The following is a 72,089-nucleotide window of genomic DNA, read 5'->3' on the forward strand; positions in this document are numbered from 1 at the left end:
AAGGACCAGATGAGTCGCCTGCTGGCCTGTTCTAAAAATAGCTCAAATAGCAGCACTTACCAGTGAGCTGCCTCTATTTTTTAAATTTTATTTATTTACTAGCAAGCTGGTCTCGCTTTACCCGACATTTTTAATTCTAAGAGAGACAAAACTCAAATAGAATTTGAAAATCCAAGAAAATATTTTAAAGACTTGGTCTTCACTTGTTTAAATAAATTCTTTTTTTTTTTTTACTTTGCTTCTTATAACTTTCAGAAAGACAATTTTAGAGAAAAAATACAACCTTAAAAATGATTTTAGGATTTTTAAACACATATACCTTTTTACCTTTTAAATTCCTTCCTCTTCTTTCCTGACAATTTAAATCAATGTTCAAGTAAATTTTTTTTTTTTATTGTAAAGAATAATAAATACATTTTAATTTAATTCTTCATTTTAGCTTCTTTTTTTTCGACGAAGAATATTTGTGAAATATTTCTTCAAACTTATTATGATTAAAATTCAAAAAAATTATTCTGACAAATCTAGAAAATCTGTAGAATCAAATTTAAATCTTATTTCAAAGTCTTTTGAATTTCTTTTAAAATTTTTGTTCCGGAAAATATAGAAGTAATAATGATTTGTCTTTGTTAGAAATATAGCTTGGTCCAATTTGTTATATATTCTAACAAAGTGCAGATTGGATTTTAACCTATTTAAAACATGTCATCAAAATTCTAAAATTAATCTTAATCAGGAAAAATTACCAATGATGTTCCATAAATTCTTTTTAAAAAATTTTCTCTTCTTTTTTTCGGTTGAATTTAGAATGTTAAAGAGTCGAAATTGAAGATAAACTATGTTTCAAAATGTAATTGTCATTTTTGGGGGGTTTTCTCTTCTTTTAAACCATTCAATTAAGTGTAAATATCATTAATTATTAATAATAACAGAGTTAAAGGTAAATTGAGCAAATTGGCTATTTCTGGCAATTTATTTAAGTGTGTATCAAACTGGTAGCCCTTCGCATCAATCAGTACCCAAGAAGTAGCTCTTGCTTTCAAAAAGGTTGGTGACCCCTGGTGTAAAAAAGGTTGGTGACCCCTGTTCTAGAGTCTAAAGAAGCTGGCGTTCTCCATTTCCTTAGCTAACTTTCTAAATACATCTCAGTTTCTTTTTTAGACTTAGACAAAGTTTAATGATCAATAAAGGGAAATTGTTCCACACAGTAGCTCAGTAACAAAGGATGGAAAGTGTAAGGATGGAAAGGATAATGCAGGTATCAAATAGACTAAAAATGTACCCTAGTAGCAATATAAAATATAACATATATATAATATTTACATAATATATGTACGGTATATCATATATACTGATATATTATATTATATGTTTATATCATATATGCAATATATAACAATGAGCATGTACAATATTACAGTATATGTAACAGCTGCAGCATAAAGTAGAGAGTAGATCCAGCAGAAAATATACATAATAAAGAAAGAGAGGTAGCTAACATGTCAGGTAATAGACAGATATTATCTACTGCTGTATGGCCAGTGTTTTATACAGCTGGATGGAGTGTGGAATGAAGGACTCCTTGAATGGAACACTGTGGGAACCAAGCTGAAGGAGCCTGTTGGAGTATGAACTCTGCTGTCCCTCAATTGTCTGCTGGAGCGGGTGTGGGTGGGCACTTTTTCTCCCCTTGATGAACTTTAAAATGTTCTTTTAAGTTTTTAGCAAATATACACTCATTGTCATTTCAAAAATTGGTGCTCCGAGATGCTGCGACGCCATGTTGGAGTTGTTGTCCATGTTTTATTGACACAATACCAATGTTCTCTTCCAGCAGCACACACCCTCTCCAGAGAACTGCTTTCCAATGGCATAACCTCGGTTATGTTCATCGGACTTTTCACAAGCCAAACATTAAGGTGTTTCCGTGGGTTGTAAAATGCTTATTTTGAGCGGAATTATTTGCAAAATTAGACTAATTTAGTGCATGGAAATGTAGTCACTGTTTCTTAAAGCCAGAAAGTTGCCCTTTTAAATGACTATAATGTCACGTCTGCATGATCTTTCCTTGATTTCTACAAAAATAAACGACATAAAAGCCCTTTTTAACTTTACAAGTGTCATTTATGTAGAGATTGAAACATTTTGGTCCCAGTACAGATCCCTGGGGTACACCTCAAGACATATTTAGAGCGTGGACGTGTGTTCACCTAGCTTCATGTATTCTCTGTTGGTTGTCCACAAACATTCTACTTTTATTCATGAATTTGTTCTATCTGTCGTGAAAAGATTTTTCAATGATTTTTGGAAATTGCGAAAGACAATTTTGGATGTATAAAAACTGCAGGGATGGTTTAGATGCATACTGACTAAGGCTGAAACGACGCGTCGACGTAGTCGACGTCATCGGTTATGTAAATACGTCGACGCCGTTTTTGTGCGTCGACGCGTCGCATAATTACGTCACACTACCGTCATGGCGGAGCGCAAAGCAGACTGTGCGAGCGAGGGGAAAAACGCACGCCAAAAGTCGTCAAAAGTGTGGGAGTATTTCAATACACAGCCTAATAATGTTGTTGTATGCACACTGTGTCGAGCGTAAATGGCCTATCATAGCAGCACAACGGCTATGAACGAACATTTGAAAAGAAAACCATCAACTAGTCAATCGTCCGCGTTAGCATACGTTGTCATCATTACACAAAAACATGAATGTGTCATTTGTATCTGCTAGGGGTGTAACGTTATGTGTTTTGTATTGAACCGTTTCGGTGCGGGGCTTTCGGTTCGGTACGGGGTTGTACCGAACGAGTTTCTAAGCTAAAGCTAACTTTAGCTGCTAAAGTCTTAACAAGCTGCTTTGCTCCTTCTGCGGCTGCCTCTGTCTCAGCACGCAGCATTGTCCCACCCATACAACCATCTGATTGGTACACACGCAGCATTGTCCCACCCACACAACCATCTGATTGGTACACACGAAGCATTATCAGCCAATCAGCAGTGCGTATTCAGAGCGCATGTAGTCAGCGCTTCAGCGTGGAGCAGATAGGTGTTTAGCAGGTGAGCATCAGGCAGCGGACTCTCCCCAAATGATAATAAACACCTCCCAGTCAACTACTAGTAACATCACTATGAGCCCGTTGACCTTCTAGAAACTTAAACTGCAGCTCAGCTCACTCGCAGTCCTGGCTTGAGCTGAAGGCTAATTAGCTCTCAGTTCCAGCCACATCGACCCCTTCTGAGCGCCTATTTTCAGCTGCTGGGAATATTGTAAACAAGAAAAGAAACAAAGCAAGTAGACATGCTAACCTTTCTTCATTACAACTGTTAGTCACTCACTGGAATGAGTAGAATTGGTTATTGTGTACTGTGTTGGACTGGATGTTTATTTTGCACATTTTAAAAGCAATACTTAATGTTTACAGTGCTCCAGAATATTTAGATTGGCACTTTTTTGTATTGATGTTTATCTTTATTTTTGCACATTTTAGCAAATAAGCAATACTTTCACTTTTGTTGAAATGTTTACACTTTTGCTACAGAATATTTCGTTTTGCACTTTTTTGTATTGGATGTTTATCTTTATTTTTGCACATTTTAAAGCAAAATAAGCAATACTTTTACTTTTGAAATGCTTATACTATTGCAGAATATTAAGATTTGCACTGGATGTTTACTTTTATATTTGCACATTAAAAAGCAAATAAGCTACTTTTAATTTTGTTAAATGTTAAAAGTTTTAAATGTTTAAATTGTTACAGAATATTTTGTCATGTTGTTGTCAATGTTGACTGAGTGGCCATACTTTTTTTTTTTGTAAATAAAAGCCATGCCTTTTGAAATAACTGGCCTACTTTTATTTTTTCATCTTCATTTTAAATAAAATAAAATAAAAAATAATCGGTAAAAGGAAAAATAATCTATAGACGAATCGAAAAAATAATCTATAGATTAACCGATTAATCGAAAAAATAATCTATAGATTAATCGATAGAAAAATAATCGTTAGCTGCAGCCTTAATACTGACCTCCACCCAGCTGCTTCCAGCATTACTCATGTAAAGTACACACTGCGGGTCAGACTTGGAAAAGACGTCCATGTCCATCAGATGTTCACAGGAGACACTGATGGCCACCTTGGTCACACAGCTGGTCATCCCAGGACCTGGGACACAGGCTCCCGCCATCCCGGCAGAAGGATTGGTGTACATACAACTGACATAAACACAGCTTTGTAACACACTGAAAGAAGATAATAAATATGTTTGGAGTGCACTTACCAGGATTTAAAGAAGAAAAGATTGGAGGCACATCATGTCTTCACATCTGAGGGGTCCACAAATGAAACATTAAGTTTAATAAGTTGCACTTATTAAAGTTAAAGTACCACTGATAGTCACACACACACACTAGGTGTGGTGAAATTACCCTCTGTGTTTGACCCATCCCCTTGTTCCACTCCCTGGGAGGTGAGGGGAGCAGTGAGCAGCAGCTTGGGAATCATTTTGGTGATTTAACCCCCAATTCCAACTGTTGAGTGCCAAGCAGGGAGGTAATTGCTCCCATTTTTATAGTCTTTGGTATGACTCAGCCGGGGTTTGAACTCACGACCTACCAGTCTCAGGGCGGACACTCTAACCACTAGGCCACTGAGCATAAGTAACATTTTTAAATGACATAACGAGCGCTGCTGTGATGGTGACGCTAATGAGGAAAAGGATAAGTGTGTTTGCAGATGATGTCTTTTCTCGTTGTTACATCAAATCTTCCTCCCTTTCACAAAGAACTCTGAAGACATTTTTATTAAGGATGTCTGATAATATCGGGCTGCCGATATTATCAGCTGATAAATGCTTTAAAATGTAATATCGGAAATTATCGGTATCGGTTTCATAATTATCGATATCGGTTTCTAAAAGTAAAATGTATGACTTTTTAAAACGCCGCTGTGTACACGGACATAGGGAGAGGTACACAGTGCCAATAAACCTTAAAGGCATTTCCTTGGCGTGCATACCGTCCCAGTCACATAATATCTACCGGCTGTTCTCATCACAAATTAATGCAAGGCATACTTGTTCAACAGCCATACAGGTCACACTGAGGGTGACCGTATAGACAAGTTTAACACTGTTACAAATATGCGCCACACTGTGAACCCACACCAAACAAGAATGACAAACACATTTCGGGAGAACATCCGCACCATAACACAACATAAACACAACAGAACAAATACCCAGAATCTCTTGCAGTACTAACTCTTCCGGGACACTACAATATAAACCTCCCCCGCCCACCTCAACCTCTCATAGTCTCTCTCAGGGAGAGCGTGTCCCAAATTCCAAGCTGCTGTTTGGATAGATAGATAGTACTTTATTGATACCTTCAGGAGAGTTCCCTCAGGAAAATTAAAATTCCAGCAGCAGTGTACAGAATTAAGATCGAATTTAAAAAGTAAAAAGTAAATAATGGGGGTATAAATGGAAACAGAACAGAAAGATATTACAATAACAATAAAAATAAAAAGCAACAATGAGAATAAAAATATAACAGTAAAATAAGAATCTAACAAGATAAACTAGGCAGTAGTGATCATGTTATGAAAAAGTATTGCACTGTTATTGTTTTGAGGCATGTTAAAAAAAAAAAATGCACTTTGTGACTTCATAAATAAATAAATAAATATGGCAGTGCCATGTTGGCATTTTTTTCCTTAACTTGAGTTGATTTATTTTGGAAAACCTTGTTACATTGTTTAATGCATCCAGCGGGGCATCACAACAAAATAAGGCATAATAATGTGTTCATTCCACCACTGTATATATCGGTATCGCTTGATATCAGTATCGGTAATTAAGAGTTGGACAATTTTGGAATATCGGTAAAAAAAAGGCATTATCGGACATCTCTAATTTTTATCCTTTTCGCGATTTCTAGAGCGGAAAAAAACACAATCCTAGGCCATTCTTTTTCCTCGAGAAAAGCTTCATAGAGCCTCGTACCAACTGATAACAGAGCTAGCTTGACCACCACTATATTTAATAGGCGGGACTTTAGCCGGACGTGACGTCATGTAAAACCCACGCAATAGGAAACGCCCTTCCGCTATTAAAGTGCTTCCTTACAGCAGTTTATGTTGACGTGAATAAACCTCCCTGTTTGACAATGTTCAAGTATTCATCTTACCTACATTAAAAGCAGCAGTGGTAAATAACAATTCAAGTCCACAACAGTGACAAATACAAGTTTTGCTCTCGTCTTAAAGCAAGTCGACTCATTTAAAGTCAACCTACAAGCTTTTTTCATGTTCTAAACTACAAGCTTGTTTCATGTTCTAAAGTTAAACTACAAGCTTGTTTCATGTTCTAAAGTCAAACTACAAGCTTGTTTCATGTTCTACACTCCAGAGCCGATACATGTGTAAAGTAACATAACTAAACTAGATAGTTGTACGGCACCGTTACAACTTGACTAATAAGAGCTTATACAACAGTTATAGTGTGACTAAACACATCTAATGACTAATAAGAGCTTATATAACAGTTATAGTGTGACTAAACATACTAATAAGAGCTTATATAACAGTTGTAGTGTGACTATATAAATACATCGCTATATGAACAACCACTTTAGCGACACCGTTACAATGCTGCCAATAAGACTGCATCCGCACACAATATAGTAATATAACTTCAATATAGTAATATAACTTCAATATAGTAATATTATTTCAACATTTGGTGAAAGTGTACTCACGTCGCACTGCAGCAGCACCAGCAGCTCCTTGGTCGCGGTGGGCGGGGTCGGGTGCGCTCGTTTCGACACACAGGATCACCCGTTTTCAATAATACATACATTCTGTACATCCATTTTTCTACCGCGTGTCCCTTTCAATTGTACGTTATATTTACAATTTACAACACATTTTTAATGGGTTCTCGCAGACGTAAAACATATTGTGTGTACGTTTTTGTTATTACAAAATATAATACGCAGCATTCGTTTAGTATTGTGCTGGGTTGAACCACGTGACCTTGCAATGGGTGAGGGCCGACATCCGGGCAACTGAGCTACATACGGGTTCCTCGAGCCATAGCAACGAGACTGGCGTTGAAAACAAACCGTTGCCATTACTCTTTAACCTGTCGACCTACGCTGGTTAAACCCGTCATTCTGCCTCCAAAATGCCGAAAAACTGTGTTGTTTTTGGTTGTGCTAACCACAACTGGAAACAGGGAAAACAAAGGTTGTATTTTGTTCTGCCAAAGCGTGATAAAAGCCCACAGAGACGAGACAAATGGCTCGCAGCTTTACACCGGGAAAACGAGGACGGTTCTCACTGGAGTCCCCCAAAGTCCCGGGTCGTGTGTTCGGATCACTTCGTTTCTGGTAAATATAAGGAACAAAAGTCCACCTTCTTAACCACAACTTGGCTATACGTCCGTGCTAATGTTGTACTTGTTGAATTTTTACCTTATAACGTACGACAGCTGAAGTTGTTGTTGTACAAAAATAGCATGCGGTATATACTATATAGTCTATAGCCTAGCTAGCTATTTTCGAAAAGCGGACAACGAGAGGATACCAAAGGCAGCGTTAAGATGGACACCACCGGGAAAACGTAAGCCAGGGCGGCCAAAGAACACCTGGCGAAGAACAGTTGTACTTAAACAATACATGTAGCCCTCAAATCTCTCAATATTTTATACACTAACACTTGATCTTGTTGTTGATAACTTCCGCGTCTCTTTCTTAGTAGCGCGCAGGCTAAGCTAACTAGCAAGCTAAGCTAAGCCTGAGAAGCTTTAAAGTTCACTGAGACGAGTCTGACGCAAATAATACATTTTCGTTTTTAAACACGATATGCGAATAAGTAAAAATGGGTAAATGAAGGGTTTAACGCCGACTTCCAAGCCACAACGCTCGTTAAATGCTTTTTCTGTCAATGCTGTGTTCGCTGTGAGCTGCTTTGTTTTCAACCAATTCCCGGTTGCTAGGGGATTGGTAGGCGGAAGTGACGTAGTTCCGCCCTCACCCATAGTTTAGTTGAGTGTTTATTTGAAGGCACAATGCACAGAAACATTAAGATCAAAAACAGATATGTTCTGTACCACATTATAGCTAAATAGCTCATTTCCATCTGCAGTCCCAGGCTACCTAAATTAAAGGGATACAAAATACATGCGATAAAATGATGACAATAAAATCATACTATGTAATCAAATCAAGCAAAGTCATAAAATGCCCTTTATTGACACATACTTTAATATACAATACAACCACCCCTCATTATTAGGGCTGCGAATCTTTGGGTGTCCCACGATTCGATTCAATATCGATTCTTGGGGTCACGATTCGATACTAAATCAATTTTTTTCGATTCAACGCGATTCTCGATTCAAAAAGGATATTTTCCCGATTGAAAAGGATTGTCTATTGATTGAATACATAGATTTCAGCAGGATCTACCCCAGTCTGCTGACATGCAAGCAGAGTAGTAGATTGTTGTAAAAAGCTTTTATAATTGTAAAGGACAATGTTTTATCAACTGATTGCAATAATGTACATTTGTTTGAACTATTAAATGAACCAAAAATATGACTTATTTTATCTTTGTGCAAATATTGGACACAGTGTGTTGTCAAGCTTATGAGATGCGATGCAAGTGTAAGCCACTGTCACACTATTGTTCTTTTTTATAAATGTCTAATGATAATGTCAATGAGAGATTTTTAATCACTGCTCTGTTGAAATTGTAACTAATATTGATACTGTTGTTGATAATATTAATTTTTGTTTCACTACTTTTGGTTGGTTCTGTGTGGTGTTTGTGTCTCCTCTCAATTGCTCTGTTTATTGCACTTCTGAGTGTTGCTGGCTCGGCTTTGCTTTTGGAATTGGATTGCATTGTTATGGTATTGCTGTGTATTGTTTTGTTGGATTGATTCATTAAAAAAAAAAAAGGAAAAAAATAAATAAATTAAAAAATAAAAATATTTTTTTAAAATGAGAATCGATTCTGAATCGCACAACGCGAGAATCGCGATTCAAATTTGAATCGATTTTTTCCCCCACCCCTACTCATTACCATGAATTGATTAACGTGGACCCCGATTTAAACAAGTAGAAAAACTTATTGGGGTGTTACCATTTAGTGGTCAATTGTACGGAATATGTACTGTACTGTGCAATCTACTAATAAAAGTCTCAATCAATCAATCAATCTGTTAGACTTTTCAAGTTTGTTGTGAGGTGGTTCCATTCCTTGATGGCTTTATATGAAAAGGCTGATTGTGCAAAAGATGTTTAACATCTGTGTACACTACACTGGCCGCACTTTTCTCGGTAACTAAAGACCTCAACATAGCAACATGTGTTAGTTTTAGCACGTTGACAAAATAACAAACTTTTGAGGGATGTGCCCATTGAAAAAGAAAGTGAGTTGTAATCTGTGACTGCAGAATATTGCATGCATTAGCCGTGTCATTGGGGGAATAAGGACACAACACAAACCTAGAATGTTTTTATTCCAAGTGAGCAGATAGTGTGATTGTCAGTGAGTGTTTTTTAGCAGTGAGGTCATATAGGTGTGATGAACAATAACTTTTATTCATGTTAGTTTAACAAGAATATAAGTCAACAGCACTGAGGATGCAGTTTCATGTATTAAAACAGACACACGGGAAAAATAAAGCAGTGGGGGGAAGTGGGAGGGGAATCGATCCAAATATTGTAGTATCAGTATCGGATCGATACTGATCAGTATTGGCTCAATAAACATAATTTAGTTAGCTAAACAATTGTAAAGTACATGTATCAGTATCAGCAACACAGGCCTTGTACTGTGTCTACTTGCTGGTGGATGGATTCCAAAATGTTTAGTATCACCCACCTCCACCTTCTCAGGATGACACTTGAGGGACATTGGGAGGCTTCAACTTGTAGGAGTTGAAGAAGTGCGACACTTGGTCGGGAAGTTCTGCCAGGACACTGTGGGTCAGCGCCACACTGTTGCCCTGCAAACATTCACCAGGAGAGTTGGCAACAACATGGAAGGATTTTCACCAAGGTGCTTTCATGGATGTGGAGAGTGCTAACACAGACAAACTATTTATACTTTATTATAAGTTCTAATATACGTTTATTATAAGTGCTAACACAGACAATCTATTTATAGTTTATTATAGGTTCTAATATACGTTTATTATAAGTTCTTACACAGACAAACTATTTATACTTTATTATAAGTTCTAACATCAGTTTATTATAAGTTCTAACACAAACTATTTATACTTTATTATAAGTTCTAATATAAGTTTATTATAAGTTCTAACACAGACAAACTATTTATAGTTTATTATAAGTTCTAATATACGTTTATTATAAGTTCTAATATAAGTTTATTATAAGTGCTAACACAGACAAACTATTTATAGTTTATTATAAGTTCTAATATACGTTTATTATAAGTGCTAACACAGACAAACTATGTATAGTTTATTATAAGTTCTAACACATACAAACTATTTATAGTTTATTATAAGTTCTAATATAAGTTTATTATAAGTTCTAACACATACAAACTATTTATAGTTTATTATAAGTTCTAATATAAGTTTATTATAAGTTCTAACACAGACAAACTATTAATAGTTTATTATAAGTTCTAATATAAGTTTATTATAAGTTCTAACACAGACAAACTATTTATAGTTTATTATAAGTTCTAATATAAGTTTATTATAAGTTCTAACACAGACAAACTATTTATAGTTTATTATAAGTTCTAATATAAGTTTATTATAAGTTCTAACACAGACAAACTATTTATAGTTTATTATAAGTTCTAATATAAGTTTATTATAAGTTCTAACACAGACAAACTATTTATAGTTTATTATAAGTTCTAATATAAGTTTAGTATAAGTTCTAACACAGACAAACTATTTATAGCGGCGCCGTGATCACTTCCTGTGTGCCAATGTTGACATCATGGAATGGTCTGTGCTTACTCGCTACCTGCAAGTTTATTGTCGATCATAAATCACACCTCTCACCTGGACATGAGGCGTCTGAGTAAGTAATCTGACAAGTTGGGACACTTTCACAGCTATTTATGACCTGAAACTGACAAGGACGACACAAAAAGATGCTTGGTTCGAGATTAGGAGTCGTTCTTTATCCAAATGGGAATATATGAACATCCGAGCAGTCGGCATCCTAATGACAGCAGACGTTGTACAGTAAGTGATGTTTTATTAGGTTTGTTGTGTCACAGTGTGTTGTTGACGAACCCCAAGATGCAGAGATGGCGGCAGGCATTGTCCAGGAAAACATGATTTAATGTTCATAAAATAAAGGTAAAAGCAAAAACCAGGAACTAGGAATAGCCAAAACTGAAAACAGGAACCAGCAAACAGAAAAACTGGAAACAGCTAATGGCTAACAAGAAAACACAAAACAAAAGAGCTAGGAGAAAGCAAACTACAAATAGCTAACAGGAACAGCTTACCGCTACAACGACAGGTACAAGGACAAGTAGTAGCACGACAGGTAGTAGCGGTAACGAGCTACACGACAGGTAGGAATGACAATAATCCAGCACCGAGTGGAGGACAAAGCAGGTTTAAATAGTAGCTGGCTGATTGGCACCAGGTGTGGCCCGGTGCCAATCAGCCACAGCTGAGGGGACAGCACTCAGAGAGACAAACAGGAAACTGAACCAAAATAAGAGTGCTGACAGGAAATAAAACAAACACAGAGAAAAAACTAAAACTTGACCAAACTGTCAGGGACAAACCTGACATGTTGTCTCTTATAAATTCTGCAGTGAGTAATAATCAGTGATGTTAAAAAAATGCAAACGTTCATGATGTGTTTTTAAAATTACTACTTTCAAATTCTTGTTAACGCCCCTTTTGAAATACCTTCTGCCGTACCAAGCCTAAGAAAAAGCAAAACCCTGCAAACTACTTTTGTGCTACTTGTGTGACTTCAGATCAGTGTTTTTCAACCTTTTTTGAGCCAAGGCACATTTTTTTGCGTTGAAAAAATGCGTAGGCACACCACCAGCAGACATCATTAAAAAATGAAACTCAGTTGACAGTAAAAAGTCGTAATTGTTGGATATGACTTTAAAGCATAACCAAGCATGCATCACTATAGCTCTTGTCTCAAAGTAGGTGTACTGTCACCACCTGTCACATCACACCCTGACTTATTTGGACTTTTTTGCTGTTTTCCTGTGTGTAGTGTTTTACTTCCTGTCTTGCGCTCCTATTTTGGTGGCTTTTTCTCTTTTTTTAGTATTTTCCTGTAGCAGTTTCAAGTCTTCCTTTGAGCGATATTTCCCGCATCTACTTTGTTTTAGCAATCAAGAATATTTTAGTTGTTTTTATCCTTCTTTGTGGGGACATTGTTGATTGTCACGTCATGTTCGTATGTACTTTGTGGACGCTGTCTCTGCTCCACAGTAAGTCTTTGCTGTCGTCCAGCATTCTGTTTTTGTTTTTGCAACCAGTTCAGTTTTAGTTTGGTTCTGCATAGCCTTCCCTAAGCTTCAATGCCTTTTCTTAGCGGCACTCACCTTTTGTTTATTTTTGGTTTAAGCATTAGACACCTTTTTACCTGCACACTGCCTCCCGCTGTTTCCCACATCTACAAAGCAATTAGCTACCTGCTGCCACCTACTGATATGGAAGAGTATTACACGGTTACTCTGCCCAGCTCTAGACAGCACCGACACTCAACAACAACACATCATTTGCAGACTATAATTACTGCTTTGCAAAAAATAGTTTACCCCAAATAGGTGAAATGAGATAATCTCCCACGGCACACCAGACTGCATCTCACGGCACAGTGCCGCGGCACAGTGGTTGAAAAACACTGCTTTAGATGATTCCCCCTGAAATCCAAAATACTGTACATTTTTGTCAGTCTACCCTCGGGCGGGCGTGGCTTTAAATGTAGCTTACCACCACCATGTGTGTATGTTGACGGAATGAAGAATGGGTTTCAATGGAAAGCGCTTTGGGTCTCTGAATAGGAGATCTATATAAATCTTATCCATCATAAATATTGTCAATTTGGATTAGTACAACGTAAGAGGTAGTGGACTTTAGAGGTTCCACGTAATGCCCACCTGATGATCGGTAGGTCCTACCTTCATGTGTCACAATTACACTCAATAACACCAAACCAGAAAATGGTAGGACTTACGTGGAACTTCCTGAAAGGCACAAACTGGACGATGTCTCGTGCAGCTGCTTCACCATTGGCTGACAGCAGGGGCGTGTCATCACTGTCCAGGAACTCCATAGCACTGAAGTCTGCACCACCCACTCCCACGATGATGATGGACATGGGCAGGTGAGAGGCGTCAACGATGGCAGTGCGGGTCAGGTCCATGTCCGTGATCACCCCGTCTGTGATGATGAGCAGCACGTAGTACTGCTGCCAGAGAGGATGAGAAACAGGAAACAATTAGTGATGCCAATGACACACTCACTACCTTTACATGCACTAAATTAGTCGCATCTCTCAAATAGTTCCGTTTTCTGTAGTTTCACACCTAAATGTGAAGTCCAAGTAACCATGCACTCTCTCTAATGTGACGCCATGTGCCTCCCGTACACTGGGGGGCGCTATTTCCTTTTAGTGCCAACAAATGTGTTGCTTTTCTGGTTGACACTAGGCATCTGTGCATCCTTACAACTTGTTCTAAGTGATGTTAAATAGCAGACAGCAGCAAGGAATGATCTTGGACATGACTACCAAGAAGGCCTTGGACCAGATGCAGGTCCGAAGCAAAGAAGGCCAGCGGGAGAGAGTTTTTTCCAAGGAATTTTTGGAAAGAGATCCTGGAAACAAAACTTGAATGTGTCAAAGTTCATTCATGAGGTTCTGTAGATTGATGGAAGGAGTTTTAAATCCCAAGGAAAAGACTGTTGGTGTCCCGACTGATACTGTTCCAGATGAAGGTTGCTATTGTTGTGGACTATCTTGTGTCCCGACTGATACTGTTCCAGATGAAGGTTGCTATTGTTGTGGACTATCTTGTGTCCCGACTGATACTGTTCCAGATGAAGGTTGCTATTGTTGTGGACTATCTTGTGTCCCGACTGATACTGTTCCAGATGAAGGTTGCTATTGCTCTGGACTATCTTGTATCCCGACTGATACTGTTCCAGATGAAGGTTGCTATTGTCCTGGACTATCTTGTGTCCCGACTGATATTGTTCCAGATGAAGGTTGCTATTGTTGTGGACTATCTTGTGTCCCGACTGATACTGTTCCAGATGAAGGTTGCTATTGTCCTGGACTATCTTGTATCCCGACTGATACTGTTCCAGATGAAGGTTGCTATTGTTGTGGACTATCTTGTGTCCCGACTGATACTGTTCCAGATGAAGGTTGCTATTGTTCTGGACTATCTTGTATCCCGACTGATACTGTTCCAGATGAAGGTTGCTATTGTTGTGGACTATCTTGTATCCCGACTGATACTGTTCCAGATGAAGGTTCCTATTGTTCTGGACTATCTTTTATCCCGACTGATAATGTTCCAGATGAAGGTTGCTATTGTTGTAGACTATCTTGTATCCCGACTGATACTGTTCCAGATGAAGGTTGCTATTGTTGTGGACTATCTTGTATCCCGACTGATACTGTTCCAGATGAAGGTTGCTATTGTTCTGGACTATCTTGTATCCCGACTGATACTGTTCCAGATGAAGGTTGCTATTGTTGTGGACTATCTTGTGTCCCGACTGATACTGTTCCAGATGAAGGTTGCTATTGTTGTGGACTATTTTGTGTCTCGACTGATACTGTCCCAGATGAAGGTTGCTATTGTTGTGGACTATTTTGTGTCTTGACTGATACTGTCCCAGATGAAGGTTGTTATTGTTGTGGACTATTTTGTGTCTCGACTGATACTGTCCCAGATGAAGGTTGCTATTGTTCTGGAATATTTTGTGTCCAGACTGATACTGTTCCAGATGAAGGTTTGCTATTGTTGTGGACTATCTTGTGTCCAGACAGATACTGTTCCGGATGAAGGTTGCTATTGTCCTGGACTATCTTGTGACCCAACTGATACTGTTCCAGATGAAGGTTGCTATTGTCCTGGACTATCTTGTGACCCAACTGATACTGTTCCAGATGAAGGTTGCTATTGTTGTGGACTATCTTGTGACCTGACTGATACTGTCCCAGATGAAGGTTGCTATTGTCCTGGACTATCTTGTGACCCAACTGATACTGTTCCAGATGAAGGTTGCTATTGTTGTGGACTATCTTGTGACCTGACTGATACTGTTCCAGATGAAGGTTTGCTATTGTTGTGGACTATCTTGTGTCCCGACTGATACTGTTCCAGATGAAGGTTGCTATTGTTGTGGACTATTTTGTGTCTCGACTGATACTGTCCCAGATGAAGGTTGCAATTGTTGTGGACTATTTTGTGTCTTGACTGATACTATCCCAGATGAAGGTTGATATTGTTGTGGACTATCTTGTGTCTCGACTGATACTGTCCCAGATGAAGGTTGCTATTGTTCTGGAATATTTTGTGTCCCGACTGATACTGTTCCAGATGAAGGTTTGCTATTGTTGTGGACTATCTTGTGTCCAGACTGATACTGTTCCGGATGAAGGTTGCTATTGTCCTGGACTATCTTGTGACCCAACTGATACTGTTCCAGATGAAGGTTGCTATTGTTGTGGACTATCTTGTGACCTGACTGATACTGTTCCAGATGAAGGTTTGCTATTGTTGTGGACTATCTTGTGACCTGACTGATACTGTTCCAGAAGAACGTTGCTACTGTTGTGGACTATCTTGTGACCCGACTGATACTGTTCCAGATGAAGGTTGCTATTGTTGTGGACTATCTTGTGTCCCGACTGATACTGTCCCAGATGACGGTTGCCATTGTTGTGGACTATCTTGTGGACTATCTTGTGACCTGACTGATACTGTTCCAGATGAAGGTTGCTATTGTTGTGGACTATCTTGTGACCTGACTGATACTGTTCCAGAAGAACGTTGCTACTGTTGTGGACTATCTTGTGACCCGACTGATACTGTTCCAGATGAAGGTTGCTATTGTTGTGGACTATCTTGTGTCCTGACTGATACTGTCCCAGATGAAGGTTGCTATTGTTGTGGACTATCTTGTGTCCCGACTGATACTGTCCCAGATGAAGGTTGCTATTGTTGTGGGCTATTTTGTGTCTCGACTGATACTGTCCCAGATGAAGGTTGCTATTGTTGTGGACTATCTTGTGTCTCGACTGATACTGTCCCAGATGAAGGTTGCTATTGTTCTGGAATATTTTGTGTCCCGACTGATACTGTTCCAGATGAAGGTTTGCTATTGTTGTGGACTATCTTGTGTCCAGACTGATACTGTTCCGGATGAAGGTTGCTATTGTCCTGGACTATCTTGTGACCCAACTGATACTGTTCCAGATGAAGGTTGCTATTGTTGTGGACTATCTTGTGACCTGACTGATACTGTTCCAGATGAAGGTTTGCTATTGTTGTGGACTATCTTGTGACCTGACTGATACTGTTCCAGAAGAACGTTGCTACTGTTGTGGACTATCTTGTGACCCAACTGATACTGTTCCAGATGAAGGTTGCTATTGTTGTGGACTATCTTGTCAGTTGTGTGAACACAGAGTTATTGTTCATCAGTTTGGAGTACACAAATGCACCGTGAGGAGGTTTGTGTACTTTATTATTCACCTTTAATGTACCTGCTTCATTATCTTTCATCTCAGTCGTATTTCGTTTGGGAGTCTGAATTAAGCCGGAATTCTACATTTCCTTAGCTCCCTTCTTAAATAAATCTCCGTTTCTTTTTTTCTACCATTGGTGCACTTATATCCCGTGTGTTGAGACTGGTGCATGTGCGATACAAAGAGTCTTCTTCGACCGCACACACCCCCTCCAGAGATCTGCTTTCCAATCGCATCATCCAGCTGTGTAAATACGACTTTTCAAAAACAAAAACAGGTTTGAATTAAGGTGTTTCCATGGGCTGTAGAAGGCTTATTCAGAGCCAAAACTATTTGAGAAGTCGGACTAATTTAGTGCATGGACTTTTCAAAAACCAAACACAATAGGATTAAGGTGTTTCCATGGGCTGTAGAAGGCCTATTCAGAGCCAAAACTATTTGAGAAGTCGGACTAACTTAGTGCCTGGACACATACCAAGTGTTCTAATGAAAATCAAGTATTTTCAGATGTTGTTGTTTTCTATGGTGTCTGACAGGGACAAAAGTCCATGAATATCCAAAAGCAAAAACAGGAATTGTCCAACATCAAAAACACAAACAGCACAAAATACACACAAACAACGGGACTATGCTACAATCTCAAAATGCTGCACTCATGTAACTTCACGGGAGAAAAGCTCACAAGGCTACCAAGGATGTGAGTTTTTAAGTTGACATGGGTTATGAACTGAATTGTAACGACTACTTACAGCGGCTTTATTCTGGTAAAGAGCTTGTCTGGCAAAGCAGGCCACATGGTTGATAATTGGGGAGAAGTTGGTTGGACCCCAGAGTTTGAGTTGAGGCAGACACTGCTGATAGGCACGCACCACACCTTCGATGCCTGCAAGTAGACACAGCCACCCAGTGAAACACCTCATGGGACAGCCCTGTTCAAAATGGTGGCTATTTACAGCTGTTTTTTTATTGTGAAAATACAATTCATTCATTCATGTATAATTAGAAGAAGTGCAACAAGACTCAATTTACAGTTCAACTTTGGTTAGATACTTAAATTTAAAAGTTTACATTTTCATGCCTTCTTTAACTTGGTTTGTGAAAATGTAGAATTTGTCTTGTAGTGGATTGTCGGAAGCTTAAACAGCAACAAAAGTTAATTTAGTACAAAAGGTTTATTTACTCATAATCAGAAGTACAAAGTTGGATTGTTTTGTCCATGCAAACAAACAGACGTCCTCCGGAGGACACAAGAATCAAGCAATCTCTCTCAGCCCTTGTCACTTGGCCATTTTTATCTGTTTCCCTCATGCGTCAAGGTCCCGTTGTTTTCGACATGTTTGTTTTGCAACATCCTTGAATCCCTTAGTCATGCTTAGACAATCAAAACGTTTTGTAGAATGGTCAGAGCGACTCCGTATTCAACTTTGTCCTACATCTGGTCCTTCAATGGTATAGAATAGAAGAGAAATGAAACAAGCAGACATTCTTGATAGACACAAAATATAGCTCAAAGGTCAGAAATTCTACTATAGTCTCAAGTCAAAAGTATGTTTGTTTAACTAAATAAGTCTATGGGCTGCCCACTGCAGCTACACCTCCCTCATTTTCTGCTGTGCAAGTTAGATTAAGTAATCAATTAAAGCTGCAAGCAGTGTTTAAAACACTGTTTCTTAAGGCCGTGAGCGCCCCCTGGAGAGCCACCAAAAACTATCACTCATTCACACAAAAGGGTTGTTTCTTTCTGTTATTAATATTTATGGTTCCTACATTATATATCAATATATATCAATACAGTCTGCAAGGGATACAGTCCGTAAGCACACATGATTGTATTTCTTTATGACAAAAAAAATAAAAAAATACCATTCCCCCAAATAATCACTGAATGGAGAACTGGGGGTGGGATTAAATAAATTATCTTCTTCCCACTTCCTTTCAGGCAAAACTGGACAATCATGCATTAAGTATACATTGCCTTTTGCACTATATTAATTTATATTATTATGTGTTGTCAACGTTGTACTTTTTTATGTCATTGCCTGAAATAAATAAATAAATGAAAAATATGAAAACAATTTACACTCACATTTTATTGACAGTTTAGTCAAAAATGAATATAAATAAATAATATCAAAATAAATACAAATATTCATGATTAATTGGGTTTATTTTAGCACAACATATTTGTGTGTAAATGTACTTTTTATCAGTTAAAAAAAAAAATGTGTTAATTGAATTTTTGACATACACAGTCCAGAAATGCAATTAAAACGCATGTCATATGTCCTCAAACAAGTAACCCACAAAAATGATATACAAAATTAAAAAAACCACTAGAAAAAAAAACAACAAAAAAACATGCATCAGTCAAACAAGTCGAGGCAAATATTGACATGAAGCCACAAACACCTGCACTCCTGCGGCTTTATCTACCTTTCAATGACTTTTTAATCAGGGTTACATTTAACATCAGTCTCTTTTACATATTTTAGGAAAGCACTCCAGACTTACTAAAACTTCCCAGAACAAGCGTTCAATGCCAGCCTCATTTTCTCCAGTTTCAGGAAATAAAGAACATCTCTAGTCCAGCGGGTGTGGCAAGGGGGCGCTGTTGTCTTCCAATTTAACACAATGAGTCTTCTAGCCAACAAAGTAGTGACTTCTACCAAGTTCTTTTTGGATTTGCTAAGAGAAGATGACAGAGGGGCTACTCCAAACAGTCCGCTAAGAGGATTCGGTTCCAACTTTTTGCTAATTACCGAAGACAAAGTACTCCAAATGTCCGTCCAGTAACTGCACAGGGATGGATAAAGCCACAACATTTGTATGAAGTTAGCTGGAGACTTGACACGATCACATAATATCGATGTTCCGTCATCCACCGTAGCCACTTGGACCTCGGTATAATAATATTAGTATGCATTGAAGAATAGAAGACTTATGAACTCTCCTTTGAGTTGAGTTGAGTTGAGTTTGAGTTTATTTCGAACATGCAAGCATACAACTTTAAATCCCTGTCCAGCTCTCCTCACATAGGGTTTGTATAAGTCCCTTCTTATGCAGAGTATATGATTAGCACTTATTGGTCTAATCAGCCTGACCTGAGGTTTATGTGTTAAATAAATAATCATCTTTGTGATGAACACATGCTTTCATATCAGTAAGATGACTAATTCAGTGGTAATATTTGAATGGGCCCAGACTCCTCTGGGTCCCGAGGTCAAAAACATTTAGAACCCCTGGTTTAGAGGGCCCTGGTTTAGAGGGCCCTGGTTTAGAGGGCCCTCAACCTCCCTTGCACCTTACAATTCAAGCGAGTCGGTGGACACGCGGCACGCTGGACAGGACACCGGTATCATTAGTTAGAAGGAAAACAGGAACTATGGATGAGTCTTTGGTCATCCCACAGTGCATCCGGAAAGTCTTCACATCGCTTCACTTTTACCACATTTTGTTATGCTATAGCAGTGGTTCTTAACCTTGTTGGAGGTACCGAACCCCACCAGTTTCATATGCGCATTCACCCAACCCTTCTTTAGTGAAAAATAAATGTTGTTTTTTTTCAAATTCAAGACAAAGTTATATGTTTTTGGTAACACTTTAGTATGGGGAACATATTCTAAGTAACAAAGACTTAATTTAGAGTTATTTGGACACTAAGGGAACATACTCTAAGTAATAAAGACTTAATTTAGAGTTATTTGGTTAGAGGGTTATGGCCAGGGTTAGAGGGTTAGGGTTATAATAAGGCCATGCCGAATAAGGCATTAATAAGTACTTAATAATGACTAGTTAAGAGCCAATATGTTACTAATTTGCATGTTAATAAGCAACTAATTAATGGTGAATATGTTCCCCATACTAAAGTGTTACCATGTTTTATTACTGGTGCACAAAATGAAGCGTGCATGAACATCACCTTGTTCAAAGAACAAAACCAACACAGTGCATAAACTCACAACAAATTACACACCTGCAAACCAGTCAGCTGTTGCCGTATCCGTAATACGCAGATAGGGAGAAGTTTGTATTTACACGATGAGTCGGGTGTGTCTCGACCTCCGCCGAACCCCTGAGCCCGACTCACCGAACCCGTAGGGTTCCATCGAACCCAGGTTAAGAACCACTGTGCTATAGCCTTATTCCAGAATGGAATCAATTATTTTTTGTTCTCTACACACAATACTTCATAATGACAATGTGAAATCTTAACAAATCACATGTTCACAAGTATTCACAGCTTTTGCCATGAAGCCCAAAAGTAAGATCAGGTGCATCCTTCAATAAAGTACTATCTATCTATCAATCTTGTTTCAACTGACCATCCTTGAGCTGTTCCTACATCCACCTAACCCTAACCCTTGGACATGGACAAAGGCAGCTTTGACAGACAACATTCATGCATTTTAACACACAAGAACTTACCATCACAGAAGGGATTTGATCGATTAAAATTGATGGGGAACTCATGGGAAACCTGTGCACATAATAAAGTTGCAGTTGATGACAGCATCAGTGCACAAGGCCTCCACTTGAATGATCAACAATGATTTTGCTATTTCTAATGTTGCTAGGCCAACATACAGTATGCTATCTGCTTGTGCTGTGCAGGGTCAACGGGAGCAGACTCTGGGCGAGTACACCCAGTAAACCACAAGACTTATAAACAACTAGTCACACTCACATCTATGAAGAATTTAATAACCTAACATGTATGTTTCAGAAAGGTTTGAGTCAAGAATGAGATGTTTTCCACACAGTTCTCAGTCAGTGGTGGTTCTAGCATCTGTGTGCACCCCTGCATCAAGAAGTGTCAATCATTTCTCACTTCCTCATCGAGAATACTGTGTTCTGTATGGCCCATATCTAAAAGCACTAGACTGGGCTGCCCAGAGGGGATGCTTTACACCAGGGGTCACCAACCTTTTTGAAAGCAAGAGCTACTTCTTGGGTAGTGATTAATGCGAAGGGCTACCAGTTTGATACACACTTAAATAAATTGCCAGAAATAGCCAATTTGCTCAATTTACCTTTAACTCTATGTTATTATTAATAATTAATTATATTTACACTTAATTGAACGGTTTAAAAGAGAAGAAAACACGAAAAAAATGACAATTAAATTTTGAAACATAGTTTATCTTCAATTTCAACTCTTTAAAATTCAAAATTCAACCGAAAAAAAGAAGAGAAAAACTTAAAAAAAATAATTTGTGGAACATCATTAGTAATTTTTCCTGATTAAGATTAATTTTAGAATTTTGATGACATGTTTTAAATAGGTTAAAATCCAATCTACACTTTGTTAGAATATATAACAAATTGGACCAAGCTATATTTCTAACAAAGACAAATCATTATTTCTTCTAGATTTTCCAGAACAAAATTTTTAAAAGAAATTAAAAAGACCTTGAAATAAGATTTAAATTTGATTCTACAGATTTTCTAGATTTGTCAGAATAATTTTTTTGAATTTAATCATAATAAGTTAATAAGTTTTTTCGTCGAAAAAACAGAAGCTAAAATGAAGAATTATATTAAAATGTATTTGTTATTCTTAACAATAAAAAAAATACATTTACTTGAACATTGATTTAAATTGTCAGGAAAGAAGAGGAAGGAATTCAAAAGGTAAAAAGGTATATGTGTTTAAAAATCCTAAAATAATTTTTAAGGTTGTATTTTTTCTCTAAAATTGTCTTTCTGAAAGTTATAAGAAGCAAAGTAAAATAAATAATGAATTTATTTAAACAAGTGAAGACCAAGTCTTTAAAATATTTTCTTGGATTTTCAAATTCTATTTGAGTTTTGTCCCTCTTAGAATTAAAAATGTCGGGCAAAGCGAGACCAGCTTGCTAGTAAATAAATACAATTTTAAAAATAGAGGCAGCTCACTGGTAAGTGCTGCTATTTGAGCTATTTTTAGAACAGGCCGGCGGGCTACTCATCTGGTCCTTACGGGCTACCTGGTGCCCGCGGGCACTGCGTTGGTGACCCCTGCTTTACACAGTAAAAAGTACATGGCTGCTTTTTATTCCATGGTAATCAGAAATGGAATAACCTCGAAAGTCATACCTGCCAAGAGTGAGGGATCTGGGCTCCAAACCCAAAGACAGGAAACTTCTTGTTGCTAAAGTGACACATGAAAGGAGAATACACCATAAAAGAAACACGACAAGAAAAAGATGCTATTAAATGTAAAGATGTGAGAGTTTACCTGTCATAGTCCTGAATGACATTACCCACAGCCAAGATTGCTGACAGGTATTCGTTGTAGCCCTCAGGGTTGATATAATGGAGCGAGTTGGGGGAGCTGGGATCTCCATTCGAGCCAGTGAAGTCAATAGCAATCTGGCCCAATTCCCCCCAGAATGAGGTCATGATCATATGAGATACAGTATGTGTAGAATAATGTAATACTTGATGGACTACTCTGGTGTGGGCTGCATTGTCCTCCTTGTGGAGTCTTGCAATCAGCTGAGTGGCCCCAACACACTGACTTCATGGCCTATCTTTGTACAAAGCTTGAACAAGGGTACACACCACTGAACTGATCAGCTCTAAACCTGTGAATGTGCATGCTAACAACAAGAAATAGTGGACACAACAGCTTGTCGTCCATGTTAGACTTAATGAATGTAGCCAATGTGCTTGTCAAACTTTCTTCTTGCACACCCATTGGTCTGCATAAATACATGTTTGTGTGTGAATGTGAACATTTATTTGTTAGAAAAGATGCCATGGTGACCATGTTATGTTGCTTGAAGTGGCCAAACAACATGGGCGGTCCATATTTGCTATCAGATTAACTTGAGTGTCCCGATATGACTTTTTCACTCCCGATAGGATAGCGATATTGGAACATTGAGTGTTGGCGGTATTATACAAACTATATAATACATACTTTTATTATTTTGTAGAATGGAATGTAAGAAAAGGTTTGATCAGGTGAAATTAGGTATGAAAAACCCTAAATATGACAAACTTATGCTTTTCAAGTGAAGTGTTAATTTGTGTTTTGGCGACATATTGGGCCTGATTTACACAGATCAAAATATTACGCGCTAAACAGCGTGCACAAACTATAAAACTGCGTGTACTATTAGTGGGCGTGTTGTGTGCGATCTACTAAGACTGCCTTATTTAAATGAGGTTTTTGCTTGTACTACGTGGCTGTCACCGTGGAGACACTCATTTACTGCACATTCATGTTATCATGCTCCTACTTGTGGCGTTGTACTATGTTTTGAAACATACTATTTATATAAATATATACACACACACATATATGTACACATATATGTACTTATACAGGATATGTAAATATGTATTAATGTGCATATATGTACATATATGTATATAGATGTACATCTATATACATATAACCATTAAAATTATATATACATATATATGTATACATACACATATAAATAGATAGATGTTGATTTATATAGATGTACAGATATTTCTCTCTCTCTCTCTTTCTCTCTATATATATATATTGTATATATATATATAAATATATATATTGTTGCGTCGACCAGCATTCCTCCAATGGGGAATTAAAATTGCTAGTCTCTCCCAGATTATTTTTATGGCAATAAGCTGATGTTTATATTCAATCAACAGGCAGCAGTTGGTATTTTGTGGTTTATTCTCCAAGCTTAGAGGACAAACGTGAGACCAATCCAGCACACCAGCGTTCCCCAGCCCGGTCCAGATCGGTCTAGCTCGGTCTCCCCTCAAACCCCCGGAAGTCCCGTGATCTTCCCTCTGTCCCTCGCCCCCACTCCCTTTGTTTAGACTACTCCGAGTTATCTCTACTCTGACACATTCCAATCTAGAAGGCCAACACCTTACTATGAGACTCAAAAGAAGGAAGAATACTAGCTATTCTTTATATGACTATAGGAGTTTAGAAAGAAGTAACACTTAAATATGGATATGATTCTGATCTGCTTCCAACAATATATATACAGTATATATATATATATATATATATATATATATATATATATATATATAGCGTGACGTGGCTCTCTGCGGCTGGCTTTTTGTCGCGGACATGGAGCGACAGAAGTAAAGAGTTTTTAAACACGAGTACAGTCTACAATAACACCAGAAATAGATGCCAGATTTGTTGTTAGTCGTTTTTAATCAAGAAAGAGTGACTAAAAGTATCAGAGATATCTCTATAAAAAATGTATTAAAAAAAGTACATTGTACAATAAATAGGCAGCAACAATTGAAAAATTGAGCAAAACAATGTTATGTAAGAAAAGATTCATGTTAATACTGTAATAAATAACAACAGGTTTGTTTTAATTGTATGTATACATTTTTGTACCTTTTTAAAGAAAATGTATGCATCAAAGCAAATCGGGTGATGATGTCATATTGACCACGCCCCCAACACCACAGGTAACTTGGCAATCTCAGGGAAAGCATGTATGAATACTGTACAGAAATCCATACATACTGTATATAAATCCATACATACTGTATATAAAGCCATACATACTGTATATAAATAAAGGGAACTCACAGTGAAGTGAAGTTGGCATCCTCCCATGATATAATCCAGAAAAGTGTACTCTTTCTCCACCTGGTTGGCATTAACATAAACACAAACGCCATATAAATATTTGCATAGTAATCAGATCAACTTCAGCAAGCTCATAAATAAACATCTTGTATGAATAATCTCAAGAAAAAAAAGCTTTGTGTCTATCACTTACTTGACAGCGCTTGATGTAAATGAGGCCGGAGTTTTTATAGTCTTTCTTCAACTTCTTTGGGTTGACACACTCCAACTCAACCTGCAAGTGAGAGAGCGCACCACTTGTCTGAATCATGGAGCGAAACACACGGAATGAAGGAAGGGAAAGACTTCTTACAGGGCAGACGTGTGTTCCGGTTTGCATCTCAGCGAGGGTGCTTTTCAAGCTTCCAATCAGTTTGTGGGAGCCATTGGTGTGATGGTCGTAACAGTCCACCTGAGGACACACACACTCCTTGACCTACCAACTTACCAACAGTCCACCTGAGGACACACACACTCCTTGACCTACCAACTTACCAACAGTCCACCTGAGGACACACACACTCCTTGACCTACCAACTTACCAACAGTCCACCTGAGGACACACACACTCCTTGACCTACCAACTTACCAACAGTCCACCTGAGGACACACACACTCCTTGACCTACCAACTTACCAACAGTCCACCTGAGGACACACACACTCCTTGACCTACCAACTTTCCAACAGTCCACCTGAGGACACACACACTCCTTGACCTACCAACTTACCAACAGTCCACCTGAGGACACACACACTCCTTGACCTACCAACTTACCAACAGTCCACCTGAGGACACACACACTCCTTGACCTACCAACTTACCAACAGTCCACCTGAGGACACACACACTCTTGACCTACCAACTTACCAACAGTCCACCTGAGGACACACACACTCCTTGACCTACCAACTTACCAACAGTCCACCTGAGGACACACACACTCCTTGACCTACCAACTTACCAACAGTCCACCTGAGGACACACACACTCCTTGACCTACCAACTTTCCAACAGTCCACCTGAGGACACACACACTCCTTGACCTACCAACTTACCAACAGTCCACCTGAGGACACACACACTCCTTGACCTACCAACTTACCAACAGTCCACCTGAGGACACACACACTCCTTGACCTACCAACTTACCAACAGTCCACCTGAGGACACACACACTCTTGACCTACCAACTTACCAACAGTCCACCTGAGGACACACACACTCCTTGACCTACCAACTTACCAACAGTCCACCTGAGGACACACACACTCCTTGACCTACCAACTTACCAACAGTCCACCTGAGGACACACACACTCCTTGACCTACCAACTTACCAACAGTCCACCTGAGGACACACACACTCCTTGACCTACCAACTAACCAACAGTCCACCTGAGGACACACACACTCTTGACCTACCAACTTACCAACAGTCCACCTGAGGACACACACACTCCTTGACCTACCAACTTACCAACAGTCCACCTGAGGACACACACACTCCTTGACCTACCAACTTACCAACAGTCCACCTGAGGACACACACACTCTTGACCTACCAACTTACCAACAGTCCACCTGAGGACACACACACTCCTTGACCTACCAACTTACCAACAGTCCACCTGAGGACACACACACTCCTTGACCTACCAACTTACCAACAGTCCACCTGAGGACACACACACTCCTTGACCTACCAACTTACCAACAGTCCACCTGAGGACACACACACTCCTTGACCTACCAACTTACCAACAGTCCACCTGAGGACACACACACTCCTTGACCTACCAACTTACCAACAGTCCACCTGAGGACACACACACTCTTGACCTACCAACTTACCAACAGTCCACCTGAGGACACACACACTCCTTGACCTACCAACTTACCAACAGTCCACCTGAGGACACACACTCCTTGACCTACCAACTTACCAACAGTCCACCTGAGGACACACACACTCCTTGACCTACCAACTTACCAACAGTCCACCTGAGGACACACACACTCCTTGACCTACCAACTTACCAACAGTCCACCTGAGGACACACACACTCCTTGACCTACCAACTTACCAACAGTCCACCTGAGGACACACACACTCCTTGACCTACCAACTTTCCAACAGTCCACCTGAGGACACACACACTCCTTGACCTACCAACTTACCAACAGTCCACCTGAGGACACACACACTCCTTGACCTACCAACTTACCAACAGTCCACCTGAGGACACACACACTCCTTGACCTACCAACTTACCAACAGTCCACCTGAGGACACACACACTCTTGACCTACCAACTTACCAACAGTCCACCTGAGGACACACACACTCCTTGACCTACCAACTTACCAACAGTCCACCTGAGGACACACACACTCCTTGACCTACCAACTTACCAACAGTCCACCTGAGGACACACACACTCCTTGACCTACCAACTTACCAACAGTCCACCTGAGGACACACACACTCCTTGACCTACCAACTAACCAACAGTCCACCTGAGGACACACACACTCTTGACCTACCAACTTACCAACAGTCCACCTGAGGACACACACACTCCTTGACCTACCAACTTACCAACAGTCCACCTGAGGACACACACACTCCTTGACCTACCAACTTACCAACAGTCCACCTGAGGACACACACACTCTTGACCTACCAACTTACCAACAGTCCACCTGAGGACACACACACTCCTTGACCTACCAACTTACCAACAGTCCACCTGAGGACACACACACTCCTTGACCTACCAACTTACCAACAGTCCACCTGAGGACACACACACTCCTTGACCTACCAACTTACCAACAGTCCACCTGAGGACACACACACTCCTTGACCTACCAACTTACCAACAGTCCACCTGAGGACACACACACTCCTTGACCTACCAACTTACCAACAGTCCACCTGAGGACACACACACTCTTGACCTACCAACTTACCAACAGTCCACCTGAGGACACACACACTCCTTGACCTACCAACTTACCAACAGTCCACCTGAGGACACACACACTCCTTGACCTACCAACTTACCAACAGTCCACCTGAGGACACACACACTCCTTGACCTACCAACTTACCAACAGTCCACCTGAGGACACACACACTCCTTGACCTACCAACTTACCAACAGTCCACCTGAGGACACACACACTCCTTGACCTACCAACTTACCAACAGTCCACCTGAGGACACACACACTCCTTGACCTACCAACTTACCAACAGTCCACCTGAGGACACACACACTCCTTGACCTACCAACTTACCAACAGTCCACCTGAGGACACACACACTCCTTGACCTACCAACTTACCAACAGTCCACCTGAGGACACACACACTCCTTGACCTACCAACTTACCAACAGTCCACCTGAGGACACACACACTCCTTGACCTACCAACTTACCAACAGTCCACCTGAGGACACACACACTCCTTGACCTACCAACTTACCAACAGTCCACCTGAGGACACACACACTCCTTGACCTACCAACTTACCAACAGTCCACCTGAGGACACACACACTCCTTGACCTACCAACTTACCAACAGTCCACCTGAGGACACACACACTCCTTAACCTACCAACTTACCAACAGTCCACCTGAGGACACACACACTCCTTGACCTACCAACTTACCAACAGTCCACCTGAGGACACACACACTCCTTGACCTACCAACTTAACATGCATGGCTTGTCAAAAAGGCATCTTTGGCTATCAACAAAGCTAAAAAGTCTATATTCTTGATGGACAATCATGACGTGAAATTGAAGTAAAAGACAAACTCCACACCATAAAATAAAGTGCAACTCTTTAGTCTGATTGACTGAAGTCCACATAAAGCAGTTGTCCACGTACCACTAACCAAAACTAGCTTTGGTGACTTTGACCAGAGACAGAAGTAAAATGGGTGATTTCTCCAATTGTTTTGTGCATATTTCTATTTGTATTCTGGACTTGATGTTCTTATCATTTCCTTGCATGCCTGGACTATAATGACAAGCAAGTTCACATAAATGTTTCCTAACTCTTGCCGCGGCTCACCAGCCAAAAAGGAGACGGACTAAATGTAGGAGCCATGTTAATACTGCTTTTATGTCCAAGATTACAGGAAGTCACCGTTTACGCGCTTTAACGCTGTGTATGTGGGGCATCTAAAAACCGAGGTACCACTGGATATGCAGGAAAAGCATAAAATGGCAAAAAGGCAAACCTTCATATGATGAAGCCATGAATCGTGCATGCATTCACATCCAGCTGGGCTGCAAGCACCTTCGTGGGTTTAGTTTGGCAGCATGACAGAAAATGAAAGCACCAAAGGACTCATTAGTATGATGGTGAGTACTCTATGTTAAGTGGCAGGATTAGGGATGGGTACTCTTCACATTTCTACTGATAAGGTACCACTTCACGGTATCCATACCGGTACTCTACGGCAGTGTTTTTCAACCTTTTTCGAGCCAAGGCACATTTTTTTGCGTTGAAAAAATGCGGAGGCACACCACCAGCAGAAATCATAAAAAAACAAAACTCAGTTGACAGTAAAAAGTCGTAATTGTTGGATATGACTTTAAAGCATAACCAAGCATGCATCACTATAGCTCTTGTCTCACAGTAGGTGTACTGTCACCACCTGTCACATCACACCCTGACTTATTTGGACTTTTTTGCTGTTTTCCTGTGTGTAGTGTTTTACTTCTTGTCTTGCGCTCCTATTTTGGTGGCTTTTTCTCTTGTTTTGGTATTTTCCTGCAGCAGTTTCATGTCTTCCTTTGAGCGATATTTCCCGCATCTACTTTGTTTTAGCAATCAAGAATATTTCAGTTGTTTTTATCCTTCTTCGTGTGGACATTGTTGATTGTCATGTCATGTTCGGATGTACATTGTGGACGCCGTCTTTTAGGGATGATACTCGAAACCGGTAAGAAAAGAACCGAGTCCTCGGACTCGAATCCCTTTTTGAGAACCGGTACCCGTTATCGAGACCACTATAGTAAAGGAAAAGAGTTGATTCTTTATTCGAATCCCGTCCCGACCAGAAATGCTCCGTGGGACATCACAAGAAATGACGTCACGTAGCTCAGTCATTAGGCGCAGATAGCGAAAGCAGGAAAACAATGGACGGGAAAAAGCGCTCCAAGGTGTAATAAAGTTCAAAACAAAAGCTATCATCCATCGAATAACTTTACTGAGAGATTTTAGCAGGGTAAAACACATGACCAACACTTTTACCACCAACCGGAAACATAGTAACCAGGCTAGCAACGCACCTCCTTTACGGCAGCTGTCGCAACCTTCTTAAAACAACCGCAGCACATACATATATATATACAACATATCTCCCTTTTTTAACTTTTGTTTTTCTTTCCTTGTAAACGTTACAAAATCACACTGTAGATGTGTTGTCTGTCTAATTATAAATAATGCAGACGAGGCGTGTTGGCTGACTTCTTGACGTTTACTTTCACAGCGTGGCAACATGCAACACTTTTCGGGGCTACCGCGCATGCTCGTAACTCCCGTTGCATGCTGGGTAGTGTAGTTGTTATATTCTCTCGCTCATAACATTTTTCCCCCTATAAAGAAATAATGTTAACTCAATAAAGTGTATTTCTTTTTTTAGCTTTAACTTTTCATTTTTTAGCATTGTAACCACATTTGCAAAGAACTTTTCTCTTCATAGAATTTTCTTTCAATAAAGAAATAAAGTGCAAAAATGTCAAAGCATCATAACAAACAGTTATGTTCCAATAGCAGCAGAAGTGCACTTTTTGGAGAGCTGTATTATTTTCAGTTTTGTGCCCAAGGGACTGATTTTATTTAACACTATATTATTATTTATACACCTATAGTGATCACAGAGACAGGTTGTTTTTGTGTTACTGTATATATTTGTTTCTCTGAAAAATCCCACTTAATATACTTTGGGTAACAACAGTCAATATTTATTTATTTTATTTTATTTTTTTAGGTGGGTAACAGTCAATATTTATTTATTTATTAGATTTTATTTTTTTATTATATAATAAAAGTAAGCTTTTGTTAAACCAAATATTGTGTTTTTTTCCATATACAACAACCTATCTGGACTCCATAAGAGAATCGATAAGGAATCGGTTCGATAAGAGGATTCGATAATAGGCTCGAACTCGATAATTCCTTATCAAACATCATCCCTACCGTCTTTGCTCCACAGTAAGTCTTTGCTGTCGTCCAGCATTCTGTTTTTGTTTACTTTGTAGCCAGTTTCGTTCTGCATAGCCTTCCCTAAGTTTCACTGCCTTTTCTTAGGGGCACTCACCTTTTGTTTATTTTTGGTTTAAGCATTAGATAACTTTTTACCTGCACACTCCCTCCCGCTGTTTCCCACATCTACAAAGCAATTAGCTACCGGCTGATATGGAAGAGTATTACACGGTTACTCTGCCGAGCTCTAGACAACACCGACACACACATCATTTGCAGACTATAATTATTGGTTTGCAAAAATTATTTTTAACCCAAATAGGTGAAATGAGATAATCTCCCACGGCACACCAAACTGTATCTCACAGCACACTAGTGTGCCGCGGCACAGTGGTTGAAAAACACTGCTCTACGGTACCAATTCTCTGTATTTTGTGCATTAACAAGTCTGAGGTAAATCATTCTTTTAATGTAACATTTAAAATGAGCTGAGTATAATAACTGTTGTCCAGTTGTTATATATTGTTTTCTTTTGACATAATATAGTAGACTTTGCGCACAGTTACAATTCCAAGACGTATGATGGCAGTAGTGTATCGGCGTCGGTGCGCTACCTGGCTAGGAAGTAGCCTTTGCCATGAAGCTGAACGTGCCAGTCGACATGTAGTCTGAGTATTGTACCTAATACACACCTGCTGTTTGATTGTAATGTGCATCTTAGTTGTAGTTTTCATTCCTAAATTTTGAAATCGCCATGTGAAATTGCCCATGAGTAGCATGTATGTGGTAAAGCCATCGTAAATTAGTATCAAGCTTGCACATTTTGGAAAAGTGAAGCTCTACTTTACATTGGAGTGTTTTCTTGCTTTGTTGGCATTGAAATTGCGACACTACCGAGGGGCAGTTTGGCTGAGTGCTGCTCGCGTGACTGTTTCCTTGCCAAGTGTTTGAGCCATTGTTAAGTCTGCCACCAGACATGACATCATGAACAACAAAGGTATCAAAATATAGCAGCGTTGGCGTTTACGTGAATCAATAATAACGATAACATTTGGTAGAAGTAGTGAATCCAGTACCCATCCATAAGCATTATATCTCACACATACAGTAAGTATAAGCATTATATCTCACACTGTAGTGGGAAACACATGAATTGCAATTTCTGGGTGTTAGAAAATGTTATGTGGATTTTAAACATTCAAAGAACTTAAATATCACAAAAGATTTCACCTTTATAGTTTTCTCCACATTTCCCCCACAGAGAGCTCGCAAAGCGATGTGGAATGGTCTCCATGTCGGGTTGAGGTTGTTCTTTACCACCTCCATTAAACACATGACATGATTACATCTAATTATGATGACAATTCAGTACAGTAAGTAGTGGGCACCTCGGTCCTATGAGCCAGTTGCCATCCACTCTCTGTCTGCTTGTAGAACTCCAGGAAGGGGTCGGACCACCACAAAAACTGGACAGTCAATTGAGATGATGCAAAAGCCAGCGGTTCATATCATCTCCACCATGCAGTTTTTCAAACAAGTACAGTACCTTTTTGTCCAACCTGCGTGCAGACACTTCAAAATGTGCCACCCTGGTGTCTGTTATTTCCTCAGCACAGATCTAGAAAAAAACAATCAATGACTGAGCTGGTTTAGTTCATGTGGGATTCATGGAGGGCGAAGGACAAAGTCCTAACAGACATTTCTGTACACGTCTGTCTGCATTGCTATGTCTCTTGAAATGTTCTGATCTCCTGTTTGAATGTTACACTTGTATTGAGAAGAATAGTGATGCGTAGAAAGGTTGCTGTACTGCAGATAGCTGCTAAAGTTGGTCAGCAGATTTAGAAATAAATATTTACTTGAGTAAAAGTACAAAGTATGTTGTGAAAAAACTACTCAAGTACTGAGTAACTGATGAGTAACCTGTTGGTTTAGTGATGACGGCAACAAGTAATGCACAAAAACATAAAAAAAGCAATGAGCAAATTCAGAGCCAGGAATATCTCTTAAGCAACTAAAACAATAATATATATTAAATAATAATACATTAACATAAAAAAAATGAAGGCAAATTGAGCCACAATAACTTAACAGCATCATAGACTCAGTAGGCAGAGATTACGTGCATTAACAGATGGATAAAAATCAGTAGCGAGTAGCGAGCTGAATGTAGATAAATGGAGCGGAGTAAAAGTAGCGTTTCTTCTCTATAAATATACTCAAGTAAAAGTAAAAGTATGTTGCATTAAAACTACTCTTAGAAGTACAATTTATCCCAAAAGTTACTCAAGTAGATGTAACGGAGTAAATGTAGCGCGTTACTACCCACCTCTGGTCCTTTGAAATGTTTAGTCACAAGTGAATGTCTGATAACTTACTGTTATAGTACCAGGATAACTTACTGTTATAGTACCAGGATAATTTACTGTTATAGTACCAGGATAATTTACTGTTATAGTACCAGGATAACTTACTGTTATAGTACCAGGATAACTTACTGTTATAGTACCAGGATAATTTACTGTTATAGTACCAGGATAACTTACTGTTATAGTACCAGGATAACTTACTGTTATAGTACCAGGATAATTTACTGTTATAGTACCAGGATAACTTACTGTTATAGTACCAGGATAACTTACTGTTATAGTACCAGGATAATTTACTGTTATAGTACCACGATAACTTACTGTTATAGTACCACGATAATTTACTGTTATAGTACCAGGATAACTTATTGTTATAGTACCAGGATAACTTACTGTTATAGTACCAGGATAACTTACTGTTATAGTACCAGGATAACTTACTGTTATAGTACCACGACCTGCAAGCCGACCATCCTTCAACAGTAGAGGCCGAGTCATCTGCTTGTTAGAGACAATCTGAGCAAGGAAAGGAGAAGAAGTGCATTAAGAGTTGCCAGTAAGAGACATAATGCCACTTAGATATAAAATAAGTTGGTGTATATCCACTGAAAATGAACCAACACAGCCATTATTGGACAAAGGTTTGAAATGGGAACAACAGATTGAACTCTGATGCTCGGTCTAGTTTGGATCATCCTAGACTTTTAGCAAAAAGCAAACCACGTTGATCTTTGACATCACCTTTGGACTACTGCAACTCACTCAGTGTTAAACCAGGCCTCACACGCTCCATTGCAGCTAGTCCAAAATGTTCCTTTCAACTGGTACACATTAACATATTACCCCCATTTTAGCTCCCAGTCCATTCTAGAATTCAATTTACAATGGTATTGTTTTTAAATCTCTTAACCAATCAGCACCACCATGTATTTCAAAATCTATACCCCCACAACTTCTTCTTCTTGTCTCAAAATCTCCATTCAAATAAAGAAGGGAGTGATGGTGCTCTGACACATTGGAACACTCTCCTTCTTCAATGACTTTTAAATCATGTTTTTACTCCCTGGCTTTTAAACTATCATGAGAGTTGTGTGATCTTAGTCTATTTCATACACTGGACTGTCCTTAGTTTTATTCTGCGTTTGAACTACAGTGCAGCACTTTCATTGCTTTTGAAATTGTGCTAGTGGATTATTAGCCGACAACACAAGTGAAGATAGAGTACAGTATTTGTGTCTTGCCCACAATCAAGTATGGGAGCAGCCAGGGTCTGGGGCTGCACGAGTGCTGCTCACTGGGAGAGCTGTGGTTTACCAGGCCGTATGACAGACATATAAATGTATATATTTCATGTTTTACACGCCTAAAATAACCAATCGTTTAATTATACTGAGTTTTTCTGCCTTTTGACTAACTTTGATTGATTGATTGAGACTTTTATTAGTAGGTTGCACAGTGAAGTACATATTCCGTACAATTGACCACTAAATGGTAACACCCCAATAAGTTTTTCAACTTGTTTAAGTCGGGGTCCACTTAAATTGATTCATGATACAGATATATACTATCAGATATACCAGGGGTCACCAACGCGGTGCCCGCGGGCACCAGGTAGCCCGTAAGGACCAGATGAGTAGCCCGCCGGCCTGTTCTAAAAATAGCTCAAATAGCAGCACTTACCAGTGAGCTGCATCTATTTTTTAAATTGTATTTATTTACTAGCAAGCTGGTCTCGCTTTGCCCGACATTTTTAATTCTAAGAGAGACAAAACTCAAATAAAATGTAAAAATCCAAGAAAATATTTTAAAAACTTTGTCTTCACTTGTTTAAATAAATTAATTTTTTTTTTTACTTTGCTTCTTATAACTTTCAGAAAGACAATTTTAGAGAAAAAATACAACCTTAAAAATTATTTTAGGATTTTTAAACACATATACCTTTTTACCTTTTAAATTCCTTCCTCTTCTTTCCTGACAATTTAAATCAATGTTCAAGTAAATTTTTATTGTAAAGAATAATAAATACATTTTTTAATTTAATTCTTCATGTTAGCTTCTGTTTTGTCGACGAAGAATATATGTGAAATATTTCTTCAAACTTATTATGATAAAATTCAAAAAAATTATTCTGGCAAATCTAGAAAATCTGTAGAATCAAATTTAAATCTTATTTCAAAGTCTTTTGAATTTATTTTAAAATTTTTGTTCTGGAAAATCTAGAAGAAATAATAATGATTTGTCTTTGTTAGAAATATAGCTTGGTCCAATTTGTTATATATTCTAACAAAGTGTAGATTGGATTTTAACCTATTTAAAACATGTAATCAAAATTCTAAAATTAATCTTAATCAGGAAAAATTACTAATGATGTTCCATAAATTCTTTTTTTAAGTTTTTCTCTTCTTTTTTTCGGTTGAATTTTGAATTTTAAAGAGTCGAAATTGAAGATAAACTATGTTTCAAAATGTAATTGTCATTTTTTTCGTGTTTTCTCCTCTTTTAAACCGTTCAATTAAGTGTAAATATCATTAATTATTAATAATAACATAGAGTTAAAGGTAAATTGAGCAAATTGGCTATTTCTGGCAATTTATTTAAGTGAGTATCAAACTGGTAGCCCTTCGCATTAATCACTACCCAAGAAGTAGCTCTTGCTTTCAAAAAGGTTGGTGACCCCTGATCTATACTATCATCATAATACAGTCATCACACAAGATAATCACATTGAATTATTTACATTATTTATAATCAGGGGTGTGGATGGGGGGGGGGTAGGGTAGGATATGGACAGCAAGTAGTGGACATAGAGAGAGAGAGAGAGAGAGAGAGAGAGAGAGAGAGAGAGAGAGAGAGATCAGAAGGCATAAGAAAAAGAAAAAGTATCTGCATTTGATTGTTTACATTTGATTATTAGCAATCCGGGGAGGGTGTTAGTTTAGTTTAGGGTTGTAACTGCCTGGAGGTGAACTTTTATTGCGGTTTTGAAGGCGGATAGAGATGCCCTTTCTTTTATACCTGTTGGGAGCGCATTCCACATTGATGTGGCATAGAAAGAGAATGAGTTAAGACCCTTGTTAGTTCGGAATCTGGGTTTAACGTGGTTCTACCACCTTGTCTTTTATGTCAAGGCTGACCTTCCCTCTTCGAAATAGCGTCTCTTTTTTGACCTTTTTGAAGCGTTAATCTTTAACCTTTTTCTGATGCCTTTGGCCCTCCAAATTTAGACTTTGGCATTTTTTGTAATCCTGGTTACGGCCCTGGTTGCCAGCGACTTAGATATAAATAACTGACAAGTACACAAAATATATGCTAGATTGGACAAAGAAAACCTCATATAGAGGATTGTAAAATTCTACATATCAACTCGAAACAACGTAATGAAACCCGTAAAATACTTTGGCAGTGGTTTTATACTTCGAGATCGCCGATTCGCTCATTTTGCTGTCGATCAGAAAGAGATCATCCAATCATCATGCGGAGCCCGGCCAGCCGAGGCCAGGTCCACCTTCAATACACTTGCAGAGACGCCGAGCGTCCGATGGGCGGGACAAAGTCCAGCATTTATCCAATAACGATCACGTTTTCCACTCTATGCTCCCCCATTGAAGTCAATGGATGCTCAGCTTCAACGTGTTTAATGCACTGTGACACGAGCACAATGAATGTGGAAGTAGCTGATTCTCGACAAAAGTTGAAAACATTCTCGCGCATATTTAAAGTTCATATTTGACCACCTATTTATGATTTTGGCCATTTTCCCTTGCAGTCTTGGAGCTATCACCACTGTTGTGTGTTCTTTTCAGAGGACAATAAATCTGCACTCATTATATCCATGTTTCAATGCATAGTTGTGTCCCTGGAGAAGATAAAGATGAAATGTGAGGCGTGTACTCACTTGTGTGAAATACTGGACAAAAGATGACGCTCACCTGGCCTAAAGTGCATTGAAGCTCTCCAAGAAAATCATCATCAGCCAAGTCGTAGGTGTTGTTGTCAATGTCATACAAGCAAAACTTCAGCCTTTGCACCGTCTCAAAATAATAGTCAATGGAGAACTTCTTGGTGAATTTTGGATTCAAGCAGTTCAGGATCATCTCTGTGCGCCCTAACTGCCAAACATAAACAAACACAAATCAGAGAAGCACAAGTGTAGGACTAAAGAGGTGGAGAAAGTTCAGACCTCATGCCACTGTGAGCCAGAGGCGTTGATGTACAAGGCGCACAGAGGGTCGGACTTGGAGAAGACATCCATGTCCATGAGGTTGTCACAGGAGATGGTCAGCTCCACCTTGGAGGGCCAATAGGGGGCCGCAGCCTGTGTGGCCCCACTGTACGCCATGGCAGCTGCAGCCTGTGTGGCCCCACTGTACGCCATGGCAGCTGCAGCCTGTGTGGCCCCACTGTACGCCATGGCAGCCGCTTGCTGATCCTGGGAATGCAACGTCAACTAAGTCAGAAAAAAAGAGTGGAATTTGGCACAGACAAGGAGTAGCCTACCCTCAATGATGCTTCATTTTAAATCATTCCTGTTTGTTATTGTGTCACATGGTGAGGCTGGTCCTTGTGTAGCATTCTCTACATTTACATCATTCACAGTACATTTTAAAAACACTTCATTTATCATACACTGATTGAGTTAACATCTGGGATTTTATCATTTATGCTAGCTAATGGTATCTAATAACCCACTAACATCTGGGATATTATCAATTATGCTAGCTAATGGTATCTAATAACCCACTAACATCTGGGATATTATCAATTATGCTAGCTAATGGTATCTAATAACCCACTAACATCTGGGATATTATCAATTATGCTAGCTAATGGTATCTAATAACCCACTAACATCTGGGATATTATCATTTATGGTAGCTAATGGTATCTAATAACCCACTAACATCTGGAATAGTATCATTTATGGTAGCTAATGGTATCTAATAACCCACTAACATCTGGGATATTATCATTTATGCTACCTAATGGTATCTAAAACCCACTAACATCTGGGATATTATCATTTATGCTAGCTAATGGTATCTAAAACCCACTAACATCTGGGATATTATCAATTATGCTAGCTAATGGTATCAAATAACCCACTAACATCTGGGATATTATCATTTATGCTAGCTAATGGTATCTAAAACCCACTAACATCTGGGATATTATCAATTATGGTAGATAATGGTATCTAATAACCCACTAACATCTGGGATATTATCATTTATGCTAGCTAATGGTATCTAATAACCCACTAACATCTGGGATATTATCATTTATGGTAGCTAATGGTATCAAATAACCCACTAACATCTGGGATATTATCATTTATGCTAGCTAATGGTATCAAATAACCCACTAATATCTGGGATATTATCATGTATGCTAGCTAATGGTATCTAATAACCCACTAACATCTGGAATAGTATCATTTATGGTAGCTAATGGTATCAAATAACCCACTAATATCTGGGATATTATCAATTATGGTAGCTAATGGTATCTAAAACCCACTAACATCTGGGATATTATCATTTATGCTAGCTAATGGTATCTAAAACCCACTAACATCTGGGATATTATCAATTATGCTAGCTAATGGTATCTAATAACCCACTAACATCTGGGATATTATCAATTATGCTAGCTAATGGTATCAAATAACCCACTAACATCTGGGATATTATCATTTATGCTAGCTAATGGTATCTAAAACCCACTAACATCTGGGATATTATCAATTATGGTAGATAATGGTATCTAATAACCCACTAACATCTGGGATATTATCATTTATGCTAACTAATGGTATCTAATAACCCACTAACATCTGGGATATTATCATTTATGGTAGCTAATGGTATCAAATAACCCACTAACATCTGGGATATTATCATTTATGCTAGCTAATGGTATCTAATAACCCACTAACATCTGGAATAGTATCATTTATGGTAGCTAATGGTATCAAATAACCCACTAATATCTGGGATATTATCAATTATGGTAGCTAATGGTATCTAATAACCCACAAACATCTGGGATATTATCATTTATGGTAGCTAATAGTAACTAATGACCCACTAACATCTGGGATATTATTATTTATGGTAGTTAAATACATTTCAAGGTTAACTTAAAAGGGTTAAATTATGATATTTTCCGCAATATTTAAAGGTGGCATATGTAGGAATGTGGCCAGAAATGGTACTGCAATCAGGGTCAAGATGATGTAGTCCCCTCCCACTCTCCATGACTGAGGTTGCCAGATACGCAATCCTACTCCAAGGAACTTCAAATGACGAGTCCTACGCTGTTTCTCTTGTTTATGCTTATTGCAAGATGGTTTACTAAGTAATTATGCCACATTCTACTGATGTCCATTAGCCAAATGTATTTGTAAAGTTACGCAGCAATATTTTACTAGGGACAGATGGTTGGCATTACCCTGCTGATATGTAGAGTTTGACGGACCACCATCCAAATATAAGCTAAGAGACAACCCACGTTACTAAATATATTTTGCCCTGTCAGTTGGGGCTAGCATGCTAAGCATTACACTAGGAGCTGAGCACCATCACACTAAGCATTGGTTGCAGGAACATACTATCTTTGGTAGACAAGATCATAGACTGTATTGGACAATATAGTTTACATACCTTAAGAAAAGGTAAATGCCTGACTGAGGAGGAAATTAGCAAGTTTGGCGTTTGATGAAAAAATGGTCTCCGTCTCTCAAAGGCATCCACGATACAAATCCTGGTTTTGTTCCTGGCTTTGTCATGAATAAGTTGAGAATGGTTACAAGGCCTTTTAGATTGACTAAGGTCTGACATGTTTAGTAACTCTACCAGTGGCAGTAGCTAGACCAGGGGTCCCCACACTTTCCTCGCCCACTAATTGACTGATAGAGTGTGTAATTGACTGATAGAGCGTGCACTTGCCACGCGAGTACGATGATGTCACGTTATCGATGGAAAAATGCATTTTTAGACAATATGATTTGCTTGAGCGGCTAGGAGACACCGAGAGTAACAAGCGGTAGAAAATGGATTAGAAAGGACAGATAAAAAAAAACTTTTAAATTGAATATATATATATATATATATACCGTATATATATATTTTTTTTTCCCCCCGGATTTTGGACGCTAGCGGGCCGTAGTTTGAGGACCGCTGAGCTAGACGAAGATGGCGGTGTGTAACTGGCAACATGGATGTGACACACTCACAGACTTTCTAATTGGTAGAGGGCGGAACATCAAAATAAAAACAATAATATTTCGGGGCTGTAAATGTAATTTTGAAATGATCATATCCCGGCTTATCTACTGTTATCAGTCATAGAGGTATTGGAAAAGACGATGATTTATTAATGCCTTTTGACACATCAGGGCCATTCAATGATGACTTGACATGAAATGATTACATATGGCTCCTTTAAAGAGGACCAGGGACCTATTATCAAAACTAACTTTTCTTACCTATTGGTCCCTGTTTTAATGTATTTAGGATTTGCATAAATCCCGACAATTTGAAATGGAACCATGAAGGTTTGGCTGAGATATTAATAAAACATTCTTGTCTCCATTTATACTAGCTCCAAACCAGGGGCCGTACTTATCAAGCTTCTTAGAATGACTCCTAAGAAGTCTGCTAAGAGTTGACTTAAGAGTAAATAAATTATTCGCTGAAAGCTGCACTTAAAAGTTAGTTATCAAGCGTCTTACTCACACTTTCAGCGAAGTGTAGGACTGAATCTTAAGTGTCACACTCAGAGCTGAATTACGACATTACTATGTGCCGTAAACGCAATTTTAGGTGACGTCATTTCTGTGTCCATAGAAATGACCAATCACGGAAGGGAATCCGTTGTCTAAGAATAAAGAGATATCTTGGAAATATTTAAGTGGACAATGGGAGTGTATATTTTGACAATAAACTACAAAATAATACAAAAAAAACTAGTCCCCGCCGGCACTCACGCTACCGCTCCCTCTCTTCTCTCGCCCACACACTCACTGACGTCACTCACCTCACGGCCACACACATACGCTACTGTCATAACATTTTCTTTCCAATTCATTAATTAGGCAACTAATTTGAAACTGGTGTGGGTGGCTCTATATATACTAGCCCACTGCAGCCACATGCAGAAATCAACAAGGAATCGAAAAGTATTAAATCTGTGACAAAAATAATATCCGCTCTGTCTAAACGATACCGTTTGATCAGCTGCTCGTCATAAAAAAAAAAACAACATTGTTCCGTTCCCTGAACGTTCGCACACGTCTCTCTCGCCTCAGTGCCATCCCCTGCTGGCAACTCCTAACCACTTAAGACACCTCTGAAGGTCTCTTAAATATCGTGGACAGTAGGAGTGATTCTTAGACTTAAGAACGTTGATAAAAAGCTTTTATTCTTAAGTTTGAGAGTAGGACTACATTTCGCAAATTCTCAGGACTTAAGTGTAAAATGGCACTCTAAGAAGCTTGATAAGTACGGCCCCAGATCTTTGGAATTTGCCCTCTTTGTGACATTTTTCCCAAGTGTGACATCTGTGGATATCTCCATTTATGGTAGAGATTTACCCCGAGAGCTTTGCGCGAGTCCGCCCTTGTCGTCCAACGCTGTAGTCAACAGCTCCTTCCTTTTTCTCCGTCCTCTTGTTGTGGGGCAGACTAGATGTTTGATGGATGCACTGATAGAACAATGAATGAAAATCAAGTCTGTCACTTTTCCAGCGTGGATAATCGCCATATGCATGCGTTGTTATGGACCACAAGAGCGCTCACTCTCGTGCATTGGTTGCAGCAGCTGAGGTCTTTATACTACATGCACATAAACACTAATAATGACAACCCTTGTAAAAGTCCCCACGGCTATTAAACACATCATAACTTCATGTAAATGTTCAACATGTGTGGAACAAACACATCATAACATAATTTCATGTAAATGTTCAACATGTGTGGAACAAACACATCATAACTTCATGTAAATGTAATGTAAATGAACAAACACATCATAGGATGATATATTATCGCTGCAGTCATGTAAATAAACGATCTTTGTAGCAACATAAAGCCTTATTTGGGCATTACCTGTGATAGTTCCGTAAAGATGCACTTGAGTGGTGATGCTATGGCTAGCTAGCAGGCTGGGAGTGACCACGTGGTTCCCGCAGCGGGGCGGGCGGGCTGGGCGTGTCACGTTACACAAACAATGCTCGATGAGATTATGTCATTAAGCAGGACTTTGTTTATTTCTTCTTTTTGTCATATTCTCCAAGTGTGTAAATTTACGACAAGGCTTGTTTTTCAATGTAAATCTTTATTTGTTAAACGTCGGTTTCATTAACACTTCCGGTTCTTCGTAGCCACATCCTGTAGGCGCATTCCCGCCTTCAAAATAAAACTACCCTCGGATATAGCTGGTTTGCATATATGACGTCATATCCGTTTTTCTTCTGGGGCGCCTTCATTGACAATATGGTCAAGCAGCTGGAGCGTAGCATTAAAACAAGTGAGTGTCGAGTTTGATCAGAAAATATTGTTATATTGCTGTTCTGTTCTTGGATGTTCCAGTCGTTCAAATAGAGAGATATGAAATAGCTTTTTAATGCTAACTACATTGCTAGCATACGCATACACCTAGTGCAGGGGTCGGCAACCTTTACCACTCAAAGAGCCATTTTGGCAAGTTTCACAAATTAAAGAGAATAATGGGAGCCACAAAAAAAAAAAAAATAATTTAAAATGAAAAACACAGCATATAAAGCTTTAATTGCTTTGTGCTATGTTAACCAGGGGTCTCAGACACACGCACCGGCACGCACTTAAATATAGAAATTTGATGTCAGTGCGCCCGCGAGATTTGAATGAATGGCGCTTGATAGCGTCATACTTGTCAATCCTCTCTTTATTTCCGGGAGACTCCCGAATATCAGGGAGTGATGGCACTGCTTTTGGTGCCCTCTACAGCCTGCCCATCAGCGTACCTGCTCAGCCACATGTAGAGTGCAGCTTCAACTTGCTTACAAAACTGACAGCAAGGCGTACTAGCTCAGCAGCCACACAGCTTACACTGACGGTAGCCGTACCGTATAAAACAACTTTAACATTGTTACGTTACAAATATGCGCCACACTTTGAACCCACACCAAAAAAGAATGACAAACACATTTCTGGAGAACATCTGCACTGTAACACAACATAAACACAACACAATAAATACCCAGAATCCCATGCAGCACTAACTCTTCCGCTCAACCGACGCACGGGGGGTTGATGTGTGGGGGGGTTTGGTGGTAGAGGGGGTGTATAATCTAGACCGGAAGAGTTAGGGCTGCATGGGATTCTGGGTATTGGTTGTGTTGTGTTTATGTTGTGTTACGGTGGGATGTTCTCCAGAAATGTGTTTGTCATTCTTTTTTGGTGTGGGTTCACAGTGTGGTGCATACCGTCAGTGTAAGCTGTGTGGCTGATGAGTAAGTATGCTTTGCTGTCTCCTACGTGTACAAGTACAGCTACGTACAACAAGAGAGTCAATGACTTCACCATAAAAGTAGGTGACATTGTCATCACCAGGAAAGATGAGGTCACCTACCTAGGTTCCATTCTAGAGGCTAACCTTACATGTGATAAAATGGCAACCAAGGTAGTCAAAAAGGTTAACCAACGAACAAGATTTCTCTACAGAATTTCCTCTCTGGTCAACAAAAGCACCTTGAGGATTCTGGCGAGAACTCTCGTTCAACCCTTTTTCGATTACGCATGCACCTCCTGGTATCCTAGCACCTCCAAAACCCTCAAATCTAAACTCCAAACATCTCAGAACAAGCTAGTCAGGTTACTTCTAGACCTCCACCCCAGATCCCACCTCACTCCTACCCACTTCTCTAAAGTGGGCTGGCTCAAGGTGGAGGACAGAGTTAAACAACTTGCACTGAGCCTAGTCTATAAAATCCGCTACACCTCCCTGATACCGAAGTACATGTCAAACTACTTCCTTAACGTAAATGACCGCCATAACCACAACACCAGGGGGTGCTCCACTAACCACGTTAAACCCAGATTCCGAACTAACAAAGGTCTTAACTCATTCTCTTTCTATGCCACATCAATGTGGAATGCGCTCCCAACAGGTATAAAAGAAAGGGCATCTCTATCCTCCTTCAAAACCGCAATAAAAGTTCACCTCCAGGCAGCTACAACCCTAAACTAACACCCTCCCCGGATTGCTAATAATCAAATGTAAACAATCAAATGCAGATACTTTTTCTTTTTCTTATGCCTTCTGATCTCTCTCTCTCTCTCTCTCTCTCTCTATGTCCACTACTTGATGTCCATATCCCCCCCCCCTCCCTCCACACCCCTGATTGTAAATAATGTAAATAATTCAATGTGATTATCTTGTGTGATGACTGTATTATGATGATAGTATATATGATAGTATATATCTGTATCATGAATCAATTTAAGTGGACCCCGACTTAAACAAGTTGAAAAACTTATTCGGGTGTTACCATTTAGTGGTCAATTGTACGGAATATGTACTTCACTGTGCAACCTACTAATAAAAGTCTCAATCAATCAAGCCGGGCTGGCACGCTGTTTGTAAATGCTATAGAGGACAATTACTGCAGTTCAATTAGGGCACGCCCTTAATTTAGTAATTAGAGTGAAAATAGGATTATATTTTCCCTGGGAGTTATCTAGGGGAGGCACCGAGATCCATAAGTATGTAGCTGAGCCGCATCAGAGTGGTCAAAGAGAATAAGGGGCACTTGGTCAAAGAGCCGCCGCGGGTTGCCGACCCCTGACCTAATGGGAAGGTCAATATAGTCATTTCATCATATTTCTGCATGCTAACTATCATGTAATTCATATATCACTAGGTCAGGGGTCGGCAACCCGCGGCTCCGGAGCCGCAAGCGGCTCTTTGACCACCCTGATGCGGCTCAGCTGCATACTTGCCGACCCCCCCATTATCCCAGGAGATTTATGGATCTCGGTGCCTCTCCTAGATAACTCCCAGGGAAAATATAATCCTATTTTCACTCTAATTACTAAATTAAGGGCGTGCCCTAATTGAACTGCAGTAATTGTCCTCTATAGCATTTACAAACAGCATGCCAGCCCGGCCACATGTTGTATGTAGATTGTACTTGCACACGTAGGAGACAGCAAAGCATACTTAGTCAACAGCCACACAGCTTACACTGACGGTAGCCGTATAAAACAACTTTAACACTGCTACGTTACAAATATGCGCCACACTGTGAACCCACACCAAAAAAGAATGACAAACACATTTCTGGAGAACATCCCACCGTAACACAACATAAACACAACACAACCAATACCCAGAATCCCATGCAGCCCTAACTCTTCCGGTCTAGATTATACACCCCCCCCTACCACCAAACCCCCCCCAAACATCAACCCCCAGCCCCCCTCCGTGCGTCGGTTGAGCGGAAGAGTTAGTGCTACATGGGATTCTGGGTATTGGTTGTGTTGTGTTTATGTTGTGTTACAGTGCAGATGTTCTCCAGAAATGTGTTTGTCATTCTTTTTTGGTGTGGGTTCAAAGTGTGGTGCATATTTGTAACGTAACAGTGTTAAAGTTGTTTTATACGGTACGGCTACCGTCAGTGTAAGCTGTGTGGCTGCTGACCTAGTACGCCTTGCTGTCACTAACGTGAGCAAGTTGAAGCTGCATTCTACATGTGGTCGAGCAGGTACACTATTAGGGCAGACTGCAGAGGGCGCCAAAGCAGTGCCATCTCGCTCTGATGGTCTGGAGCAGACCTGGGAATTCTGCGGCGGCCCGCGTGAGGCCAATTATAAATTACAAAATAAATTTTAAAAAGTATCTATTTTGAGTGTGCAATACAACTGTGCTGCTTTTGTTTTGAAAAGCGTTATTTGTATTACTTCCGTGTGGACGTATGCTCGTGCGCGCAGCGGCAATCACAAATACAAAATTCACGAGCGGCAATCACAAAATAAATTTAAAAGAACATCTTTGTCGTGCGTGCAATACAACTGTGCTGCTTTTATTTTGAAAAGTGTTATATGTGTGTATGTCCTGTGAGGGAAGGCGCACAGCGACAAGTGATGCCCGGTTATCCCCGAGACGCTAAAAAGAGAAAAGTTGATGACGAATGGCGTGTTTTCAACAAGACATGGACTGCCAAGTAAAGGTAAAGCCGTGTGCTCAATTTGTGGTACACACGTTGTTGTGTTTAAAGAATATAGTGTAACGACCTGCTGAAGTAGATGTTGTCTTCTTGAGTTGTGTAAATGAGAAGTGAGGAGACGTGCGTGTGGAAGGAACGAGATATGTTGAGCTGTGTTAGTATAGCTTGCTCAATAAAAGTTTAAAAAGAGCATCAGACTTGGTGTGCACTTCTTCTGGACGCTACAATTGGTGGCAGAAGTAAAACTGCGCATACTGCGCTGCTTGTGTGCTACGTCATCGGGAGGTACGTGCCACTTGAGGAGCTTGCCGCAAAAAGGAGAGAGAGAGGCAGCGTTTACAGGTGCAGCCACGCTGCTTGCCACGGGGGAATTCCGCCCTCAATGAAGACTCCCAGGTTTGATGGCAAGGCGAACTGGGAGGCATTTCATCCCACTTCTGACACCAATTGTAGCGTCCAGAAGAAGTGCACACCAAGTCTGATGCTCTTTTTAAACTTTTATTGAGCAAGCTATACTAACACAGCTCAACTTATCTCGTTCTTTCCAAAAGGAAAACCAATCCTCACTCCTCATTTCCGCAACAGCAATGCTTCTTCCTTCTTCGCCAATCACCTTACAGGCGTGCTACGTTCACAACAAAGAGGATGCAGGATGAAGTGACAGAAATTGACATTTTTGTATTGTATTACACATCAGGAAGTGTTATGTAAGAAAGTGTTAAAAATAAAACCATCAAAAGCCATCTGCTTTTGTATAAAGATAAGTTAGGTTAAATGAAAATATTATCTATCTTACGGTATATCAAAAATAATTTGTGCAAAATTTAATTGAAATATTGTCGGTGTGGCCCTCCAGCAGTGCTCGGGTTGCTCATGCGGCCCCCGGTAAAAATTAATTGCCCACCCCTGGACTCTGGAGTCTCCCGGAAATAGTGAGACTTGGCAAGTATGACGCTATCAAGCGCCATTCATTCCAAACTCGCGGGCCGCACTGACATCAAATTTCCATGTTATAGTGCGTGCCGCTGCGTGTGTCTGAGACCCCTGGTTAACATAGCAAAAAGCAATTTAAGCTTTGTATGCGGTGTTTTTCATTTTAAAATTAAATTTTTTTTTTGTGGCTCCCATTATTTTCTTTAATTTGTGAAACTTGCCGAAATGGCTCTTTGAGTGGTAAAGGTTGCCGACCCCTGCACTAGGTATTTATGTCAATGGGTAGATCTAAAGTCACACATATAAAGGGACACACAATGACTTGAGTGTGAGGTATTTGCGAGCGGCACTAATCAAGATAAGCCAGCGAAGGAGCAGTGACCATGGAAACCGGAGTCAGATGGGACCAAGACACCCCAACCCCCTCTTTGGAACAGTTTTTCAGTCCTTGGGAAGGAGAAGACTGACATTTTGCGATGAGCCAGAGGAAGCAAGATGTCTCCTTTCCCTGCGTGTAGCCTTTAGAGAATTGTAAGTCTTTGCTTCAATCAAACACTAAAATAAATCTAGGATGGTGAATCTGAAAAGGACTTGGTGAGTTTTATTTCTTGCGTACTGTAGGAGTAAAATATTCTCCTCCCTTCAGTATTCAATGAGCCAGACGTGGCGTCATCAAAGTCCAAGCAAAACGAGGACCCTGGGCGGAACTAACGGGACCTCAGACTGTTTCCTGCCCACTTGCAAGGTTGGCTGACTGATACTGCACATTTTTGTATCAATTCGATACCAAGAAAACAAGGGCAGATTTGTTAATATTCATACCGATAACATTTATAAAGAAAACGTACACATTAAAGAAATTGCAAAATCATTGATGATCATGGTTATAGTCCAAATGAAATAACAAATAATTTTGTATCTCTGAGCAAATAACAAGTACACTAAATTAACAATATCAACAAAATCATAACATTATAACCTTTTTTCCTTTTTATCACATACAATTTTTAAGCAAAATAAAGTCAATAGTGCAAAAAACAAACTATATTGTGACTCACATAAAAAATGTAACAATATGAAAAACACATTTGGAAAAAAGAAAAAAATATTCATCTCATCACACTTTTATCAAGCAATGTTGGTACTTCCATGGGTTTATGGTCCATAGTTATATATGTAGAACCTTTGAAATATTACAATCCACCCCTACTGACTACATTATGTCAAGTACCACTGACGACATTATATAAAGTACCACTGACTACATTATGTCAAGTACCACTGACTACATTATGTCAAGTACCACTGACTACATTATGTCAAGTACCACTGACTACATTATGTCAAGTACTACTGACTACATTATGTCAAGTACCACTGACTACATTATGTCAAGTACCACTGACTACATTATGTCAAGTACCACTGACTACATTATGTCAAGTACTACTGACTACATTATGTCAAGTACCACAATGCCGTATGACAAGTTATTTTTCCATAAATGAGCACTTTCAAGCTGTAGTGAAAGTGTTGTGTTGTTGTAAGTTGGTATTTGATGACATAACCCATGCAAACAAATATTTGGTCTTGGCAAGTGGTGTCCAAAGTGCGGCCCGAGTCTCTTTCGCGGCCACAGCTTGTTTGATGTTGGTCCGTGGAACATAAATGTAAAATACGACATTATGTCTGCATCAGAATGGGTCACACTGAAAATAACACAATTTAGTTGTGCAAAAAAACCATCTGAAGATTGTAGTAATGTTTTTTTTAATGTGTGGGTGACAGGCAGTGTTTTACATTCAGTCTTAGATGCATCAGAAGTCACTTCAAACAGGTCCAGACTAAGAATCTTTTATTCTCCAGGCATGTTCACACACTTGGTTGTTGATTCAGGCCATTCATGTCTTTTTAGTGTTACATAGCAGCATAAATACGTGTATATACATTGTATACAAAGACACATATATACAGAACATGGATACATGATACAGACTTGTACAAGTCTGGAGAAAGTACACATAAAGTGCAGTCACAGCAGCAGTATGTAAACTGAGAAGGTAAAAGTGAGTTCCAGAAGGATGGTCAAATCAACCAGACTGTTTTGCAGTTGTGTTAAAAAAGTCCACATTGTGATAAATATTCCCATCCCTCTTTTCGGATTTTTGAGGTGTGCAAATCCTCAATGGAGGTACAACTCACTAGACCACAGTACAAAAACAAGATTTCGGCAAGAATAATTGCTGAGGGAAGGGCAGACATTAGGAGCCTAGTTATAAAAAAGGAATTTTCTTGCACACTAAGCACACATAAAATTTCAATAAATTAATTTGATACAAAAATACATGTATATATCTCTTATACTATAAAAACACAGGCATGTAAAAAGTTGATACTTCCAATCGCTGGTTTTTTGTTTGTTTTAGAAAGAGATGGTTTCACTACTAAGCATATAATAACAAAACATATGTAGCTAGGAGATTTAAAACAAAAATATCATTCTGTTGACCTTCATCACTTTATGTGGTACTTTCCAATGTGTACACATGAGAAGCAGTTCGGGACAATGTTTACACTAAGCTCAATCAAAGTCTGCATCGATCTTTTACATTTGAAATCATTTTCATGACTCCACGCACACAATTTTGACCTGTGTGTGTCACCCAGTTCAGGAAAATGTTTCATTTAAGAACCTTATATGCTGTCGGATTTGATGTCGCACGTCATCAAAATAAAAATGAAAAAAGACGCAACAGGCAGATCAAATAAAATAAAACTTATGATAATAAAATATAAATATATATATATAGTCAAGAGAATATCTACTGTAGGGGTTTCTAAAGTGAGGGAAGACTAGAAGAAAATATATTTGGATCCCCTTAAAGCCAACTTCAGTTTTGTAAAACTATTTCCTACAGAGTCTGATGAGCAACACTGCACCAAACATGCCATACAGAAAGCCTTTGAGAGGCCCTAGTTAACTATTCTAATGTATGTAAACAGTGGTTCCCTCTTTGCCACCACATGTCCAGCCCTGGGAGACACAAAGTCAAACATGAAAAACTTCAGCAACTCACGATCTTCCAGCGTTAAAATCCGGAGACAATTGCAGTTCGTCACCAAAGCTGAGGCACTGGAGGAGGTCTTCCTCTCTTGAATATTCTGCAGAGGAGAGACACTCGAAATGTGGCAACTGTCCAGACAGGTTTTCCTTACTCAGAGACTGAAGGGACACTCTCATTTTCTGGCTGTGCAGAGCCAGAGCCTCTTCCTTAAAGCTCCACAAGTGTCCAGCAGAGGAGTTAAGATCGTTCTCAGATGGTAGTTGGAGAGCTTTGTCTCGACTCTGTAGACTTGGCGGCTCTGCTTCTAACATGTGATTATGTACAACGTGGGCAATGGCCACTTGTGTTATTTTCTGACTCTGGATGGTGAGGGGCAGCTGGGGTTCATCCTTGACATCGACTGCCACAGAGGTGGGAATTTCAAGATGTCCCATTGTTATTTGGACCTCGACCTCTTGTTTCAAGGTCCCGATCGCCATTGTCTGACTGGAGTTGCCTCTCTCGGCAGTAGAAGGTAACTGAATGTATTTGCTCAGAGGCTTGGAGGAACTAGCTTTTATTTCGTGACCCTGTTGAGTCCCGACCATGATGTTCCCTGTCAGTGAAGGGTTGTCAAATAGCTTGATGATGAGCTGCTGTGATTCTTCTAAACTCAGAGGCTTTCTGGATTCATCAGTCTCTGTATGTACTGCGACAGTCTCTGGCTCAAAATGTTCCAGGAACAATTGGAACCCATCCCCGACACTCTGGAGCTCAATCTGAGACGCAGGAGACAGAAGCATACAATCGAGGAGATTGAGTGCATGGTCATTTTCAAGAGTTTCTCCCTGCGTCGGTCCATCAGGAGCCACCGGAATGTCATTCTCGACACATGGCAGCTGTGTAAAGTTCTCCTCAGTGGCTGCATCCTCAGACTCGTCAGAACTCAGGGCAGAAAGAGACTGGGAGTTGTACTGCATGGTCTCTGGAGTGTCTGCACCAGTCGTGGCTGAAGAAGAGTCTAATTCTTCCGATGCCATCATGCCTGTCTGGACTGGAGGAAGACACATACTCATACTACTTACATGTTCTGAGTCGGGTGTATCCCCTGCAATAACAACAAGCAGGCAAGCCAATCAAGTGTCCAACCAACTCATCGACCAATCAACCTTGAAGGCAAACGACTGGGAATACTTCAGTTTACTTTGGACATGCTCCAAAAGTTACATTGGAGTCACAACATATTTACACTTACACAATTCAACATGTTCAAAAAGGAAGTACAAAGAAGCAGAGCTTATTTAGGTTACCCCCACCATTTGTGAACGAATGATGGGTTCTCACTTCTCTGTGAAGCACTTTGAGTGTCTAGAAAGCGCTATATAAATCTAATCCAATATTATTATTATTATTATTATAAGTGGTGTCCTTGTGGATCAATGACAACTTTAGTACCCCTGCACAATCTACACAATCTTTCGATATGATGAGAAAACCCCTCAGATATTAGAAGGCATCTCAGCAGGCTACCATTTGTGATCCAGTCATGTAATGAACTACACAGGTGGTGGTTGAGTTGGTATGACGTGACTTACTTGAAACACTGGATGGAAGTTTACTTTTCCGCCGCTTCCTGCGTTTCCCCTTGAAAAAAAGGTGTTTTTAGTTTTACTTGGTCATGTGGAATCACAAAGAAGTTAAGCTGAACTCACGTAGTTTTCACAGGTGGACCAGCGAGGATACTGTTGTGCGTGACGTCGCTTCTGAGCATCGGCTTCCTCATAATATTTGTCCCTGTCTGCCTGCGGGAGCAACTTCCACTGAAAAGACAACAAAACATAGTCATACAGAATCTTTCCAGAAAAAATCTTCGTAGAAAGAATCCTACCAGAAAAAATCCTTCCAGAAAGAATCTATCCAGAAAGAATTTCTCCAGAAAAAATATTTCCAGAAAGACTCTTTCCAGAAATAATCTTTCCAGAAATAATCTTTCCAGAAAGAATCCTTCCAGTAAGAATGTTTCCAGGAAGAATCTTTCCAGAATGAATCCTTCCAGAAAGAATTATTCCAGAAATAATTATTCCAGAAATAATCCTTCTGTCAAGGCTTGGTCCTTGGGATTTGTTTTTCCAGAAGGCAACAGAAAGTTGGCGCAGGCAAGACGTGAATTTATATACATGATTTAATACTAACACTCAAAAAAGAATAAACAAAAGGTGCGCACAATGGCGGAAGTACAAAAACTTGACTGAAAACAAAACTTGCACAATGGCAAAAAACTGAACAATAACAAAAACTTACTTGGCAATGGCATGAAGAATAAACTATGGGTAGCAGTAGCATGGATGAAATGATAGAGGATGTCACCAGGACGAACAGAAACAGACAGGCTTAAATAGTGACATGATCAGTGAAAACAGGTGCGTGACTCTAAACGTGAAACAGGTGCGTGACTCTAAACGTGAAACAGGTGCGTGACATGACAGGTGAAAACTAATGGGTTACTATGGTGACAACACAAACAAACGTGCACAAGGAGTCCAAAAACAAAACCAAACATGACTAAAACAAAACATGATCTCACAGACATGACAGAGCCCCCCCACCTTACGGACAGATCCCAGATGTCCAAAACACAAAAAATGAACAAGAGTCATGGGAGGGCGGGAGGGGGACATGGCGGTGGGTCGCCAGGCCAAGTGGCCCCGAATCCACCGAGGCATAGTCATGTGGCGGCGGCGAGTGGAACGCTGCTGCCACAGGCGAGGTGGGCGACCCGGGAAGGGCCACATCTGTGGCCGACGATGAGGTGGGCGCACTTGACGTGGCGGACGACCAGGTAGCGGCCATATCCGTGGCCGACGAGAAGACAGGCGCGTCATCGTCATGGCAGGCGTGGAAGCAGCAGATGAAGCAGGCGGCGAAGCTCGGCGAAGCTCGGCGAAGCTCGGCGAAGCTCGGCGAAGCTCGGCGTGGCGCGTCGGGCGGCGAAGCTCGGCGTGGCGCGTCGGGCGGCGAAGCTCGGCGTGGCAGTGCCTGGTCTTGGCATGGCGGTGCCTGGTCTTGGTCTTGGCATCGGGGGTCTTGGTCTTGGTCTTGGCTTGGGGGGTCTTGGTCTTGGCTTGGGGGGTCTTGGTCTTGGCGTCGTGGGGGTCTTGGTCTTGGCGTCGTGGAGCTGCGACTGGCAGCACTTGGCGTCGTGGAGCTGCGACTGGCGGCACTTGGCGTCGTGGAGCTGCGACTGGCGGCACTTGGCGTTGTGGAGCTGCGACTGGCGGCACTTGGCGTCGTGGAGCTGCGACTGGCGGCACTTGGCGTCGTGGAGCTGCGACTGGCGGCACCTGGCGTCGTGAAGCTGCGACTGGCGGCACTTGGCGTCGTGAAGCTGCTACTGGCGGCACTTGGCGTCGTGAAGCTGCGACTGGCAGCACTTGGCGGCGTGAAGCTGCGACTGGCGGCACTTGGCGGCGTGGAGCTGGTAGCGTAGCTTGGTGTGGAGCTGCTACTGGCAGCACTGGAGCTTGGCGTGGAGCTGCTACTGGCAGCACTGGAGCTTGGCGTGGAGCTGCTACTGGCAGCACTGGAGCCTGGTGTGGGGCTGGCGCTAGCCTTGATCATGGGGCTGGCGCTAGCCGTGGAGCTAGCCTTGGTGTAGCTAGCCGTGGTGCAGGTGGAAGTGGCCTAGCTGGGGGTTGCGGCTTGGTAGGCCGAAAGACCGGTGGTGGTGGCCGGGACGGACGTTGCGGCTTAGCCGGCCGAAAGATCGGTGGTGGTGGCCGAACCGGAGGTTGTGGCTTAGCAGGCCGAAAAACTGGTGGTGGCGGTCGTACTAGAGGTTGTGGCATGGCATGACGCTGAGCGACCCCACCTGAACAGCTCCCAGCCCTAGCCCCCCTCAAGGAGCGGATACCAGACGCACTCCGGAACCGTCTTTTGGGGTGGGTGGAGGGAAGTCAGGAGGGGGGCCGAATCCTCCCCTTTAAATTGTCCACAAAGTATTTTTTCTTCTACCTGGGTTTTATTGGGTGAAAAAAAAAATTGTGACTTGGGCGTGGCTTGAGTCCTGGGGGGCGGGGCATGGAATTTGGGTGGCTTGGATTGACTTGCTCTAATGTCCAAAAGCATGTTCTGATATGTTTTATAATGTTTATGGGATAAGAGTCTTTTGCTGGAGGTGAGTGATCAAAAGAAAAAGTATTGAAAAAAAAATCCTGGTCTGTGACGTCATCAGTGCGAAGCAGGGCTGGCTGCTGCTTGCTTCCGCCCGGAGGGGGAGGGGCTTGTGGGAGCGGCGTGTCCTGCCGGCTCGCAGAAGTCTTTCCTCGTCCTTGGCGACGCTTCCGGGACGGGAACAACGCGCCGATCGGCACCAGCTTGCTTCCATTCCCCCACATTATCCCCCTGCGCTCCCTGGGGGAAAAGCGCAGCGTCTCGGTCTCCATGGCGTGCAGCACCTCCCAAGAAGCCTCATTCAAACTGTCCAACTTGTCCAACTTACGTGCGAAAAAACATTTATGCTGGTGACATTCTGTCATGACTTGGTCCTGGGGGTTTGTTTTTACAGAAGGCAACGGAAAGTTGGCGCGGGCAAGACGTGAATTTATATACATGATTTAATATTAACACTCAAAAAAGAATAAACAAAAGGCGCACACAATGGCGAAAGTACAAAAACTTGACTATGAAAACAAAACTTGCACAATGGCAAAAAACTATGAACAATAACAAAAACTTACTTGGCAATGGCATGAAGAATAAACTAATAAACATTAATCTTGTGGGTAGCAGTAGCATGGATGAAATGACAGAGGATGTCACCAGGACGAACAACAGAAACAGACAGGCTTAAATAGTGACATGATCAGTAAAAACAGGTGCGTGACTCTAAACGTGAAACAGGTGCGTGACTCTAAACGTGAAACAGGTGCGTGACATGACAGGTGAAAACTAATGGGTTACTATGGTGACAACACAAACAAAAGTGCACAAGGAGTCCAAAAACAAAACCGAACATGACTAAAACAAAACATGATCACACAGACATGACACCTTCCAGGAAAAATTATTCCAGAAAGAATTATTCCAGAAATAATACTTCCAGGAAGAATCCTTCCAGAATGAATCCTTCCCAAACTGCATAAAGGTGTGGCAAAGGCCAGGAAAGTGTCAGGCCTCCAATAGAACTATTTCAAAGGGAACAATGCTACTGTGGTTTGTAGTTTTTGTGACACCAGTCCTGGTTTTCTGACACCACTGGTGAAGGACCACATGTTCATACATTTCTAAACTATCACGGTCATTGAAAGGATTGACTGTCTCTTGTGCTTCCTTCTATGGCGCATTCATTGCCTGTATACCTTTCCCCCCAAAATGATATCATGAAATCTGTGGCACTTAAGTGAGCAAACCTACCATTTTACCAAGGGCCACATGAACAGATGCGCTGTCTCTCTTTTCCAGTTGCATGGTGACTATTTCTCTGTACTTATTTGCAAACAACATAAAAGCATTTGGCGGCTTCTTAATATACGGTCGCTCCCGCACGTGTTCAGTCTTCCTTGCATTACTGACATAGGAGCAGAACAGAACAAAGAAAAACTATTAACTTCCATAGATAAAATAGGTGTCTTAAATCTAGACTGTGCTTTTAAAAAGAGAAACCAGATAGCTGGATTTGTTGTTCCAAAGAAATCTTACATTGACGTGAAGAGGTTTTGGGGAGGTGCTGCAGACATTAAGGGGTGTACCTGCTCAAACAAAATTTCTCCATTCCTACAAAGATATGAAATAATAGAAAGGTCATCAAGATAAGAATATTCCAGGAATAGTTTAAACTTTATTCATCCCACTTTGAATACATGTCACACATACAAACAGGACAGAGAACATGACTTCAACAATAGAATGGAAGACTAGTAAAGTAATAGGAGTAAAAAATAGTAACTGACAACGCTTAATAACTCACATGAATCCAACAGGAACCATTTGAGGGGTCCCAGGCGTCATCATCATTCCTGACGGGGCCCTCATCTAAACACAAGTGGTCAACATCAAGCTGATGGAGTCTAGAATTATACCTGCATGGTCCTACCATTTGCTGAGGGTGTGGTCCTAGGACGTTTTGCACGGGCCATTGATGCGGCAGTTGCTGTTGTTTAAAGGGGATATTAAATGTTACACACATTTACTGTAAACATAATGACACGAGAGGGTTCCTGGTTCGATTCCGGCTTCCGCCATCCTTGTCAGTGGCCTTGTGTCCTTGGCCAAGACATCCACACTGGTTTACATGTTGCTTAAAAATGTAGATAAATAGTAGATATGTAAAGTCTCCAAAGAAAAAGTGCTATATAAATATACAGAAACAAAAATCATGTGCCTTATTAATTTTCTTCTGATTCCCAATGTCATGCTCTTTGCGATATTATTTGGGACTAAAAAAAGAAATCCCATTGTTGCTCCAGTTTTAAAGTAAACCGTACCGACACCCCAACAATGAGCTGCAGCTGGGTGGCCAAGACCATACAGCGGCTTCCACTCAGAACAGTCCTAACAATGGTCCATTTTATCCAGAGGTTGTTTGTAAAGTAGACGTATGAGTCCTGCCAGCATTGCTGCAGAAGATGAAGGAAGGAGGATCGGCCTGTCAGTGATCAGACCATACTGCATCAATTTGCTCTGTAGGGTTGTTGCTCGAGAAAGAAGCTTCTAAAGATGATAGCAGACTCAAAAAACGGAAAAACGTTGGCTGAAGACAAGCTGAGGAAGGATATAGATTAATGGAACCATGTCCTGTGGTCTGATGAGTCGCAGATAAACTTAAAGGCCTACTGAAATGAAATGTTTTTATTTAAACGGGGATAGCAGATCCATTCTATGTGTCATACTTGATCATTTCGCGATATTGCCATATTTTTGCTGAAAGGATTTAGTAGAGAACATCGACGATAAACTTCGCAACTTTTGATCGCTGATAAAAGAAGCCTTGCCTGTACCGGGAGTAGCGTGACGTCACAGGTGGAAGGGCTCCTCACATTTCCCCATTGTTTACACCAGCAGCGAGAGCGATTCGGACCGAGAAAGCGATGATTACCCCATTAATTTGAGCGAGGTTGAAAGATTCGTGGATGAGGAACGTGAGAGTGAAGGACTAGGGTGCAGTGCAGGACGTATCTTTTTTCGCTCTGACCGTAACTTAGGTACAAGCTGGCTCATTGGATTCCACACGTTCTCCTTTTTCTATTGTGGATCACGGATTTGTATTTTAAACCACCTCGGATACTATATCCTCTTGAAAATGAGTCGAAAACGCGAAATGGACATTCAGTGACTTTTATCTCCACGACAATACATCGGCGAAGCTCTTTAGCTACGGAGCTACATGATAGCATCGTGCTTAAATGCAGATAGAAACAAAAGAAATAAACCCCTGACTGGAAGGATAGACAGAAAATCAACAATACTATTAAACCATGGACATGTAACTACACGGTTAATGCTTTTCAGCCTGTCGAAGCTTAACAATGCTGTTGCTAACGACGCCATTGAAGCTAACTTAGCTACGGGACCTCGACAGAGCTATGCTAAAAACATTAGCTATCCACCTATGCCAGCCAGCCCTCATCTGCTCATCAACACCCGTGCTCAGCTGCGTTCCAGCGATCGACGGAGTGACGAAGGACTTCACCCGATCATAGATGCGGTCGGCGGCCCGGAGACGGAGGAAGTCAAGGTGAGGTCGCTGGCTAGCGCATCTGCTATCCATCTCAAAGTCCTCCTAGTTGTGTTGCTGTAGTCCGCCGCTAATACACCGATCCCACCTACAGCTTTCTTCTTTGCAGTCTTCATTGTTCATTAAACAAATTGCAAAAGATTCACCAACACAGATGTCCAGAATACTGTGGAATTATGTGGTGAAAACAGAGCTTTTTGTATTGGATCCAATGGGGTCTGAATACTTCCGTTCACTCCGTGACGTCACGCGCAAACGTCATCATACCGAGACGTTTTCAACCGGAAGTTTCGCGGGAAATTTAAAATGTCACTTTATAAGTTAACCCGGCCGTATTGGCATGTGTTGCAACGTTAAGATTTCATCATTGATATATAAACTATCAGACTGCGTGGTCGCTAGTAGTGGCTTTCAGTAAGCCTTTAAGTTAGTTTGGATAAGTTAGGCTTAGTAGAGGCAACCAGGTGTCTTGTCTACGGTCAAGCATGGTCACAGCCTTGTTATAAAAGCTGCGGGCCAAGGTGATGCCCAGCCCAACATGTCTCTAGACATATTGTAAAGCCTGTGAGCATCTCAGCAACACCCTTACATGGAAGGTGGCTAACATCCATCATGGAGAGGGGAAGAGGATTCCAGCAATAATAATTGCCACACCTGCCCTATTTCTCACCGCTGGCTCTATAAAGGAGTGGTTCCAGAGCCCTTTCCCCAGCCGGGTAGTTGAGGCCGATAATGTCTGGCCAGAACTTCTGAATCTCACAACTGCTCAGGCTACTTTCCCACTAAAGGAGAAATTAATTCCATGTACATGAAACCAGCTTCGGACTACTTTTTGCTGCCACCCATTTCACACTGCCCTTAGGCTCCTTAGGCTATTCCTCAGCTAATTCAAAGAAATGGACCGCAGTCCACCAGGTAGTGATCCCTGCTTTAGGCCATTTGTTTGAGTTAAAAAAAAAAGTACCAGTATTTTTCAAAGGCAGTAAAGTATTGTGTTTGTCTAATTATAAGTTTAACTAATTAGGACTGCGTTACTTTATCAGTAACGGTTGTTGTACAACCTTAGTTTCTAATACACGTTACTTCTCAACTAAACAAACCGGTTGTTATTTTTCCCCCAAATCAGAATCGAAGGGATAACTGAGAAGTGTTGAGCAGAATTAAGAATGGAATCAGAATCATAAGTCTTATAAATTCCCTTCGCTAACCGTAGGGTCATTGAGACAGTTGGGTACAATTTGGACATGCTCACCTTTTTCAGCGTGAACAGAAACAATGAAATATTTACACTCGCTGTATGCCAATACGAGATGTTTTTGCTCACTTGCACAATGCCAAATAAGGTGAAATGAAAATCACTCCCAAAGAAATACATGCTGACTTCAGGTACTGACTAGTGATGGGCGCAGAGATGGGGTGTAGGGGGCTTTCCAGATGGAACTTAGATGAACCACCACAACTGAACATGAAGAGGTACTCATATCAAAAATACTTTGAACCAGTTGGGTGAGAAGTTTAACATGGACAGTTGAGTTAGTCCTTAGCTTGCAGATTTCTTAATCACCCCAGAACAGATCTACCTGTCCAACTCATGCTCCATGGCCGCATCCCAAGACCAATCTCACAAAACTTCCTCACTTGGGGCAAACACTTTTAATCCAGTGAGCATGTTTTCTTTTCTGACTCGCCTGCTTGAAGCGACAGTCTGATAAGCTGACACAACAAAACATGTTTTCCATAGCTGCCGATGTCTCCTACTCAAACTGCACTGGAGCAACACTCCTCTCGTTGTCCTGGATTTGTCCGGCAATTAACCTTCCACTCAACATTTCAAGATGTTTTCTGATTGATGATTGCTTTGCAGGTGTGAGTGACTCACCTGGCTGGGATTGTGAAAATTTGCGTGACTATTGAGGTGCACTGGCGGCCTAATTTGCTGTGGTACATTGTACATGTTGGGGGTGTTCATCATTGTAGTCGGCTGTGGAAAGCGGGGCCCCAAAGGGAACGTGGGTAGCATAGGCCGAGAATGACAGTCTGGCCTGATCGGGTGCATTTTGATTCAAATCCTGTTAGGAAAGTCTGAGCTTGATCCGAGACACCTGATATTTATCAAATAAATACGGCTTTTTGGTGATGCAAGAGGTAACTCTGCTAAAAATAGAAGAAAAACTCTGCAAAATTATCATTTTACTACTTCGGTTGACTAAAATATAACTAAAAACTGTAACCGATGCAGTTTGTAATGTCATACCTGCTGAAATTTAACAACTGCTGCTAAAACACCATTTCTGACAGCGCTGATGAAGTTCTATGTCAGCATGATGTATCGTGACATTCAAAAGCCACGGGGGGGAACAACATAAAGCGATGACCTCATGTCAAAGTCATTAAAGGCATTATTACAAGGCGATGACGACATGTCTTTTTGTAATGCTCCACAGTGCAAGGCAGGGCTTGGCATGAGTCCACATTCCTGTGCTCCAAAAACCACAAACTGTAAAACAAATATTCAGATAATGGAGTTCCAATATGTTTTATGCTTAGCATTCACTTCCCTCGCTCTACTGATCTGAACATCAAACCTGACCTGCAAATTGTAATTATGGCATCTACACCCCTAATAAAGAGTGATGGGGCAGTCAGTTGCTTAGAAACAGATAAAGAACAAGGCTTCCTTCAGACTTTTTGACAAATCTGTGGAACTAAAGGAAGTGAAACGTTCAAAGAACATACCTTCCATTTTGAGAGTTCATACATTTCCCCAGCTTCTAATAGTCCCTCCAGAGCAGGATCTGCTGTTCAGGCCATCCTCTGTTCCAGAAAACCTCTTCTCTGGTTGCCGATTCACAGAAAAAAAATCAATGAAAAGGCCCACAAGGTAAGGGTTTTGGCATCTGAGGAACACATCAGTCCTGGGGAAGGCAAGCGGGCCTGTGAAGCGTTTGAGAAGAGACACAGGCTTGACTCTTTTTTTCAGTTATTATTTGATGTGCCTTAGTGGTGTCATAACCAGGAAATGTCTTTGTAAGGAGGCTTGAAGGGAAGCTCTCATCTGTCTGCATGTCAGGCAAAGATCGATAGACCATTCCACCAAATCAGGGTAATTTGCCTCTGTGGAAAATAAAATATAAAAATGCACAATAATAAGTTAGAAATCATATTTTCTGTAATCGAAGTGTCCTGCACATTGATCTGGTTGCTTATGTAGTAATTACACTTTAAAGTAATTGGCCTGATCACCTTCCACAACTGGTCTTCGATTATAACAACCTCCAATCAGTCCACTGGTGAGTCCCACTTTTTAATGTTTGGCCAGGAACCACACCTCCCCCCAGAAACTTCTCCTTGGTCACAGTCCACTGCTGGAAAATGTGAGTGGGTGGCCGAGCATCGAAGATGTATGCATGTCGCTAGGATGTGGCCCGAGAGGGTTGGAATTGGCAGGTAGACCAAGGAAGGAGAGACATGAGGCCAGTGTCAAGGTTGGCCAAACTCTGTATCTGCGTGATGTTGGCCTGGGACGCTGAAAGATCCAGGATGCATGGAGTTCTACAGGGTACCAGGTTGTAAAAGCTCCTGATCCTGCTGGCGTGGTCTCCTTGATTGCTCCTGTGCATCGGCTCACCCAAGTAAGACAAGTGCGCCGAACTGCCTTAATGTCACCTCTACCACCTCCTGATGAGTGCCTTGAATTCTGGCCACCGATTACACCAGGTGAGGCCAGGGATGAGAACCTGGAGTCTGGTGAGCCAGTCAATAATCCCATCAAGCCCATTGAGCCGCTTTCTCCTCAGGGTGTGTCCCAAAGAGCTACTCCGTCTTCAAGATAAGAAGTCCCCAGTCGCAGTGCAACTGTCCCCAGGAAGTCAACTACAAAGATGGTTGTAAAGCACTTTAATCCATATCTTCTCCCAGAACATGTCAGAACTGTTGACCCCAGAAAGTCAACTACGAAGATTGTTGTAAAGCACCCACACCCCTATCTTCTCACAGAACATGTCAGAACTGTTGTCCCCAGGAAGTTAACTACGAAGATTGTTGTAAAGCACCCTCACCCCTATCTTCTCACAGAACATGTCAGAACTGTTGTCCCCAGGAAGTCAACTACAAAGATGGTTGTAAAGCACCTTAATCCATATCTCTCCTAGAACATGTCAGAACTGTTGTCCCCAGAAAGTCAACTACGAAGATGGTTGTAAAGCACCTTAATCCCTATCTTCTCCCAGAACATATCAGAACTGTTGTCCCCAGAAAGTCAACTACGAAGATTGTTGTAAAGCACCCTCACCCCTATCTTCTCACAGAACATGTCAGAACTGTTGTCCCCAGGAAGTCAACTGTCTGATGGACATCTACACCTCCCGCTGCCTCAACAGAGCCAGTGCCATCATCAAGGACAGCACCCACCCTGGCTCTGACCTGTTCCACCTGCTGCCCTCTGGGAAGCGCTACAGGTGCATTAAAACCAAGACAAACAGGCTAAAGAACAGCTTCTTCCCCAGGGCCATAACCACCCTGAACGGACTGCCCCATTGTCCCTCATAACTGCCTTCTCTTCGGTGCAGTAACCCATTCCACCAACCACCCTGTTTTTTTCATGTAGATATTCATGTATATATTCATTTCACCCACTGTATATAATACATTTGTACAGGGTGTATAGAGTCACATTTGTGCAACACCTTTCTTTGCACTTCTATATTTTTTATATTTTTATATATTTACACATTGTTTTCTTACATGCACACATCGCACTGTATGGAATGGCCTCAATCTCGTTGCCCTGCGTAATGACAATAAAGCTGATTGTGATTCTGATTCTGAACTACAAAGATGGTTGTAAAGCACCTTAATCCATATCTTCTCCCAGAACATGTCAGAACTGTTGTCCCCAGAAAGTCAACTACGAAGATTGTTGTAAAGCACCCTCACCCCTATCTTCTCCCAGAACATGTCAGAACTGTTGTCCCCAGGAAGTCCACTACGAAGATGGTTGTAAAGCACCCTAATCCCTATCTTCTCCCAGAATTTGTCAGAACTGTTGTCCCCAGGAAGTTAACTACGAAGATGGGTGTAAAGCACCCTCACCCCTATCTTCTCCCAGAATTTGTCAGAACTGTTGTCCCCAGAAAGTCAACTACGAAGATTGTTGTAAAGCACCCTCACCCCTATCTTCTCCCAGAACATGTCAGAACTGTTGTCCCCAGGAAGTCAACTACGAAGATGGTTGTAAAGCACCCTAATCCCTATCTTCTCCCAGAATTTGTCAGAACTGTTGTCCCCAGTAAGTTAACTACTAAGATGGTTGTAAAGCACCCTCACCCCTATCTTCTCCCAGAACATGTCAGAACTGCTGATGGTGGAGTTGCTGCCTCTGCGCTGCTGGGGTCCACTAGCTTGGCCACTGCCCTTTTGGAGCTTGGTCTTGATATCTGTGTTTATGGGGTGGGGGAGAATGTAACAGGGTGAGTAGATCGTACAAATTTCCCATGTTCTGCACCAGAGGTGGGTGGTAACACGTTACATTTACTTAAGCAACTTCTTGGATCATTTGTACTTGTCAGAGTTATTTTAATGTAACATGTTTTACTTTTGAGTATTTTTGAGAATAAAGGCTACTTATACTCTGTTACATTGAGTTTCATTCCGGTCGTTACATTTATTTATAGTGATCAATTAGCTAATTGACATGGCTTGCAAGGATGTATTATGTCACTGGTGAATCTATAGTTGTCCTTGATAAAGGCAACCAATCACATTTACTGATCATTTATCATTAATGATCGATTTTTAGGTCAAACAAGTATATTACAAGATAAATCAATATCCTGTATCACCAATGATTGAATTTATATTAGTTTACATAAGTGTTGCAATAACGTCCTGGACATTTAAATAAATAATTGCATCAGCTTCTATAATGTTGTAATGTTTTGTATTATGACAAGCTTTTTCTGCTGAGGGCCAAGTCAAAAAATTAAAATAAATAATAAACTGCAGGGGCCACATTGATATTATTCTATTGGAATTATTATTATTATTATTATTAACATGCTATAACCGCCTCAGTGTAGATTCAACTTGGCAACCTTAACTGTTACACCTATTTCAACAATTGTTAGTATCAGTGTGAGATCTTCCTTAAACATTCTCGTTTCAATGTGGCCATAATCTTTTGAATTGTTCATGTATCATTTAGTTCCCTAGGGGGCATTAAAACAACATGCTGCTGTCATTAGGTTACGTTCAGGACGTACTGTTCAAATGTTTGCTTGTTTTTCTGCAAGTTGCTAATCCTGTCATTTATTGACTGGACTTTTTTATTAATAGTTCTTGTTGGAAACATTAAAAGGTGAGGAACTCGTCAACGGCCATTCCATGTTTCTCATCGACGGCTTTAAAGGAGACGGACACATTTTTTCGGGCTATGTTCAACATCGCCACGATTAGCAGGATGAAACATCGTGTCACATAACTAGTTATACAACATCATCTATTTTGTGGCAGCTCATTATTAATTTCGCTATTTTTTAAAGGCAATTTTAAACAAAAAAAGTCGTATTTAAGAGCTATACAATACACTTTGCAACGTTTTTCATCATGTGCTCTGAAATGCTTCCTGTCGGCAGCCCGGTCAGTAAATAAAGGACAGCTTGGTAAAAGTTCCTCCAACATTCTCCACTTGGGACTTGGACGTGATGGCGGCTCTTGTCTGGACGCGCTGCGGCACCAACACCTTAAAGACCTTCTTCACCCAGACCTTCTTAACCAACACCTTAAAGACCTTCATCGCCGCCGCCAAAGGCAGCAGAATCTCAACTACTCGTCCTTTCTCCTGGGCGACGTCTGGAAGGACCGCCAGTCTCCTCACAGTAAATATATCATTTAATATACTTAAATATCATATCATTTAATATACTTGTCTACACTTAAATATGATATGATATAATATAATATACATGTCTACACTTAAATATCATTTAATATACTTGTCTACACTTAAATATGATATGATATAATATAATATACATGTCTACACTTAAATATAATCATTTAATATACTTGTATACACTTAAATATGATATGATATAATATAATATACATGTCTACACTTAAATATCATCATTTAATATACTTGTATACACTTAAATATGATATGATATAATATAATATACATGTCTACACTTAAATATAATCATTTAATATACTTGTCTACACTTAAATATAGGGATGATGTTTGATAAGGAATTATCGAGTTCGAGCCTATTATCGAATCCTCTTATCGAACCGATTCCTTATCGATTCTCTTATCGAGTCCAGATATATGGTATATGGTATATGGAAAAAAAACACACAATATTTGGTTTAACAAAAGCTCACTTTTATTATATAATAAAAAAATAAAATCTAATAAATAAATAAATATTGACTGTTACCCCCCTTAAAAAATAATATAAAATAAATAAATATTGATTGTTGTTACCCAAAGTATATTAAGTGGGATTTTTCAGAGAAACAAATATATACAGTAACACAAAAACAACCTGTCTCTGTGATCACTATAGGTGTATAAATAATAATATAGTGTTAAATAAAATGAGTCCCTTGGGCACAAAACTGAAAATAATACAGCTCTCCAAAAAGTGCACTTCTGCTGCTATTGGAACATAACTGTTTGTTATGATGCTTTGACATTTTTGCACTTTATTTCTTTATTGAAAGAAAATTCTATGAAGAGAAAAGTTCTTTGCAAATGTGGTTACAATGCTAAAAAATTAAAAGTTAAAGCTAAAAAAAGAGCTAGAGAATATAACAACTACACTACCCAGCATGCAACGGGAGTTACGAGCATGCGCGGTAGCCCCGAAAAGTGTTGCATGTTGCTACGCTGTGAAAGTAAACGTCAAGAACTCAGCCAACACGCCTCGTCTGCATTATTTATAATTAGACAGACAACACATCTACAGTGTGATTTTGTTTTGTTTACAAGGAAAGAAAAACAAAAGTTAAAAAAGGGAGATGTGTTGTATATATATGTATGTGCTGCGGTTGTTTTAAGAAGGTTGCGACAGCTGCCGTAAAGGAGGTGCGTTGCTAGCCTGGTTGCTATGTTTCCGGTTGGTCGTAAAAGTGTTCGTCATGTGTTTTACCCTGCTCAAATCTCTCAGTAAAGTTATTCGATGGATTATAGCTTTTGTTTTGAACTTTATTACACCTTGGAGCGCTTTTTCCCGTCCATTGTTTTCCTGCTTTCGCTATCTGCGCCTAATGACTGAGCTACGTGACGTCATTTCTTGTGATGTCCAGCGGAGCATTTCTGGTCGGGACGGGATTCGAATAAAGAATCAACTCTTTTCCTTTACTATAGTGGTCTCGATAACGGGTACCGGTTCTCAAAAAGGGATTTGAGTCTGAGGACTCGGTTATTTTCTTATCAAACAACCGGGAAAACCGGTTTTGAGTATCATCCCTACTTAAATATGATATAATATAATATACATGTCTACACTTAAATATCATCATTTAATATACTTGTCTACACTTAAATATGATATAATATAATATACATGTCTACACTTAAATATCATCATTTAATATACTTGTCTACACTTAAATATGATATGATATAATATAATATACATGTCTACACTTAAATATCATCATTTAATATACTTGTCTACACTTAAATATGATATGATATAATGTAATATACATGTCTACACTTAAATATCATTTAATATACTTGTCTACACTTAAATATGATATGATATAATATAATATAGATGTCTACACTTAAATATCATCATTTAATATACTTGTATACACTTAAATATGATATAATATAAAGAATGTGTAAATGTGTGCAGAGTGGAAGTGGATCCAAAGTGTGTCTAAATGTGTGCAGAGTGGAGGTGGATCCAAAGTGTGTCTGAAGGTGTGCAGAGTGGAACTGGATCCAAAGTGTGTGTAAATGTGTGCAGAGTGGAGGTGCAGCCATCCTAGTGGGAGTCCCCACCTTCTCCAGTTTGGTGTATGGATCCTACAAGAAGGTGCAGAGGTCAGCTGTGGTCCTGGCTTTAGAAAAAGGTGAACTCTTGTGACTCCGGTCCTTGTTTAAACCTTTGAAGTGGTGATAAAAGTTGTTTTCTTGTGAAGACGAGGTTCTAGAGCAGGCAGACTACCTTTACAGCTGTGCTGAGACGGAGAAACTCTACCAACTACTTCAGCAGTACAAAGACAGGTGAGGAGTTCTTGTCTCACCTGCTTCTGTGTCGGACACTCTTTCAAATCATGCCTCACATCTACTAAGTCCTGGGAGTTCTTGTCTCACCTGCTTCTGTGTCGGACACTCTTTCAAATCATGCCTTACATCTACTAAGTCCTGGGAGTTCTACTAAGTCCTGGGAGTTCTTGTCTCACCTGCTTCTGTATCAGACACTCTTTCAAATCATGCCTCACATCTACTAAATCCTGGGAGTTCTACTAAGTCCTGGGAGTTCTTGTCTCACCTGCTTCTGTATCAGACACTCTTTCAAATCATGCCTCACATCTACTAAGTCCTGGGAGTTCTACTAAGTCCTCACCTGCTTCTGTATCAGACACTCTTTCAAATCATGCCTCACATCTACTAAGTCCTGGGAGTTCTTGTCTCACCTGCTTCTGTGTCGGACACTCTTTCAAATCATGCCTTACATCTACTAAGTCCTGGGAGTTCTACTAAGTCCTGGGAGTTCTTGTCTCACCTGCTTCTGTATCAAACACTCTTTCAAATCATGCCTCACATCTACTAAATCCTGGGAGTTCTACTAAGTCCTGGGAGTTCTTGTCTCACCTGCTTCTGTATCAGACACTCTTTCAAATCATGCCTCACATCTACTAAGTCCTGGGAGTTCTACTAAGTCCTCACCTGCTTCTGTATCAGACACTCTTTCAAATCATGCCTCACATCTACTAAGTCCTGGGAGTTCTTGTCTCACCTGCTTCTGTGTCGGACACTCTTTCAAATCATGCCTTACATCTACTAAGTCCTGGGAGTTCTACTAAGTCCTGGGAGTTCTTGTCTCACCTGCTTCTGTATCAGACACTCTTTCAAATCATGCCTCACATCTACTAAGTCCTGGGAGTTCTACTAAGTCCTGGGAGTTCTTGTCTCACCTGCTTCTGTGTCGGACACTCTTTCAAATCATGCCTCACGTCTACTAAGTCCTGGGAGTTCTACTAAGTCCTGGGAGTTCTTGTCTCACCTGCTTCTGTATCAGACACTCTTTCAAATCATGCCTCACATCTACTAAGTCCTGGGAGTTCTACTAAGTCCTGGGAGTTCTTGTCTCACCTGCTTCTGTATCAGACACTCTTTCAAATCATGCCTCACATCTACTAAGTCCTGGGAGTTCTTGTCTCACCTGCTTCTGTATCAGACACTCTTTTAAATCATGCCTCACATCTACTAAGTCCTGGGAGTTCTACTAAGTCCTGGGAGTTCTTGTCTCACCTGCTTCTGTATCAGACACTCTTTCAAATCATGCCTCACATCTACTAAGTCCTGGGAGTTCTACTAAGTCCTGGGAGTTCTTGTCTCACCTGCTTCTGTGTCGGACACTCTTTCAAATCATGCCTCACGTCTACTAAGTCCTGGGAGTTCTACTAAGTCCTGGGAGTTCTTGTCTCACCTGCTTCTGTATCAGACACTCTTTCAAATCATGCCTCACATCTACTAAGTCCTGGGAGTTCTTGTCTCACCTGCTTCTGTATCAGACACTCTTTCAAATCATGCCTCACATCTACTAAGTCCTGGGAGTTCTTGTCTCACCTGCTTCTGTATCAGACACTCTTTTAAATCATGCCTCACATCTACTAAGTCCTGGGAGTTCTCCAAGAAACATCAGACCACATTTACTAAGTCCTGGGAGTTCTCCTTGAAACATCAGACCACATCTAAGTCCTGGGAGTTCTCCTTCAAACATCAGACCACATCTATTAAGTCCTGGGAGTTCTCCTTGAAACATCAGACCACATCTACTAAGTCCTGGGAGTTCTCCTTGAAACATCAGACCACATCTACTAAGTCCTGGGAGTTCTCCTTGAAACATCAGATCACATCTACTAAGTCCTGGGAGTTCTCCTTGAAACATCAGACCACATTTACTAAGTCCTGGGAGTTCTCCTTCAAACATCAGACCACATCTATTAAGTCCTGGGAGTTCTCCTTGAAACATCAGACCACATCTACTAAGTCCTGGGAGTTCTCCTTGAAACATCAGACCACATTTACTAAGTCCTGGGAGTTCTCCTTGAAACATCAGATCACATCTACTAAGTCCTGGGAGTTCTCCTTGAAACATCAGACCACATTTACTAAGTCCAGGGAGTTCTCCTTGAAACATCAGATCACATCTACTAAGTCCTGGGAGTTCTCCTTGAAACATCAGACCACATTTACTAAGTCCTGGGAGTTCTCCTTGAAACATCAGACCACATCTACTAAGTCCTGGGAGTTCTCCTTGAAACATCAGATCACATCTACTAAGTCCTGGGAGTTCTCCTTGAAACATCAGACCACATTTACTAAGTCCTGGGAGTTCTCCTTGAAACATCAGACCACATCTACTAAGTCCAGGGAGTTCTCCTTGAAACATCAGATCACATCTACTAAGTCCTGGGAGTTCTCCTTGAAACATCAGACCACATCTACTAAGTCCTGGGAGTTCTCCTTGAAACATCAGACCACATCTACTAAGTCCTGGGAGTTCTCCTTGAAACATCAGACCACATTTACTAAGTCCTGGGAGTTCTCCTTGAAACATCAGATCACATCTACTAAGTCCTGGGAGTTCTCCTTGAAACATCAGACCACATTTACTAAGTCCAGGGAGTTCTCCTTGAAACATCAGATCACATCTACTAAGTCCTGGGAGTTCTCCTTGAAACATCAGACCACATTTACTAAGTCCTGGGAGTTCTCCTTGAAACATCAGACCACATCTACTAAGTCCAGGGAGTTCTCCTTGAAACATCAGATCACATCTACTAAGTCCTGGGAGTTCTCCTTGAAACATCAGACCACATCTACTAAGTCCTGGGAGTTCTCCTTGAAACATCAGATCACATCTACTAAGTCCTGGGAGTTCTCCTTGAAACATCAGACCACATCTACTAAGTCCTGGGAGTTCTCCTTGAAACATTAGACCACATCTACTAAGTCCTGGGAGTTCTCCTTGAAACATCAGACCACATTTACTAAGTCCTGGGAGTTCTCCTTGAAACATCAGATCACATCTACTAAGTCCTGGGAGTTCTCCTTGAAACATCAGACCACATTTACTAAGTCCTGGGAGTTCTCCTTGAAACATCAGATCACATCTACTAAGTCCTGGGAGTTCTCCTTGAAACATCAGACCACATTTACTAAGTCCTGGGAGTTCTCCTTGAAACATCAGACCACATCTACTAAGTCCTGGGAGTTCTCCTTGAAACATCAGATCACATCTACTAAGTCCTGGGAGTTCTCCTCGAAACATCAGACCACATCTACTAAGTCCTGGGAGTTCTCCTTCAAACATCAGACCACATCTAAGTCCTGGGAGTTCTCCTTCAAACATCAGACCACATCTACTAAGTCCTGGGAGTTCTCCTTCAAACATCAGACCACATCTACTAAGTCCTGGGAGTTCTCCTTGAAACATCAGACCACATCTACTAAGTCCTTGGAGTTCTCCTTGAAACATCAGACCACATCTACTAAGTCCTTGGAGTTCTCCTTGAAACATCAGACCAGCTCAAACATTGACTTTAAATGCTTCCTAGTGTGTGAATGGGAGTGTAGGCCCTGCATGAGGTGGACACTTGTCCAGGGTCAATCCCGCCTTCCTTGTCCAGGGTATACTCCGCTTTCCTTGTCCAGGGTCTGCCTTCCTTGTCCAGGGTCTACTTTCCTTGTCCAGGGTCTACCCCGCTTTCCTTGCTCAGGGTCTACCTTCCTTGTCCAGGGTCTACCACGCCTTTCTTGTCCAGAGTCTACCTTCCTTGTCCAGGGTATACCCCGCTTTCCTTGTCCAGGGTCTACCTTCCTTGTCCAGGGTCTACCCCGCCTTCCTTGTCCAGGGTCTACCCTACCTTCATTGTCCAGGGTCTACCACGCCTTCCTTATCAAGGGTCTACCGTCCTTGTCCAGGGTCTACCTTCCTTGTCCAGGGTCTACCCCGCCTTCCTTGTCCAGGGTCTACCGCGCCTTCCTTG

At 40.6% G+C, this 72,089-nt stretch overlaps 4 protein-coding genes and 1 long non-coding RNA gene across 12 annotated transcripts in view; 2 read left to right on the plus strand and 3 right to left on the minus strand.

Moving 5' to 3' along the window:
• The window catches only part of LOC133630337 (copine-3-like), a 52,562-nt gene extending 45,546 nt beyond the window's left edge, over positions 1–7,016 (minus strand). Inside the window, exons 1-3 of the mRNA XM_062021899.1 lie at positions 6,760–7,016; positions 4,281–4,326; positions 4,029–4,215 (exon numbers count right to left, since the gene is read on the minus strand). Coding sequence (XP_061877883.1) covers positions 4,029–4,211 — 183 coding nt within the window. The 5' untranslated portion in view covers positions 4,212–4,215; positions 4,281–4,326; positions 6,760–7,016. The remainder of the gene's footprint in view (positions 1–4,028; positions 4,216–4,280; positions 4,327–6,759) is intronic.
• Positions 7,017–9,522: 2,506 nt separating this feature from the next.
• LOC133629707 (copine-3-like) lies at positions 9,523–43,248 on the minus strand. 3 transcript variants are annotated; one of them, XM_062020624.1, is made up of 17 exons: positions 43,042–43,248; positions 42,529–42,638; positions 38,116–38,364; positions 37,865–38,044; positions 34,377–34,451; positions 33,113–33,184; positions 32,955–33,032; positions 32,797–32,886; positions 25,650–25,748; positions 25,491–25,571; positions 25,298–25,357; positions 22,970–23,103; positions 22,828–22,882; positions 21,178–21,229; positions 17,502–17,635; positions 13,225–13,455; positions 9,523–10,019 (listed from the first exon to the last, which is right to left on the minus strand). In XM_062020624.1, the coding sequence occupies exons 3-17, from the start codon at positions 38,344–38,346 to the stop codon at positions 9,906–9,908; spliced, it is 1,686 nt and encodes a 561-aa protein (XP_061876608.1). In that variant the 5' UTR covers positions 38,347–38,364; positions 42,529–42,638; positions 43,042–43,248; the 3' UTR covers positions 9,523–9,905. The 3 variants fall into 3 exon arrangements, with proteins under 3 accessions (XP_061876608.1, XP_061876605.1, XP_061876607.1); XM_062020621.1 differs by having other exon boundaries at positions 13,225–13,458; positions 43,042–43,242; XM_062020623.1 differs by having other exon boundaries at positions 13,225–13,458; positions 38,116–38,382; positions 43,042–43,242.
• Positions 43,249–48,413: 5,165 nt separating this feature from the next.
• LOC133630350 (uncharacterized) lies at positions 48,414–57,572 on the plus strand. The gene is made up of 3 exons (XR_009821235.1): positions 48,414–48,605; positions 48,721–48,819; positions 57,097–57,572. It is a non-coding gene; the product is annotated as an uncharacterized LOC133630350 (long non-coding RNA).
• Positions 49,984–61,820, minus strand: LOC133630348 (transcription factor 7-like 1-B). Of its 6 annotated transcripts, none has more exons than XM_062021911.1 (8): positions 61,587–61,820; positions 57,210–57,266; positions 57,084–57,148; positions 56,816–56,890; positions 56,531–56,684; positions 52,831–52,938; positions 52,714–52,762; positions 49,984–52,226 (listed from the first exon to the last, which is right to left on the minus strand). In XM_062021911.1, the coding sequence occupies exons 1-8, from the start codon at positions 61,608–61,610 to the stop codon at positions 51,148–51,150; spliced, it is 1,611 nt and encodes a 536-aa protein (XP_061877895.1). In that variant the 5' UTR covers positions 61,611–61,820; the 3' UTR covers positions 49,984–51,147. The 6 variants fall into 6 exon arrangements, with proteins under 6 accessions (XP_061877895.1, XP_061877894.1, XP_061877893.1 ...); XM_062021910.1 differs by lacking the exon at positions 61,587–61,820 and adding an exon at positions 60,730–61,039 and having other exon boundaries at positions 49,984–52,172; XM_062021909.1 differs by lacking the exon at positions 61,587–61,820 and adding an exon at positions 60,730–61,039.
• Positions 61,821–65,277: 3,457 nt separating this feature from the next.
• The window catches only part of LOC133630351 (regulator of microtubule dynamics protein 1-like), a 17,203-nt gene continuing 10,391 nt past the window's right edge, over positions 65,278–72,089 (plus strand). Inside the window, exons 1-3 of the mRNA XM_062021916.1 lie at positions 65,278–65,725; positions 67,835–67,940; positions 68,010–68,094. Coding sequence (XP_061877900.1) covers positions 65,552–65,725; positions 67,835–67,940; positions 68,010–68,094 — 365 coding nt within the window. The 5' untranslated portion in view covers positions 65,278–65,551. The remainder of the gene's footprint in view (positions 65,726–67,834; positions 67,941–68,009; positions 68,095–72,089) is intronic.

The sequence above is a fragment of the Entelurus aequoreus genome, linkage group LG15 (genome assembly GCF_033978785.1).
Source record: "Entelurus aequoreus isolate RoL-2023_Sb linkage group LG15, RoL_Eaeq_v1.1, whole genome shotgun sequence".
NCBI classification, from domain to species: domain Eukaryota; kingdom Metazoa; phylum Chordata; class Actinopteri; order Syngnathiformes; family Syngnathidae; genus Entelurus; species Entelurus aequoreus.

What these genes read in the sequence shown, in the direction of transcription:
- LOC133629707 (XM_062020621.1), bottom strand. Translation starts at nt 38,346, where the DNA reads ATGGCGTACAGTGGGGCCACACAGGCTGCAGCTGCCATGGCGTACAGT. An exon ending in GATGCCAACTTCACTTCACT is followed by an intron (nt 23,104 to 25,297) that starts GTGAGTTCCCTT and finishes GAATTGGGCCAG; the next exon opens with ATTGCTATTGACTTCACTGG. An exon ending in AGATCCCTCACTCTTGGCAG is followed by an intron (nt 21,230 to 22,827) that starts GTATGACTTTCG and finishes TTATGTGCACAG; the next exon opens with GTTTCCCATGAGTTCCCCAT.
- LOC133630348 (XM_062021909.1), bottom strand. Translation starts at nt 60,906, where the DNA reads ATGCACCCGATCAGGCCAGACTGTCATTCTCGGCCTATGCTACCCACG. An exon ending in ATTTTCACAATCCCAGCCAG is followed by an intron (nt 57,267 to 60,729) that starts GTGAGTCACTCA and finishes TTTAAACAACAG; the next exon opens with CAACTGCCGCATCAATGGCC. An exon ending in ACTTCCATCCAGTGTTTCAA is followed by an intron (nt 52,227 to 52,713) that starts GTAAGTCACGTC and finishes TTGTTATTGCAG; the next exon opens with GGGATACACCCGACTCAGAA.